Below are 72,089 nucleotides of genomic sequence, written 5' to 3'. Positions count from 1 at the left end.
CCCTCCCTACCTGACGCCCTGTTTATAAGCTCTGACACCAGTCAATAAACTGAGACCTTGACGCAACTCGGACTGACTCTGTCTTTCTTCACGTGCTTGGTCTCCTTTCCCTCTCGCCCCCCATTGATTCACAGGTGGTCCCTCCTCGAGACCCTCGAATAACCTGGCCTGCTGGACGGGTCAATATGACAACCAAACCTTAACTCTATGCCACATTGCCACATGGTAGTCATGAATGCATGGGACAGAATTGAGGAAGCAGGAAGAAAAATTGAATCATTCACAAAAGTTACAAAGGGCCCTAGAGAATCCTTCACAGATGTCTTACAAAGGCTGTCTTCAGTAGTAAATAAAATGATACCAATTTCAGAAGCTAGACAGATAAAAATTGAATCTTTGGCTTTTGAGAACATGAATGCAGCATGCAAAAGAATAATCAGGCCATTAAAGTCCAGATCAGCACCCTTGGAGGATTGGATCAGGGGTACAATTAATATTGAGTCTTATGACCATGATCAGATATGGATAGGAGACATTATATCAAAAGCTATGGGGAAAAATAATGTCAGATATTTTGGTTGTGGTAAAGAAGGTCATTTGAAAAGGGAGTATAAATAGGGAATTCCTAGAAAGAGTATTTATTCAAGGAACAACAGCAACAGAATACTCTTTCCTTTTGGATTATGCAAAATGTATGATAATGGTAAATATTGGAGTAACAAATGTAGTTCAACAAGGGACAGACAAGGTAATCCTTTACCTCTGCCCTTATGAACCTCACAGAAAGACCTTATGCAGGCCCCCACAGCAAACTCAGTTCAGACCTTTCCTGCCATCATAGAAGAAACACCTTCTAAGAGCAATTAAATAACCAAATGCCCACTGGAATACACCAGGCTCCTTGGGGAGATAGAATAGCTGTAGCAAGCCGGGCGGTGGTGGCGCACGCCTTTAATCCCAGCACTCGGGAGGCAGAGCCAGGTGGATCTCTGTGAGTTCGAGGCCAGCCTGGGCTACCAAGTGAGTTCCAGGAAAGGCGCAAAGCTACACAGAGAAACCCTGTCTCGAAAAACCAAAAAAAAAAAAAAAAAAAAGAATAGCTGTAGCAGAGAGAATAAAAGAATCAGGAGAATATAAAGCAAATTTTTGGCAAACTTCTATGAATGAACAAGGACAAAAATTAAAAATACTAATAAATGACATCCTCTTGGAAGGTTTATTAGACACAGGTGCAGATGTTACAATAATTGAATGAGAATTTTGGCATCCAAATTGACCTCTTCTGGAAGTAAATGTTCAGCTATTAGGGATTGGACCATTGCCTCAAGTGAAACAGTGTGTGAGATTGCTCAAATGTATAGTTACAGAAGGACAGAGAGGAAAATTAAAGACATGTGTGGCTAATATAGCTATGAAAGTATGGGGGCAGTAATCTATTACAACAATGGAACACTTAAATTAACATCCCTTCAACTTCAGAAATGAAACATAAACTAACACAAAATTCTGAGAGAAATATTAGGAGGTGTTATTCTAAGGAGCGGTCCCCAGCGATCCAGATTGTATAAGAACAGGGCACAACAACTGATGATCTTCCAAAGACACCAACAGCTCTACCTTTAAAATGGTCAACAGACAAGCCTGTATGGGTTCAGCAATGGCTTTTAACAACAGAGAAACTGCAGGCTTTAGAAGAGCTGGTACAAGAGCAGTTAAATGCTCAGCATATTGAAGAATCAACTGGCCCATGGAATTCTCCTGTATTTGTTATTAAAAAAAAATCTGGTAAATGGAGAATGGTAACACACCTTAGAGAAATTAACTAGATAATTCAGCCAATGGGTTCTCTAAAATCTGGAATTCGTTTGCCTACTCTGTTACCTAAAGGATGACCTCTTATAGCTATTGATTTAAAAAAGACTGTTGCTGTTCAATACCTGTACAAGAAAAAGACGGAGAAAGATTTGCCTTCACAGTGCCTACTTCTTGTAATTCTCAACAAGTAAAGAAATATCAACAGAGGGTCTTCTCACAGGGAATGTACAATAGCCCAACCTTGTGCCAATATTTTGTACAACAGCCATTGGAAATAATACATAAACAATTTCCTAAATCTGTTTTTTATCATTACATGGGAGATATTTTACTAGTGGATTCAAATGCAGATACTTTAGAAAGAATGTTTGAAGAAATTAAAAAAAATGCCTTGTTGGGGAATACAAATTATTTCTGAAAAGATACAAAGAGGAGAATCTATTAGTTATTTAGTATATAAAGTAGGTCTACAAAAATTAGACCGCAAAATGTTCAAATTAGGAGAGATCAATTAAAAATTCTTAATGACTTTCAAAGGTTATTCAGAGATATTTCCCATTTATGAACTGTTGTTGGGGTAAAAAATGATGAACTGAGTAATTTGTTGAAAATCTTAGAATGTGACAAAGACTTAACTACTCCAAGAGAATAAACAGCTGAAGCTGAGAATTTGCCTTGGTGGAAAAGAAAGTATAAGAAGGACATGTGGATCATCTGCATCCAAAGCTTGATTACATTTTAGTTATTTTAAACTCAAAGCATTCTCCTATAGGAATTTTAATGCAGCGAGAAGATATTACATTAGAATGTATATTTCTACCAAATAAACAGAGTAAAAAAAATTAAAAGTTATATGGAAAAAAATCTCTGAATTGATTTTAAAAGGAAAATTGAGACTTCATCAATTAGCAGGAATAGGCCCAGCAGAATTTGTCTTACCTTTAATTAAGGAGGTCATTGACAAATTATGGGCAGAAAGTGAACTATGGCAAAGAGCTTGCAGTAATTTTTGGGGAGAAATTAACAACATATACCCCAAATTGATAGAATTGACTTATAAAGAGAGCTGATGAGATTTTGCCTCACATTGTATGGGAAACTCCCATATCTGGTGCCTGTCCATTCTATACAGATGCAAACAAACAAGGAAAGGCAGATTGCAAGTCAGAAAATTTAAGTAAAGTGGTAAAAGTCCTCATAATTTGGTCCAAAAATCAGAATTGTATGCTATTCTATTGGTATTAATGGACTTTTCTGAACCTCTCAACATAGTTACTGCCTCTCAGTATGCTGAAAAAGTGGTCTTATATATTGAGACTGCAGAATTTATTCCTGATGAGTCAGAATTAACTTTGTCATTTATTCAGTTACAAGATATAATCAAGAATAGGAAATATCCTTTATATATAACTCACATCAGATTCCATATGGCTCTGGCAGGCCCTCTATCACAAGGTAATGATGAAATTGATCAACTATTGATTTACGTGTGATGGAAGCCTCAGAATTTCATAAAAACATCATGTCAATAGTAAAGGTTTACAAAAGGATCTTTCCATAACCTAGCAACAAGCCAAGGAAATTATAAGGAAATGTCCTACTTGTTCTTTTTACAGTCAGACTCCATTACCAGCTGGATGTAACCCAAAGGGTACTCAGAGGAATGAAATCCAACAGATGGATGTGTTTCACTTTGCAGAATTTGGAAAACTGAAATATGTACACCACACTATGGGCACTTATTCAGGATTTCAGTGGGAAACTCCTTTAGGTTCTGAAAAAGCTGATTTTGTAATCACTAATTTGCTAGAAGTTATGGCCATCGTGGGTATACCTGCACAAATTAAAATTGACAGTGCCCCAGTATATGTCTCTGGTAAAATTAAACAACTTTTTGCTTATTACAATATAGAGCATATTACATGTATGCCACATAATCCTACAGGCCAAGCAGTGGTAGAAAGGTCAAACAGAACTCTAAAGTATCTACTAAACAAACAGAAAGGTTTAGCAACCCTCCCCCTTCCCCTACCCGAAATAGATTACATAATGCTCTATTAACTTTGAATTTTTTCAATGCTAATCAGATGATTAGCATTGAAAACAACAGCTGCAGAGAGACATTGGATAATATAAAAAACTATAGAGTTACATCAGCCTATATACTTTAAAGATGTGTTGACCTCAGAATGGAAACCAGGGTATGTGTTACATTGGGGACAAGGTTTTGTTTTTGTTTTTTCAGGAGAAGATAAGTTGTGGATACCATCAAAATTGATAAAGGTTAGATTTGAACAAGAGAAACCTCTTAAAAGAAGAGGTAATAGTTCATGAACCAGCATCACCATCCAATTTAAACTATCTTATACCATTAACAAATGCTTTTCATTTAGTCAGCTAAAACTTGCCAAAAGGGAACATCCCCAAAGGTAGGCTTGGGGAAGGGTTTTTGTTTTTGTCTTTCAGGAGAATGAAGGCTAAGGAATCTGAAGAACACTGGACAAATGAGACATCTGAAGAAAAATGACAAATCATCTAGAAAAACTGTCCCAAGAAAAAGAGTAAATTGGCCTATTGGCATATCAAATATAAAATTTCATAAACCTTCCTAAATGTTTGTTTCTGCTCTTCTCTACAAACACTTAACACAAATGATCTTTTTGTAGTCCCAGTTCAATTAAAAATTAAAACTGGCTTTGGGGTTGTAGAATGTCTCTCTCCTTCTCGAAATCCAAGTATGTTTGTTAAAAGGAAAATGCAAAATCTCTGTATCATGTCAAAAGAAAAAACCATCTTCTGATAAAGGACAGAAGAAAACCAAAAAATTAAGGGACTGTTCTATTGTCACTAATCTCAATTCTTTAGTTCTATTTTGATTCTTTGAACTTATTTTAAGGTATGATATTTTTAATCAAAATTTATAAGATTAATTTATATATTTTAAACTTTTGTTATGATATTAATGGTCTTACAGAATACTAAGTAATTCTAGAAAAAGGGCTTCATTTAGCTGTGTATGCATGTTTTTGTGTTGGAGTCTTTATCATTTTTCTGCAGGGAATCATGACTAGGCCTAAGAACAAATTTGGAGTTTCCAGAAAGATAATGGGACCCCACAACAATGATTCCACATGGACAATAATAATACCACTAAGCTGACAAACATCTCAAAAGATCATCTTTGGACTACAAACTGCACAGGACAATTTTAAGATGGCTAGCTGAGATGATCGAGCCTCACAGACTATTTGAGGGAGGACTTGAGATAAGCCCTGCATTTTGCATTATGTATTTGGTTTGTCAATATTTTATTTTGCATCAATGTTCATGAGTGAGATTGGTATGTAATTCTCTTTCTTTGTTGCATCTTTGTGTGGTTTGGATATCAGGGTAACTGCATTCTCATAAAAGGGATTTGGTAATGTTTTTTCTCTTTCTATTGTGTGGAACTATTTGAAGAGTATTGGAATTAGCTCTTCTTTGAAATTCTGTGCTAAACCCATCTGGTTCTGGTTTTTTTTTGGTTGGGAGCTTTTAATGACTGTTTCTATTTCCTTGGAGGTTATTGGTGTATTTAAAGAGTTTATCTGGTCTTGATTTAACTTTGGTGTGTGGTACCTATTCAGAACATTGTCCATTTCTTTCAGAATTTACAATTTGTGGTGTACAGATTTCTGAAGTATGACCTGATGATTCTCTGGATTTCCTCATTGTCTGTTGTTATGTCTCCCTTTTCATTTCTGATTTTGTTAATATTGATTCTCTCTCTCTCTCTCTCTCTCTCTCTCTCTCTCTCTCTCTCTCTCTCTCTCTCTCTCTCTCTGCCTTTTGGTTAATTTGGATAAGGACTTATCTATCTTGATGATTTTTTCAAAGAACCAACTCTTTGTTTCATTGACTATTTGTATTGTTCCCTTTGTTTCTATTTCATTGATTTCTGCTCTCAATTTGATTATTTCTTGGTATCAATTCCTCCTGGGAGAGTTTGCTTCTTCTTGTTCTAGAGCTTTCAGTTGTGCTGTTAAGACCTAGTGTGAGATTTCTCCATCTTCTTTATGAGTTTTTATTTAGTGATATTAATTTTCCTCTTAGCACTGCTTTCATAGTGTCCCATAAGTTTGGGTATGTTGTACTTTCATTTTCATTGACTTCTAGGAAATCTTTAATTTCATTCTTTATTTCTTCCTTGATCCATTGGTGATTCATTTGGGCATTGTTCAGTTTCCGTGAGATTATAGGCTTTTTGTAAATTTGGTTGTTGTTGAAATCTAACTTGAAGCAATGGTGGTCCAATAAAATACAGAATGTTATTCCATTTTTTTTGTTTTGTATCTGTTGAGATTTGCTTTGTGACTAAGCATGTGGTCAATTTTATAGAAGGTCCAGGGGGATGCTGAGAAGACGGTATATTATTTTGTGTTAGGGTGGAATTTTCTGTAGATATCTATTAAGTCCATTTGAGTCATAACTTCTCTTAGGTCCCTTGTTTCTCTGTTAAGTTTCAGTCTGGAAGATCTATCCAGTGGTGAGAGTGAGATATATAAATCTCCCACTACTAGTGTGTGGGGTTTGATGTGCGATTTAAGCTTTAGTACTGTTTCTTTTTCAAATGTGGGTGCCCTTGTATTTGGGGCATAAATGTTCAGAATTGAGACTTCATCTTGGTCGATTTTCCCTGTGATAAGTATGTAATGTTCTTCCTGACCGCTTTTGATTGATTTCACTTGAAGTCTATTTTATTAGATATTAGGAGAGCTATACCAGCTTGCTTCTTAAGTCCATTTGTTTGGGAAGTCTTTTCCCAGGCTTTTATCTTGAGATAGTGTCAGTCTTTAAAGTTGAGGTGTGTTTCTTGTATGCAGCAGAAGGATGGATCCTGTTTTTATATCTCTTCTGTCAGCCTGTGTCAATTGAGACCATGAATATTAATGACTGGTGATTGTTAATTCCTGTTATTTTTTTGTTGGTAGTGTTGTGTGTTTCTCTTCTTTAGTATTTGTTGGTGTGGAATTATCTATTGCCTGTATTTTTATTGGTGTATCTAACTTACATTGGTTGGATTTTTTCCTTCCTTTGGTGCTTTCTTTAAAGATGGATTTGTGGATATGTATTGCTTAAATATGGTTTTATCATGGAATGTTTTGTTTACTCCATCTGTGACAATTGAGAGTTTTGCTGAATATAATAGTGTGGGTTGGCATCCATGGTCTTAGTGTCTGCATAACGTCTGTCCAGTACTTTCTGGCTTTCAGAGTCTCCATTGAGAAGTCAGAAGTCATTCTTATGGGTCTGCCTTTATATGTTTCTTGGCCTTTCTCTTTTGCAGCTCTTAAAATTTTTTTCTCTATTCTGCATGTTTAGTGGTTTGATTATTATGTGACAAGGGGTCTATTTTTGGATTCAGTCTATTTGGTGATCTATAGGCTTCTTGTACCTTCATAAGCATTTCCTTCTTTAAATTGGGCAAGTTTTCTTCTATAATTTTGTTGAATATATTTCCTGTGCCTTTGAGTAAGTATTCTTCTTCTTCTTCTATCCCTGTTATTCTTAGGTTTGGCCTTTTCATGGTATCCCAAATTTCCTGGATGTTTTATGTTATGACTTTTTTGGCTTTAGTGTTTTCTTTGACTGATGAATCTATTTTCTCTATTGTATCTTCACTGCCAGAGATTCTGTCTTCCATCTCTTGCATTCTGTTGCTTATGCTTGCATCTGTAGTTCCTGTTCCTTTTCTCAGATTTTTCATTTCCAGCCTTCCCTCAGTTTGTATCTTTTTTATTGCCTCTATTTCAGTTGTCAAATCTTGGGCTTTTTCCTGTTTAATTGCTTTTTCTTGGCTTTCTTTAAGAGATTTATTTATTTCTTCCAATTTTTGTTTGTCTTTTCTTCTAATTCTTTAACGGTAGTTTTCATTTCCTCTTTAAAGGCTTCTATCATCTTTTTAAAGTCATTTTTAAGGTCTATTTTTTTGCTTCTTCTGCTTTGGGATGTTCAGGTCTTGCTGGTATGGCACCACTAGGTTCTGAGGGAGCCATGTTGGTCTTTATGTTGTTGACTGTATTTTTGCACTGGTGTCTATCCATCTCTTCCTCCACTCTCTGCAAGTGTTGTCTGTGTCTGAGGAAGCCTCTTTTTTTCTGATTGATACTCTTGGTCTAATGGGAGCTCTTAGTCTAATCTGGGATCTTGGTACATTAGGTGCTGATGGATTCTGTGTCGCAGGGATCAGATCTTAGTCCAACGGACATCAGTGGGATCTGCATCAGGAAGCAACAATTCCCAATCAGTACAGGGTAGGACCTGTTTTCTGTCCCCAATCAGTGCAAGGTAGTCTTATATCTCTGGTTTTCACTGGGGTCACGGTGATCTGTTTTTTGGCAAGTGGGTGGGGGAAGGGGCACCTAGCTGGTCCCTGGGGCTCTAATGGCTTAGGGGAGGTGCACAGTGTGTGCCTCCAGGGCCCAGGGGCTAGGGACCTGGTCTGCCCAGTGGAGACATGGGGCCTTACATGCTCCCAATTGGTGCAGGTTGGGCTTATGTCTCAGGTTTTTATTTGTGTCACAGGGGGGGCTGTTTTCTTGGCCAGGGGGTGGGGGAAGAGGCAGCTTGCTGGTCCCTGGGGCTCCAATGGCTTGGGGAAGGGGTACAGAGTGTGCTCCCCAGGGCCTAGGGGCTATGGACTTGGTCTGCTCAGTCCAGAAATGGGGCCTTACCTGTTCCCAATTGGTGCAAGGTGAGGTTATCCACAAAAGAAAATTTAAAAAATTAAATTAAATAAGAAAAACTTTGCATCTCCATCTTTCCCACCTTTTGACTCTGGGCTTTTCCCACTCTCTTATTACTGTAAATCTTACTTTTGCTTCATGGCTGGCTGTGTAGCTGGTAGCTGGCCCCTGGAGTCTTTCTTCTCTGGCTACTTCTTCTTCTCCTCCCACATTTTTTCCTCTACTTATACTCTCTGCTTGCCTAACTTTCAGCCTTCCTGTGCCCTGAAAACCACATTCTAGTTTCAGCATGAAGCAATTACAGAAGACGGAACCTTACATACCCCTTGTCCCCAAGAGGCTGAAAAACTAAGTGAAAAGGAACCTGCCTGACATAGGGAACAAAAGGCAACCTATAGTACCAACCAGCATACCAGGAAAGTGGACCCAGATGTATCAACAGGTAGATTCATTTACTAAAATAGCTCTACATTATGACAGAGCACTTGACATACTCTAGGTAAAACAGAGAGTTTAATGTATAGCTTTAAGGGAAAATTGTTTCTATGAAAACAATTCAGGATTATTAGAGATAATCTGGCTGTGCTCAAATAAACATTGCATGAAAGGGGACCTGAGATGAATTAAATGAATGGTCCCCATTCTTGTTTCCAGGCTCCTCCTAGAAGGTAACTCTGACTTCAGGCTTTGCAGGGCCTTTGACCCTTCTGTTTCCAGATTGGGTACTATTATGCTAATGGCTATTACATCCCATTATAAACAGGTACCCTGTAGACAAATTTTAAAATAATATCAATAAATAAAAACACGGAGCCAGAAATTTGTGTTAAAGGCCAAGAGAAAGATCAGAGGTATAGGACAAACCATGAGCTAACCTCACCTCACCAACTCCACAGCTTCCAAGGAGAGCTTCTTTCTATATACTCACCTTTATATGTCTTTTCTGCTCTGTTCTCTCAGTGGCTCTCAAAGCCCAACTATATCATTTCCTCTTCGTACACAGCTCTGTCACTTTCTGTCTGTGCAGACCTCCAGTCCTCTATGGTTGGTACTGGGATTAAAGGCTTGTGTCATCAAGCTTGGCTCTGTTCCCTAGTGTGGCCTTGAATACACAGAGATCCTGCCTGCTAAGTGATAGGATTAGGGTACATGCTACCTCTGCCTGACTTCTTTGTTTACTTATAATGGCTGGCCTTTTTCCTGTGACCTCCAGACAAGCTTTATTTATTAAAGCATGAATAAAATATCACCACATTTCAGCACAAATAAAATATCACCACAATACCCGTCACAGAGTCAAGGATTTGATCTAGGATATAACTCAAGGGGGCAGTGTGAGAACCAAGGTTAAATGCTGGAAGCTATTGTTTATGTTTTCACTCCCATAAACAAGTTCAATGGAAACAACTGCACCTGATGTGCTTGACTGGATATAGGTGGGACATACAAAGGATGGAAATGCATCAGCATATATGTTTGCCTGTGACTGGACCTGGTGGGAAATATGGTGGCCCTGTGGTTTTGGCTTTTGAAGCCTCTGCAAAACATGACCCATAACCATTTCCGGGGAAATCAGAAATGGACTCAGCCAGATTTCATCATCCTGGCCAGTATTTATCTAAAGCTTGCTTCAAATTTGGCTCAAAATTGTGGAACTGTTCTTCCTCTCTTGAATCTGAGGTTTAGCAAAAACCTCACCAACAGAATACAAGCAGTAAACCAAAGAATGCCATTCACTAAGGACATGATAGAAGAAATAGATACCACAGTCAAAGAAAATGTTAAACCTCTGGGCGGTGGTGGCACACTCCTTTAATCCCAGCACTCGGGTGGCAGAGCCAGGCGGATCTCTGTGAGTTCGAGGCCAGCCTGGGCTACCAAGTGAGTCCCAGGAAAGGCACAAAGCTACACGGAGAAACCCTGTCTTGAAAAACAAAAACAAAAACAAAACAAAACAAAAAAAGAAAATGTTAAACCAAAAAAAATAATCCTGGCACAAAACATCCAGGAAGACTGTGAGACTTTGAAAAGATCAAATCTATGAATAACAGGAATAGAAGAAGAAGAAACAGTGATCAAATGCTCATGAAATACTTTCAACAAAATCACAGAAGAAATTTTCCCTAACCTAAAGAAGTAGATATCTATGGAGGTCCAAGAAGCATGCAGAACACCAAATAGACTGGATAAGAAAAGAAGTCCCTTCAGCACATAGTAATCTAGCCACTAAGCCTGATAATGGAGACTCTAAAAGCCAGAAAGGCCAGAGCACATGTGCTACAGACTATGAGAGACCACAGATGCCAGCCCAGACTACTATACTCAGAACAAGTTACAACCATCAGTTCTGCCCTGAGTTCATTCCCTAACTTCCTGGATGATGGACTACAACACATAAGATGAAATAAACACTTTGTTCCAACAAAACCAATTTATATTAATGAAACTAAGAGATTGCCTGCTGTGGCCTAGGAATTGCACAGACATAAATTTTTTTTTTTTTTTTTTTTTTTTTTTTTTTTTTTTTTTTACAGTTTTACAGTATCTAAGGTTTGTGGTTTCTAAGTCTTCTTAAAATTTTCAGGTAATACATTAAAAAAATAGTATGACAAGTGTGAATTGTCAGAATCTTTAAATTAACTTAAATTTTGCAAAACAAATCCTTGTAGTAATGTATGCGTGCCACTAGGTATCTCCTTGGCCTTCAAGGCTCCTCAACCCTTGATGACATTCCCAGGAGGAAACCTCTGATTATTGTGAGAACTCTTGTGAAATTCTACCAAGTTCTCACACAAAATTGATTCTGACCCATCATCGAGTGTGGTGGTACAGGCCTGCAATCCAGCACTTTGGAGGTGACAAAGTACAGACATTCCTGGTCATCCTCAGCTACATAGAAGTTTGTCAAGGCCAACTTGGACTTTGGGACACTGTCTCAGCAACAGTAATAAATACAAATAATTTAATTTGGAAAAAGGAGGTTTTAAAAAGGCCCTTCTAAACTTTGTTGGTACTAATTCTGACTTTTTCAGATCCATCACCTTTCTGAGCTGGAAGATGCTCCAACTGGTCTTAAGAAACTTGCTACCAAGTTTGACAACCTGAGTTTGAGCATCTAGACTCACATGGTAGAAAGAAACAACATGTTATTACAGGTTGTCTTCTGACCTCCACATGTATGCCATGGCAGAAGCTCACTTACACACAGCACACAAACACACACTCATACACACACACAGGAGTTAAAAAGACAATGTATTTCCTCTCCCTCACATTCTTTTACAGATTTATTCATAAACAATGGGCCAGTACAGTACAGCAGACTGAGGACACAGACTCTTATTTTAAGATTTATCTTATTTTTATTATTTGTGTACTGTGTGTGTGTATGTATGTGTGTGTGTGTGTGTGTGTGTGTGTTTGTGTGTGTGTGTGTGTGTGTGTGTGTGTGTGGTTTTCTGAGGAGGCCAGAAGAGGGCATCAGATACCCCGAAACTGGAACTTTGAATGGTTTTGAGCCACTTGGTGTGGGTCTTGGGAATCAAACTCCGGCCCTCTACAAGAGCACCAAGCAGGCACTCTCAAACACTGAGCCATTTCTCTAGCCTGGGGTGGACACAGACTCTTAAACCCCTGACATGACATCTACCAATTGCATAACAACGGGAAATTTAATTGAGCAAGACTAGGTTCATATGTGTAATCCCAGGTACAGAATGAAAAAAAAATGGCCCTTTATTTAAAAACAACAACAACAACAACTAGGGCTCTGGAGATCTGGCTCAGCTGCTGAGAGATCCTGCTGCTCTTGCAGACCTAGGTTTGGCTCCCAGCACCCACTCTGGGCAGTTCAGAACTGCTCATAGCTGCAGCTCCAGGGAATTTGATGCCCCTGGCCTCCACAGGGACCTGAACTCACACACACACATATCACACACATAGACACACGCACATAATAAAAAATAATACTTTTTTTAAATGAAGATTCTGAAGATAGCAAAGGAATGCAAGCCCTTGGACTACTAAATGTACCACATGTCCAAGAACCTGGCTTCTATACAGCATCTGATAAAAGAAAAATTATGCACCGGGCGGTGGTGGCACACGCCTTTAATCCCAGCACTCGGGAGGTAGAGGCAGGCGGATCTCTATGAGTTCAAGGCCAGCCTGGGCTACCAAGTGAGTTCCAGGAAAGGCGCAAAGCTACACAAGAGAAACCCTGTCTCGAAAAACCAAAAAAAAAAAAAGAAGAAAAAAGAAAAATTATGCATCTAGATATGGTGCAGCATGACTATACTCCCAGCATTGGGAAGGGTGAGGCACAAGGATTGCCATGAGTTTTAGATTATCCAGTTACACAATAAAATTTCATTTCAAAAAATGAAAACAAAAGAGAAAAAGGAAATTATGAGGTGTTCTAAAATTAAAAGTACCAAAAAAATGGGGAAGGAAAAGGGAAACTAGTTCACAGCCAATGATAAAACAAACAAAAAAAACCCAATTATTTATGTTGGAACCATAACTTATTTCAGTCCCATCACAACCACAACCTGGTCTATCTACCTGTTTGGATTTAATTTCATTTTTTAAATTTATTAAATGATTTGTTTATCCTATACAAATTGGTGTTTTTCCTGCATGTATGTCTGGGTGAAGGTGTCAGATTCCCTGGAACTGAAGTTACAGACAGTATGAGCTGGTATGTTGGGTGCTGGAAATAGAACCCAGGTCCTCTGGAAGAGCAGACAGTACTCTTAACCACTGAGACATGTCTGCCACTTCTTTGTTTTATTTTGTTTGTTTGTTTATTGAGACAAGGTCTCTTGCAGTCCAGGCTGTCCTGGAACTTGTTACCTAGCCAACTCTGTCCCCGGACTCCTCATTCTTCCGCTTGCACTTCCCAAGTCCTGGGATCACAGTGGTGGCCACCTCACCGAGCTCATCAAAACTCAGACTTCCTGCACTGTTGACAACAGTCAATCCAGATGTGGCAGGTGTCTGACGGTCATGCCAGAACTTTCTCCATGTACGGTAGTTAACAGCCGATATAGATTCAATTGGATAAGTCTGTTCCCTCCCACAAGTCCCCGTTAATTTTTTTTGTATTTTGTATTTTGCTCAATTTCACATCATGAAATTCTCTGACTTTCTAGAACTAGCAGACATTTTTTTTCCCAACTGCTTCCTGACCTATTAGTACTTTGTAGAAGTTTGTCCCATGACCTGGTTGTTTTTGTAGCTTACCTCCATATCTTTTGGCTCAGTGCACTCTATTTTAGAGAGCTGTTGGTTTCTGGAACAAGTTTCAAACATCTCCAGGCCTCTACTTCTCCACACCTCACAGTGAAATGAAGATTAATGGGACACTGCCCTTGGAACATGCAGAGCAGAGCTTGCATACAGAACACATCAGTGGAGGACCCTGCTTTCCCGTGCTCAGTAGACTCTGTATCTCCTGCACCACACAAGGCTCCTTTACAACCTGCAGCATGAACAATGTTGTTTTTGTTCTTTGACACAAGGGCCGACTGTATAGACCAGGCTGGCCCAGAGATGGTCCTGCCTCTGCCTCCCAAGTGCTAGGGTTAAAGGCCTGGGCCACCATGCTCAGCACCACAGAACAGTGTTCTGTAGCTGGAGTTTTCTTGGTCCTGCCAGGCCCACAGTCAGGACAAATCTCTCTCACCCACTAGTCCCACAACTGCTCAGATCCAACCAAGTAAACACACAGTGACTTATATTGCTTATAAACTATATGACCGTGGCAGGCTTCTTACTAAATGTTCTTATATCTTAAACTAACCCATTTCTATAAATCAATACCTTGCCATGTTGCTCATGGATTACTGGTATCTTTTCACATGGCAGCGGCTGGCAGCGTCGCTTTGCCTCAGCCTTCCACTTCCCAGAATTCTTTTCTCTGCTTGTCCCACTTATACTTCCTGTCTGGCTACTGGCCAATCAGAATATTATTTGTACAGAGTGATATCCACAGCAGTGTTCTTTAGCTCAGCTCTCATTATGGTCCTGTTCTGTTTTGACAAAACCCAAACTCTCCTTGCTTAAAGAACAGATCCAGATTTCTTCACTTAACTGCCATGCACACTTCTGGTTTCACCTCTCATTGCCCTTTTCACTCCCTGGCCTCTCTCTGACTGTCTGTTCTCCTGTAAATACCCCCTTCCTCAGCAATGTAGGGAACTGTGGAGCTGAAGGTAGAATGCTTCCCTAGCCTAGGGCCAGCAATGCAAAACACCTAAATAACCTGATCCATTTGACTGTGGATACAGTGGGTACAGTCTTGTGAACCCAGATGAGGAGGATCACAAATTCAAAATCTGCCTGGGATGCAAAGGAATGAGTCCAAGTCAGAGACCTGTCTCAGAGTTTCTGCTTTTAACTTTGGGCCAAAGAGCTTCAGACCTGCAATCCTGGCATTTAGGAGAGAGGCAGGAGGCTCGAGAGCTCAAAGTCATTCCTAGGTACATAGTAGGTGTGTAAACAGCCTGGGATACATAGAACCCTGATTCAAAAACAAAACAATAAAACAAACAAAACACTGCACCCGAAATCCAACATCTAGATCGCCCTACACCACTCTCCAGGGTCAAGGAGCATTGTAAAAGTGAGGGCATCGAAGAAGTAAGAGCTGGAGAATGATGAGGAATGCTCTGAAATACTGTCTTCTGGAAGGGACAGGGGTATTGCATTCATGACCACAGCAGCTAGTGCTACCTGAACAAGAGCTGCACAAGACCAATCCACCAAGCATTCTGGCATGGGTGTGGGAGGGGCTCAGGAGCTCTCACTCCAAGCTCAGGAGCTGTTGGCAGTTAGTTGACAGTTGCTGAGGAAGGAAGAGTCAATTGTCTTTGGGGTATGGCTCCGGGGAAGTGTCATATGCTCCAGTAGATGACACCACACCTGTGTGCACATGGGCAGAACTACTGGACTCAGTGGGTTATTTTTTTTAAAGACAGGAAGGTAGAAGAAGGACATCATGACAGGTAGAGGAAGGGGAAAGGGGTGAAAATAACCGTGGTACATTGTATATATGTATGATATTGCCAAATGTAAATAAAGATACAGTAAAACAACAACAAAGAATTCCTTACCATGTAGACTGAAAATACAGTCCATCATACAAGAGACTTAGACACAATACACGGTGGGAGTGATCAAGAAAAGAATCATAAAAGTCAAAAGGAAGCAAAAGTCACAATTGAAACTTGATTTATTCATTTAATTATTTTGGGACAAGGTGTTAGATTTATGAGTACAGAACAGAGAGACAGAAGGCAGGTAAGAGACCACAGTCTACCCTCAGCAGATGAGGCTGTGTTTGTTAACACACTCAGCAAGAGAAGGGGCACCAACTCTCCCATGAGGGAGAGGAGTTGAGGGGATAAGGAACTTTTTGTTTGTTTTTCCAGATAGGGTTTCTCAGTGTAACCTATCTGTCCTGGAGCTCACTCTGTAAACCCGGCTGCCCTGGAGCTCACTCTGTAGACCTGGCTGTCCTGGAACTCACTCTGTAGACCCGGCTGTCCTGGAGCTCACTCTGTAGACCTGGCTGTCCTGGAGCTCACTCTGTAGACCCGGCTGTCCTGGAGCTTACTCTGTAGACCTGGCTGTCCTGGAGCTCACTCTGTAGACCTGGCTGTCCTGCAGCTCACTCTGTAGACCTGGTTGTCCTGGAGCTCACTCTGTAGACCTGGCTGTCCTGGAGCTCACTCTGTAGACCTGGCTGTCCTGGAGCTCACTCTGTAGACCTGGCTGTCCTGGAGCTCACTCTGTAGACCTGGCTGTCCTGGAGTTCACTCTGTAGACCTGGCTGTCCTGGAGCTCACTCTGTAGACCTGGCTGTCCTGGAGCTCACTCTGTAGACCTGGCTGTCCTGGAGTTCACTCTGTAGACCTGGCTGTCCTGGAACTCAGGCATCTGCCTGCTTCTGCCTCCTGCATGCTGGTGTGCACTACCACCACCTGGCAGCTTTGGCCTTTTATAGAGACAATAAAGGGACTGAGAATGAGGGAGATGATGCAGCTTCAGGGGCCTGTGTGGGAGTCTGCAATCTCCAAACTGGTCTTGTCTACTCAGGCAAGACAGGTTATCTTGGGAGCCGCTCTGTCCCAGCAAACAGTCCTCTCTGCTCTGCTGCTGACTGATAAGGTTGAACTAGGTCAGCTGTAATCCCAAGGAATCCTGTTTTACTACTGAGACACTATACCATTCCAAGCCCTGAAAACAGGAAAAATGGACAAGGGTGACTTGAACCAGCAGGAAGAAGGGCACCAAACAGTGGAGTGTCAAGTGGGAGGACCAGGGATGAGACATAAAGAAGACAAAGGCAATAGCTAGGACCAGAGGTCTTGAATAAGCTAATGACTTATACCAAGCAAGTTTGATAAGAAGTACAGCACCTCATACACTATTCGCAGGAGGAAGAATGGGCAACATGAGCGAGGAGATTAGTCAGTGTTGGCAAAGTGAACACAGCTGCCTAAGGACTGATTACCACAACCCATGGGCAAGAGGCAGGTCCCCAGACACCTCATCCCTGACTCCTCCATGGCACTAGCCCCAGTGTCAGACTGTCCATGACAATTCTGACATGCGCAAGGATACAGAACTAAAGTTCCCTCTGTTCTTCCATCAGGACCTCGAAGAATGTCTGGGGTCGATCTGGATTTCCACAGAATGAGGCATCAATTCTTTCGTAACTGCAACTAGCTGAGGAGGGCCATTGCCAGAGGGGGTTAGTTCTGGTCCTTCGACCTCGGTCCTCTGTTCATCTAGAAGGACAGGATTTTATCTTGGTCTGTTATGATGGATCATGAGAGAAGCCAGAATGGGGGTGGGGGGCAGAAGCCCATACATAGGAGGAGTCTTGCAGTTGACTTTTTTGTCTGGTCCTTGTGTCTTTGGGCCCCATCTCAAACCAGTTAGGATTTGTTGATTTGGAAGCAGCACTGCTCATGGAGGAGGGACAAATTCCACTGTTAATAGATGTCAGATCTAGTATGCTTCATTTTGGAGTTCTGCCGCAGCTAAAGAATAAAGTTGGTCTTGAAGGTTGTGAAGCTAATCTGACATTTAGTTTTGAGTCCTGGAAAATATCTAGAGTAGCAATAAAAGGGATGGGTTGGATGGTCCAACAGTCCCTCTCAGAGGTCACCCAAAGTGTTTTCAAGGGGTTTGGGTTGGGGTTACCAACCTCTCTTAACTGCTCCAAACATAACCAAGGGGTGAGATAGACAGGGCAGCAGATGGAGTGCCTCAGAGAAGGCTTTGGACTTCTGACGCTCCTGCCTCTGGAGAACATACATTACAGGCATGTAGCACTATATCTAAAATTCTCAATCTTTTTCTTAAGACAGCTACTACCTCTGTAACCCTGGGTGGCCTCGAACTCTGTATGTCAAGGCTAGCTTTAGACTTGTGATCATCTTCCTCTATTCACACACACACACACACACACACACACACACACACACACACACACACACACTGTGCTGGGATGACAGGTATATATCACCAACCACAGTGTGGTTCACAGCAGAATTGAATAGAAAGTAGTTTCTACGTCTTTCTGTGACACTGGGACCTGAAGTGCTGAAGAAGCTGTATCAGTGTTAAAGATCCCATGGACGGGTTGGCGTTGGCTGACTGTGATTGGGGAGAAGAATTGTTGTGGGTCCAAAGCCAAAGTCAACTTGGGGTGTCTTTAGCCTCTCCTTCCGGTGGCCTTGAACTTTTATACGGGTAAGGGTGAGCCTGGATTATTAATGGCTCTGTCTCCATCTCCGAAGTTCTGGGGTTACCACTTTCTGTGGTACTGGGGCTCAAACTCAGGGTGAACCCAGGGTCCCTTGCATGCTGGACAAGCACTCTACCTACTGAATTACAGCCCTAGCCCTCTTCGGCCCTTTTTGATAGACATCTACTATCAACCTTTGTTTCTCATTTAACATTTTCTTGACCTTAATATAAAACTCTTTATTCCACATATCAGGAGCTGAAGGAAGGGTGAAATAGTACTCCAGGGCCCCATCACAAACAATCAAGAAGCTCTTGGAATGTATTGCTAAATTGGGCATACCTGTACCCTGATCAGTCCTAACCTAAGAATGTCAGATGATAACTTCAGGGGCTGAAGAGATGGCTCAGAGGTTAAGAGTACTGACTGTTCTTCCAAAGGTCATGAGTTCAATTTCCAGCAACCACATGGTGGCTTGCAACCATCTGTAACAAGATCTGGTCCCCTTTTCTGGACTGCAGTCATACATACTATATACCTAATAAATAAATAAATCTTAAAAACAAAATGATAACTTCAGTCCAAGGCAATGTTTCTCAACCTTACTAATGCTGGGGCCCTTTAATACAGTCCCTCATGTGGTGTGGACCACCAACCACAAAATTATTTTTGTAGCTGCTTTATACCTGTAATTATGCAGGAGTGCTCAGGCAAGAATTAAATGGGTCCTGCCCGTGTCTTCTTCCATGGAGAGTTTCTCAAAACTCCCTAGACGCTGGAGGTCCTCTTCAGGGTTCCTTTCACAAAGGTGGTGTGCTCTGCACCTGTGGAGATCCCAGGTGAACTCCTGGCACAACAAGCAAGTTGAGGCCCCCCTACTCAACCCCACACCCCTGCCCAACCCGGGGGGCTGCAATCCCAGGCTGCACCAGGTGCCAGGGTCAGGTTAGTGGGCTGGGCCGTGAAAAGTCAATAAGTCCCAGGGACCATGCCTGGAGGCACTCTCTCCATGCTGGAGCTTGCCTCCTGAGCGGCCCTGCTTAGACTCGCCAGTGGACTGGCAGGAGTCCAGGCAAGGCTACCTTGGCCGAATGGAAGATGGCAGCAGCAATCTGGGGGACAGCGCTGGCACCCTGGCATCCCGGTGCCAAAGGACTGTTTGGAAAGCCAGGCAGCAGTATGCCCTGCTGACAGCTTTCTCCAAGAACCTTTACCCAAGCTTCAGGGCCAGACAGGTCCTGGCCAGGGAAATGGGGCTGCCTGAGTCCCACATCCCCGAGTGGTTTCAGAACCGCCGAAATCGCATGAGAGAGGTGCGCTGAGGCAATGAGGGCTCAGGGGAACAGAGCAGACAGCATGCCCACAGCGACACAAAGAGATTGTTGCCAGGGCACAAGGTGCAAGAAGCCTCCCCGAGGAGGGACACACCAGGCTTTGCACTCAACTGAGCTCGGCACAGTTGACCATCCTGCTCCAAGCGTTTGAGAAGGACCTATGCCTGAAATATGCTTCCAGGATGAAGCTCGCCCAAGAGACCGGTTTGCCTGAGATAGCCATCCACATCTGGTACCAGAACCGCAGAGCGTGCCACCTTGGCCGTGGCAGGGGCAGAGTTCGAGTTCAAGACTCACTGGTTTAGCTGCCACCTCGGCAGCCTTAGCCGCTTTCACCTGTGTCCAATGGAGAGCCTGAAGAACCACCTTTCTGCAGCAGGGAGGTTGAGCAGCATGCTCAAGACAGCCTTTTGTCAGCAGCTGTTGCATTGGCGTGGGCAACCAGACTTTGAGTCTGCCCTCCCCACCAGCCTCCTTCCCAGTATCCTCGCCTGCAGCTGCACAGCACTGTGGACCATATCACGACGACCATGGCGGCGACCCGGAACCCCACCCAGTCGCAAATAACAACTACACTATGGAGGATGTCGAGCTCAAGCTCGACCAACGGCTGATACAACTCCAGGCTGACCAGCAGACCCAGGACACTCTGGATCCCCATGTCCTGAGTGAGGGACGACATTAATCCAAACCTTGAGCTCCCTCTGGACCCACAAGAATACCGGACCCTCCTTCTGGATCTCTTCTAAAATACAGCGAGACATCATTGAACCTCGTGCCCCATTCCTTTCATCACTTGACCTGTGTTCAAGCTGGCTTCACTAAGCACCTGCTACCTATGTTCCCCAGTGGAAGGAGACAGCTGAGAGCCTGGCAAGAGGAGCAGGCAGCACCCAAGCCAACAAAGGCCTTCTGAGGCCTGCATGCAACTCAGTAGAGGGGAAGTCTGTCTGTAAAACAGTCACCACCATGTCAGAGCTTCGGAAACCACAGATTCTTGCAGAAGCTCTGCTCCACGGCAGAGTGTAACTTCCCGACATCTCTGGACTCTTCAAGACTCAGCTCTGAAGACCTGATACCACAGACCATCCCCTAACACAGTCCATCCTATGCACAGAAAACAAACAACCGATATTTGTGTTTCATGTTCCTTCCTCTTTTCATTCTCCCTCTTACCCTTGTCCTCCCACCATATTTTTTTTTAATTTTTTTGGAGGCAGTGTCATGGCAATCCTTAGGTACACCGGTAAACGCCTATATGACAGGCATGCACCTGCTTCTGCCTCCCTAAATCTTCGATGAAATGAAAGTGCACCTATTGCAAGCATTCCACTTTTGTCACACATGGACCCTGTAGCTCCTGTGATCTCCACAGTCTCTAGAACACTGATAGCTGACATTTGTCGCAATTCTTGTAGCTTTTGGAAGAAAACCACTTAGGGATCTGTGCCATACAAGAATAACACTCTGCTTTTGAGAAAAGGGCATTCTTACACTCTACTGTGTTTCCGATAGGGCCAGTAGAGTGAGCTAGCTCAAAAAAAAGAACTGTGCTTCCTACACAAACGGGGCATAACTAGTCCAACTCAGTATTGGAAACTAAGCCAAACAGGAGCTTCTCTTCAGTCCAATACACTGTACTTGCTGGGAACACAAGTGAATGCTATTTGCACTGTGTATGGCCAGAATAGCACAAGTGGGGTGTACTTACCGTGAATTAACACTTGCTGCTAGAACTTGAAACTGAATGTGATTCAACTCCGTTAAGGAAGTTTAATTGAACCCCACTTTGCCATACAAGAAAAACACCCTGATTTTGAGAACAGGGCATTCTTGTACTCTACTGTGTTTCCAATAGGGCCAGTATAGTGATCTAGCTCAAAACAAAAGAACTGTGCTTCCTCCACAAACGGGGCATATCTAGTTCAACTCACTATTTGAAACTAAGTCGAACGGGAGCTTCTTTTCAATCAAATGCACTGTACTGCTGGGAACAGAGGCCAATGCTATTTGTACTGAGTATGGCCAGAATAGCACAAGAATGGTGTTCTTACCCTGAATGAACACTTGCTGCTAGAACTTGAAACTGAATGTGATTCAACTCCGTTTAGGAAGTTTAATTGAACCGAAGTTTGCCATACAAGAAAAACACTCTTTTTTTGAAAAAAAAAACGGCGTTCTTGCACTCTACTGTGATTCCCATAGGACGAGTACCGTGAGCATGCTCAAAACAATAGAGATGTGCTTCCTACACAAACGGGGCATATCTAGTTCAACTGCATGTTAGAAACTCAGTGAAACAGGAGCTTCTCTTCAGTCTAATACACTGTACTTGCTGGGGCCAGACGCAAAAGCTATTTGCACTGTGTATGGCCAGAATAGCACAAGAGTGGTGTTCTTACCGTGAAATAACACTTGCTTCTGGAACTTGAAACTGAATGTGATTCAACTTCGTTTAGGAAGTTTAATTGAACCCTAGTTTGCCATACAAGAAAAACACTCTGTTTTTGAGAAAAGGGCATTCTTCTACTATACTCTGTTTCCTATTGGGCCAGTAGAGTGAGCTAGCAGAAAACAAAAGAACTGTGCTTCCTACACAAACAGGGCATATCTAGTTCAACTCCGCATTGGAAACTAAGTCCAATACACTGTAGTTGCTGGAGACAGTCGCGAATGCATATCTAGTTCACTCAGTATTGGAATCTCAGTCAAACATGAGCTTCTCTAAAGGCCAAAACACTGTACTTGCTGGGAAGACACGCGAATGCTATTTGCACTCTGTACGGCCAGAATAATACAAGAGTGGTGTTCTTACCCTGAATTATCACTTGCTTTTAGAACTTGAAACTGATTGTGATTCCACTCCATTAAGGAAGTTTAATTGAACCCCAGTTTGCCAAAAAAGAAAAAGACACTGCTTTTGAGAAAAGGGCATTCTTGCACTCTATTGTGTTTCATATAGGGCCAGTACAGTGAGCTAGCTCAAAACAAAAGAACTGTGCTTCCTACACAAACGGTACATATCTAGTTAAACTCGTATTGGAAACTGAGTCAAACAGGAGCTTCTCTTCAGTACAATACACTGTACTTGCTGGGAAGATACGCGAATGCTATTCGCACTGTGTACGGCCACAATAACACAATATTGGTGTTCTTACCCTGAATTATCACTTGCTGTTAGAACTTGAAACTGATTGTGATTCCACTCCGTTAAGGAAATTTAATTGAACCCCAGTTTGCCATACTAGAAAAAGACTCTGCTTTTGAGAAAAGGGCAATCTTGTACTCTACTGTGTTTCCTATAGGGCCAGTATAGTGAGCTAGCTCAAAACAAAAGAACTGTGCTTTGTACACAAACGGGACATATCTAGGTCAAGTCAGTATTGGAAACTAAGTAAAACAGGAGCTTCTCTTCATTCCAATACACTGTACTTGCGAGGGACAACGCGAAAGCTATTTGCACTGTGTATGGCCAGAATAGCACAAGAGTAGTATTCTTACACTGATAGAACACTTGCTGCTAGAACTTGAAACTGAATGTGATTCAACTATGTTTAGGAAGTTTAATTGAACCTTAGATTGCCATACAAGAAAAACACTCTGCTTTTGAGAAAAAGGCATTCTTGCACTCTACTGTGTTTCTTATTTGGACATTAAAGTGAGCTAGGTCAAAACAAAAGAACTGTGCTTCCTACAAAAACGGCGCATATGTAGTTCTTCTCAGTATTAGAAACTAAGTCGAACAGGCAGCTTTCCTTCAGTCCAATAAACTGTAATTGCTGGGAAGAGACACAAAAGCTATTTGCACTTTGTATGTCCAGAATAGAACAAGAGTGGTGTTCTTACCCTGAATTAACACTTGCTGCTTGAGCTTGAAACTGAATGTGATTCAACTCCATATAGGAAGTTTAATTGAACCCTAGTTTGCCATACAAGAAAAACAGTCTGCTCTGAGGAAAGGGCATTCTTGCACTCTACTGTGATTCCAATAGGACCAGTACTGTGAGCATGCTCAAAACAAAAGAACTGTGCTTCCTACACAAACGGGGCATATCTAGTTCAACTGCATATTAGAAACTAAGTGAAACAGGAGATTCTCTTCAGTCCAATACACTGTACTTGCTGGGAACAGACCCAAAAGCTATTTGCACTGTGTATGGCCAGAATAGCACAAGAGTGGTGTTTTTACCCTGAATTAACACTTGCTGTTAGAACTTGAAACTGAATGTCAACAACTCCGTTTCGGAAATTTAATTGAACCCTAGTGTGCCATACAAGAAAAACACTCTGCTTTGAGAAAAGGGCATTCTTGCACACTACTGTGTTTCCTATATGGCCAGTAGAGTGAGCTAGCTCAAAACAAAAGAACTGTGCTTCCTCCACAAACAGGGTATATCTAGTTCAACTCAGTATTGGAAACTATCAAACCGGATCTTCTCTTCAGTCCAATACACTGTACTTGCTGGGAAAAGACGCGAATGCTATTTGCACTGTGTATGGCCCGAATAGCATAAGGGTAGTGTTCTTACCCTGAAATAACACTTACTTCTGGAACTTGAAACTGAATGTGATTCCACTCCGTATAGGAAGTTTAATTGAACCGTAGTTTGCCATCAAGAAAAACGCTCTGCTTTTGAGAAAAAGAGATTCTTGCACTCTACTGTGTTTCCTATAGGGCCAGTAAAGTGAGCTAGGTCAAAACAAAAGAACTGTGCTTTCTACAGAAACGGGGCATATCTAGTTCTACTGAGTATTAGAATCTAATTCGAACAGGCAGCTTACCTTCAGTCAAATAAACTGTAATTCCTGGGAACAGACACAAAAGATATTTGCACTGTGTATGTCCAGAATAGAACAAGAGTGGTGTTCTTACCCTGAATTAACACTTGCTGCTAGATATTGAAACTGAACGTGATTCAACTCCATAGAGGAAGTTTAATTGAACCCTAGTTTGCCATACAAGAAAAACACTCTGCTTTTGAGAAAAGGGCATTCTTGCACTCTACTCTGTTTCCGATAGTGCCAGTAGAGTGAGCTTGCTCAAAAAAAAAGAACTGTGCTTCCTACACAAACGGGGCATATCTAGTTCAACTCAGTATTGGAAACTAAGTCAAAGAGGATCTTCTCCTCACTCCAATACACTGTAATTGCTTGGAACACACGCGAATGCTATTTGTACCATGTAATGCCAGAATAGCACAACAGTGGTGTTCCTACGCTTAATTAACACTTGCTGCTAGTACTTGAAACTGAATGTGATTCAACTCCGTTTAGGCAGTTTAATTGAACACCAGTTTGCTATACAAGAAAAACACTCTGCATTTGAGAAAAGGGCATTCTTGCACTCTAGTGTGTTTCCTATAGGGCCAGTACAGTGAGGTAGCTCAGAACAAAATAAGTGTCCTTCCTACACAAACGGGGCATATCTAGTTAAACTCAGTATTGGAAACTAAGTCAAAGAGGAGCTTCTCTACAGTCCAAAACACTGTGCTTGCTGGGAAAGACATGAATGCAATTTGCACTGTGCATGGCGAGAATAGCACAAGCATGGTTTTCTTGCCGTGAATTAACACTTGCTGTTAGAACTTGAAACTGAATGTGATTCAACTCCTTTAAGGAAGTTTAATTGAACCACTCTTTGCCATAAAAGAAAAAGACTCTGTTTTTGAGAAAATGCCATTCTTGTACTCTACTGTGTTTCCTCTAGGGCCAATATACTGAGCTAGCAGAAAACCAAAGAACTGTGCTTATTAAACAAACGGGACATATCTAGTTCAACTCAGTATTGGAATCTAAGTAAAACAGGAGCTTCTCTTCAGTCCAATACATTAACCTTGCTAGGGACAACGCAAAAGCTATTTGCACTGTGTATGACCTGAATAGCACAAGAGTTGAGTTCTTACCCTGAATGAACACTTGCTGCTAGAACTTGAAACTGAATGTGATTTAACTCCGAATAGGAAGTTTAATTGAACTAGGTTGCTATGCAAGAAAAACACTCTTATTTTGAAAAAACGTCATTCTTGCACTCTACTGTGATTCTCATAGGACCAGTACGATGAGCATGCTCAAAACAAAAGAAATGTGCTTCCTACACAAACGGGGCATATCTACTTCAACTGCATATTAGAAACTAGTCAAACAGGAGGGTCTCTTCAGTGCAATACACTGTACTTGCTGGGAACAGACCCAAAAGCTATTTGCACTGTATATGCCCAGAGTAGCACAAGAGGGGTGTTCTTACCCTGAATTAACACTTACTGCTAGAACTTGAAACAGAATGTGATTCAACTCCGTTTAGGAAGTTTAATTGAACCGTAGTTTGTCATACAAGAAAAACACTCTGCTTTTGAGAAAAGGGCATTCTTGCACTCTACTGTGTTTCCTATACGGCCAGTAGAGTGAGCTAGCTCAAAACAAAAGAACTGTGCTTCCTACACAAAAGGGGCATATCTAGTTCAACTCACTATTGGAAACTAAATCGAACAGGAGCTTCTCTTCAGTCCAATGCATGTACTTGCTGGGAACAGACGCGAATTCTATTTTCACTGAGTATGGCCAGAATAGCACAAGAGTGGTGTTCTTACCAACAATGAACACTTGCTGTTAGAACTTGAAACTGAATGTGATTCATCTCCGCTTAGGAAGTTTAATTGAACCCTAGGTTGCCATACAAGAAAAAGACTCTGCTTTTGATAAAAGGGTATTCTTGTACTCTACTGTCTTTCCTATACGGCCAGTTGAGTGAGCTAGCTCAAAACCAAAGAACAGTGCTTCCTACACAAACGTGGCATATCTAGTACAACTCCATATTGGAAACTACGTCAAACAGGGGCTTCTCTTCAGTCCAATACACTGTACTTGCTGGGAACAGACACAAAAGCTATTTGTTCTGTGTATGGCCAGAATAGCACAAGGGTGGTGTTCTTATACTGAATTAACACTTGCTGCTAGAACTTGAAACTGAATGTGATTCAACTACGTTTAGGAAATTTAATTGAACCCTAGTGTGCCATACAAGAAAAACACTATGCTTTTGATAAAAGGGCATTCTTGCACTCTACTGTGTTTCCTATATGGCCATTAGATTGAGCTAACTCAAAACAAAAGAACTCTGCTTCCTCCACAAAAGTGGCATATCTAGTTTTACTCACTATTGAAAACTAAGTGGAACTGGAGCTTCTCTTCAGTCCATTGAACTGTACTTGCTGGGAACAGACGCGAATTCCATTTGCCCTGAGTTTGGCCAGAATAGCACAAGAGTGGTGTTCTTAACCTGAATGAACACTTGGTGCTAGAACTTGAAACTGAATGTGATTCAAATCCGTTTAGGAAGTTTAATTGAACCCTAGGTTGCCATACAAGAAAAAAACACTCTTTTTTTGAAAAAACAGCATTCTTGCTATCTACTGTGATTCCCATAGTACCAGTACTGTGACCATGCTCAAAACCAAAGAACAGTGCTTCCTACACAAACGGGGCATATCTAGTTCAACTCCATATTGGAAACTACGTCAAACAGGAGCTTCTCTTCAGTCCAATACACTGCACTTGCCTGAAACACACGTGAATGGTATTTGCAATGTGTACGGACAGAATAGCACAAGAGTCGTGTTCTTACACTGAATTAACACTTGCTGCTAGAACTTGACACTGAATGTCATTCCACTCCATTTAGGAAGTTTATTGAACCCTAGTTTGCCATTCAAGAAAAACAATCTTCTTTGAGAAAAGGGCATTATTGCACTCTACTGTGTTTCCTAGAGGGCCAGTCCAGTGAGCTAGCTCAAAACAAAAAAACAGTGGTTCCTACACAAACGGGGCATATCTAGTTCAACACACGATTGGAAATAAATCAAACAGGAGCTTCTCTTCAGTCCAAACCACTGTACTTCCTGGGAACAGACATGAATGCAATTTGCACTGTGTATGGCCAGAATAGCACAAGCATGGCGTTCTTACCGTGAATTAACACTTGCTGCTAGAACTTGAAACTGAATGTGATTCAACTACGTTTAGGAAGTTTAATTGAACCTTAGTTTTCCATACAAGAAAAACACTCTGCTTTTGAGAAAAAGTCATTCTTGCACTCTACTGTGTTTCCTTTTGGGCCATTAAAGTGTGCTAACTCAAAACAAAAGAACTCTGCTTCCTACACAAACGGGGCATATCTAGTTCAACTGCATATTAGAAACAAAGTGAAACAGGAGCTTCTCTTCAGTCCAATACACTGTACTTGCTGGGAAAAAACGCAAAAGCTATTTGCACTGTGTATGGCCAGAATAGCACGAGTGATGTTCTTACCATGAATTAACACTTGCTGCTAGAACTTGAAACCATAATGTGATTCATCGCCATTTAGGAAATTTAATTGAACCCTAGTGTGCCATACCAGAAAAACACTCTGCTTTGAGAAAAGGGCATTCTTGCACTCTACTGTGTTTCCTATATGGCCAGTAGAGTGAGCTAGCTCAAAACAAAAGAACTGTTGCTTCCTCCACAAACAGGGTATATCTAGTTCAACTCAGTATTGGAAACTAAGTCAAACAGGAGCTTCTCTTCACTCCAATACACTGTAGATGCTGGGAACAGACGCGAATGCTATTTGCACTGTGTATTGCCAGAATAGCACAAGAGTGGTGTTCTTACCCTGAAAAAACAGTGCTTCTGGAACTTGAAACTTAATGTGATTGAACTTCGTTTAGGAAGTTTAATTGAACCCTAGGTTGCCATTCAAGAAAAACACTCTGCTTTATTAAAAGGGCATTATTGCACTCTACTGTGTTTCCTAGAATGCCAGTCCGGTGAGCTAGCTCAAAACAAAAGAACAGTGCTTCCTACACAAACAGGGTATATCTAGTTCAACTCAGTATTGGAAACTAAGTCAAACAGGAGCTTCTCTTCAGTCCAATACACTGTAGTTGCTGGGAACAGGCGCGAATGCTATTTGCACTGTGTATTGCCAGAATAGCAGAAGAGTGGTATTCTTACCCTGAAAAAACAGTGCTTCTGGAACTTGAAACTTAATGTGATTGAACTTCGTTTAGGAAGTTTAATTGAACCCTAATTTGACATACAAGAAAAACACTGTGTTTTTGAGAAAAGAGCATTCGTGTACTCTACTGTGTTTCTTATTGGGCCAGTAGATTGAGCTAGCAGAAAACAAAAGAACTGTGCTTCCTACACAAACGTGGTATATCAAGTTCAACTCCGCATTGGAAACTAAGTCAAACAAGAGCTTCTCTTCAGTCGAATACACTGTACTTGCTGGGGACACATGCGAATGCTATTTGCAGTGTGTACTGCCAGAATAATACAAGATTGGTGTTCTTACCCTTAATTATCACTTGCTGTTAGAACTTGAAACTGATTGTGATTCCATTCCGTTAAGGAAGTTTAATTGAACCCCAGTTTGCCATACAAGAAAAAGACTCTGCTTTTGAGAAAAGGGCATTCTTGCACTCTATTGTTTTTCATATAGGGCCAGTACAGTGAGCTAGCTGAAAACAAAAGAACTGTGCTTCCTACACAAACGGTACATATCTAGTGAAACTCAGTATTGGAAACTGAGTCAAACAGGAGCTTCTCTTCAGTCCAGTACACTGTACTTGCTGGGAAGATACGCGAATGCTATTCACACTGTGTACCACCAGAATAATACAAGATTGGTGTTCTTACCCTTAATTATCACTTGCTTTTAGATCTTGAAACTGATTGTGATTCCACTCCGTTATTGAAGTTTAATTGAACCCCAGTTTGCCATACAAGAAAAAGACTCTGCTTTTGAGAAAAGGGCAATCTTGTACTCTACTGTGTTTCCTAAAGGGCCAGTATAGTCAGCTAGCTCAAAACAAAAGAACTGTGCTTTGTACACAAACAGGACATATCTAGGTCAAGTCAGTATTGGAAACTAAGTCAAACAGGAGCTTCTCTTCATTCCAAAACACTGTACTTGCTAGGGACAACTCGAATGCCATTTGCACTGTGTATGGCCAGAATAGCACAAGAGTTGTATTCTTACCCTGATAGAACACTTGCTGCTAGAACTTGAAACTGAATGTGATTCAATTATGTTTAGGAAGTTTAATTGAACCCTAGTGTGCCATACAAGAATAACATTCTGCTCTCTGAAAAGGGCATTCTTGCACTCTACTGTGTGTCCGATAGGGCCAGTAGAGTGAGCTACCTCAAAACAAAAGAACTGTGCTTCCTACACAAACGGGGCATATCTAGTTCAACTCAGTATTGGAAACTAAGTCAAAGAGGATCTTCTCTTCACTCCAATACACTGTACTTGCTGGGAACAGACGCGAATGCTATTTGCACTGAGTTTGGCCAGAATAGCACAAGAGTGGTGTTCTTACCCTCAATGAACACTTGGTGCTAGAAATTGAAACTGAATGGGATTCAACTCCGTTTAGGAATTTTAATTGAACCCTAGGTTGCCCTACAAGAAAAACACTCTTTTTTTGAAAAAACAGCATTCTTGCTATCTACTGTGATTCCCATACGACCAGTACTGTGACCATGCTCAAAACCAAAGAACAGTGCTTCCTACAAAAACGGGGCATATCTAGTTCAACTCTATATTGGAAACTACGTCACACAGGAGCTTCTCTTCAGTCCAATACACTGCACATGCTGGAAACACACGTGAATGCTATTTGCAATGTGTAGGGCCAGAACAGCAGAAGAGTCGTGAACTTACACTGAATTAACACTTGCTGCTGGAACTTGAACCTGAATGTGATTCCACTCCATTTAGGAAGTTTAATTGAACCCTAGGTTGCCATTCAAGAAAAACACTCTGCTTTGAGAAAAGGGCATTATTGCACTCTACTGTGTTTCCTAGAGGGCCAGTCCAGTGAGCTAGCTCAAAACAAAAGAACAGTGTTTCCTACACAAACAGGGCATAACTAGTTAAACTCAGTATTGGAAACTAAGTCAAACAGGAACTTCTCTTCAGTCCAAAACACTGTACTTCCTGGGAACAGACATGAATGCAATTTGCACTGTGTATGGCCAGAATAGCACAATAGTTGTGTTCTTACCATGAATTAACACTTGCTGCTAGAACTTGAAACCTAATGTGATTCAACTCCATTTAGGAAATTTAATTGAACCCTAGTGTGCCATACAAGAAAAACACTGTGCTTTGAGAAAAGGGCATTCTTGCACTCTACTGTGTTTCCTATATGGCCAGTAGAGTGAGCTAGCAGAAAACAAAAGAACTGTGCTTCCTGCACAAACGGGGTATATCAAGTTCAACTCCGCATTGGAAACTAAGTCAAACAAGAGCTTCTCTTCAGTCCAATACACTGTACTTGCTGGGAACACATGCGAATGCTATTTGCAGTGTGTACTGCCAGAATAGCACAAGCGTGGTGTTCTTACCGTGAATTAACACTTGCTGTTAGAACTTGAAACTGAATGTGAATCAACTCTTTAAGGAAGTTAATTGAACGACAGTTTGCCATACAAGAAAAAGACTCTGCTTTTCATCAAAGGGCATTCTTGCACTCTACTGTGTTTCCTCTAGGGCCAGTATAGTGAGCTAGCACAAAACAAAAGAACTGTGTTTGGTACACAAACGGGACATATCTAGTTCAACTCAGTATTGGAATCTAAGTAAAACAGGAGCCTCTCTTCAGTCCAATACACTATACTTGCTAGGGACAACGCGAATGCTCTTTGCACTGTGTTTGGCCTGAATAGCACAAGAGTGGAGTTCTTACCCTGAATGAACACTTGCTGCTAGAACTTGAAACTGAATGTGATTCAACTCCGTTTAGGAAGTTTAATTGAACTAAGTTGCCATACAAGAAAAATACGCTTCTTTTGAAAAAACGGCATTCTTGCACTCTACTGTGATCCTCATAGGACCAGTACGATGAGCATGCTCAAAACAAAAGTAATGTGCTTCCTACACAAACGGAGCATATCTACTTCAACTGCATATTAGAAACTAAGTCAAACAGGACGTTCTCACAGTCCAATACACTGTTATTGCTGGGAACAGACCCAAAAGCTCTTTGCACTGTATATGCCCGGAATAGCACAAGAGTGGTGTTCTTACCCTGAATTAACACTTGCTGCTAGAACTTGAAACAGAAGGTGATTCAACTCCATATAGGAAGTTTAATTGAACCCTAGTTTGTGATACAAGAAAAACACTCTGCTTTCGAGAAAAGGGCATTCTTGTACTCTACTGTGTTTCCTATTCGACCAGTAGAGTGAGCTAGCTCAAAACAAAAGAACTGTGCTTCCTCCAGAAACAGGGCATATCTAGTTATACTCACTATTGGAAACTAAGTCTAACGGGAGCTTCTCTTCAGTCCAATGAACTGTACTTGCTGGGAACAGAGGTGAATGCTATTTCCACTGAGTTTGGCCAGAATAGCAGAAGAGTGGTGTTCTTACCCTGAATGAACACTTGGTGCTAGAACTTGAAACTGAATGTGATTCAACTCCGTTTAGGAAGTTTAATTGAACCCTAGGTTGCCATACAAGCAAAAAACAATCTTTTTTTTTTTTTTTTTTTTTTTTAAAAAAAAACAGCATTCTTGCTATCTACTGTGATTCCCTTAGGACCAGTACTGTGAGCATGCTCAAAACCAAAGAACAGTGCTTCCTACACAAACGGGGCATATCTAGTACAACTCCATATTGGAAACCAATACAAACAGGAGCTTCTCTTCAGACCAATACACTGCACTTGCTGGAAACACACGTGAATGCTATTTGCAATGTGTAGAGCCAGTATAGCACAAGAGTCGTGTTCTTACACTGAATTAACACTTGCTGCTAGAACTTGACACTGAATGTGATTCCTCTCCGTTTAGGAAATTTATTGAACCCTAGTTTGCCATTCAAGTAAAACACTCTGCTTTGAGAAAAGGGCATTATTGCACTCTACTGTGTTTCCTAGAGGGCCAGTCCAGTGAGCTAGCTCAAAACAAAAGAACAGTGCTTCCTACACAAACGGGGCATATCTAGTTAAACTCAGTATTGGAAACTAAGTCAAACAGGAGCTTCTCTTCAGTCCAAAACACTGGACTTCCTGGGAACAGACATGAATGCAATTTGCACTGTGTATGGCCAGAATAGCACAAGCGTGGTGTTCTTACCGTGAATTAACCCTGGCTGTTAGAACTTGAAACTGAATGTGATTCAACTCTTTAAGGAAGTTTAATTGAACCCCAGTTTTCCATACAAGAAAAAGACTCTGCTTTTTAGAAAATGCCATTCTTGCACTCTACTGTGTTTCTTCTAGGGCCAGTATAGTGAGCTAGCACAAAACAAAAGAACCGTGCTTGGTACACAAACGCGACATATCTAGTTCAACTCAGTATTGGAATTCTAGTAAAACAGGAGCTCCTCTTCAGTCCAATACACTATACTTGCTAGGGACAACGTGAATGCTATTTGCCCTGTGTATGGCCAGAATCGCACAAGAGTGGTGTTCTTACACTGAATGAACACTTTCTGCTAAAACTTGAAACTGAATGTGATTCAACTCCGTTTAGAAAGTTTCATTGAACCCTAGGTTGCCATACAAGAAAAACACTCTTATTTTCAAAAAAAGGCATTCTTGCACTCTACTGTGATTCTCATAGGACCAATACGGTGAGCATCTCAAAACAAAGAAATGTGCTTCCTACACAAACGGGGCATATATACTTCAACTGCGTATTAGAAACTAAGTCAAACAGGAGGTTCTCTTCAGTCCAATACACTGTACTTGCTGGGAACAGACCCAAAAGCTATTAGCACTGTATATGCCCAGAATAGCACAAGAGTGGTGTTCTTACCCTGAATGAACACTTGCTGCTAGAACTTGAAACTCAATGTGATTCAACTCCGTTTAGGAAGTTTAATTGAACCCTAGTTTGCCATACAAAAAAAAAACACTTTGTTTTGGAGAAAAGGGCATTCGTGCACTCTTCTGTGTTTCCTATAGTGCTAGTAGAGTGAACTAGGACAAAACAAAAGAACTGTGCTTCCTACACAAACGGGGCATATCTAGTTCAACTTAGCATTGGAAACTAAAAAAACAGGAGATTCTCATCAGTCCAATACACTGTACTTGCTTGGGACAGAGGCGAATTCTATTTGCACTGTGTACGGCCAGAATAGTACAAGAGTGGTGTTCTTACCCTGATTTAACCCTTGCTGCTAGAACTTGAAACTGAATGTGATTCAACTCCGTTAAGGAATTTTAATTGAACCCCAGTTTGCCATAAAAGAAAAAGACTCTGCTTTTGAGAAAAGGGCATTCTTGCACTCTATTGTGTTTTATATAGGGCCAGTACAGTGAGCTAGCTGAAAACAAAAGAACTGTGCTTCCTACACAAACGGTACATATCCAATTAAACTCAGTATTGGAAAATGAGTAAAACAGGAGCTTCTCTTCAGTCCATTACATTGTACTTGCTGGGAACAGACATGAATGCTATTTGCACTGTGTGTGGCCACAATAGCACAAGAGTGGTGTTCTTACCCTGAATTAACACTTGCTGCTAGAATTTCAAACTGAATGTGATTCAACTCCGTTTAGGAAGTTTAATTGAACCCTAGATTGCCATACAAGAAAAAGACTCTGCTTTTGAGAAAAGGGAATTCTTGTACTCTACTGTGTTTCATATACGGCCCGTAGTATGAGCTAGCTCAAAACAAAAGAACTGTGCTTCCTACACAAACGGGGCATATCTAGTTCAACTCCATATTGGAAACTATGTCAAACAGGAGCTTCTCTTCAGTGCAATACACTGTACTTGCTAAGAACAGACGCAAAAGCTATTTGTACTGTGTATGGCCAGAATAGCACAAGAGTGGTGTTCTTACCCTGAATTAACACGTGCTGCTAGAACTTGAAACTGAATGTGATTCCACTACGTTTAGGAAGTTTAATTGAACCCTAGTTTGCCATTCAATAAAAACAGTCTGCTTTGAGAAAAGGGTATTCTTGCACTCTACTGTGTTTCCTATAGGGCCAATAGAGTGAGCTAGATCTACACAAAAGAACTGTGCTTCCTACACAAACGGGGCATATCTAGTTGAACTCACTACTGGATACTAAGTCGAACAAAAGCTTCTCTTCAGTCCAATGCACTGTACATGCTGGAAACAGACGTGAATGCTATTTGTACTTTGTATGGCCAGAATAGAACAAGAGTGGTGTTCTTAGCCTGAATGAACACCAGCTGCTAGAACTTGAAACTGAATTTGATTCAACTCCGTTTAGGAAGTTTAATTGACCCTAGTTTGATATATAAGAAAAACACTCTGTTTTTGAGAAAAGGGCATTCGTCTACTCTACTGTGTTTCCTATTGGGCCAGTAGACTGAGCTAGCACAAAACAAAAGAAGTGTGCTTCCTACACAAACGGGGCATATCTAGTTCAACTCCATATGGGAAGCTACGTCAAACAGGATCTTCTCTTCAGTCCAATACACTGTACTTGCTGGGAACAGACACAAAAGCTATTTGTACTGTGTATGGCCAGAATAGCACAAGAGTTGTGTTCTTATACTGAATTAACACTTGCTGCTAGAACTTGAAACTGAATGTGATTCAACTCCGTTAAAGAAGTTTAATTGAACCCTAGTGTGCCATACAAGAAAAACACTATGCTTTTGATAAAAGGGCATTCTTGCACTCTACTGTTTTTCCCATATGGCCATTAGATTTAGCTAGCTCAAAACAAAAGTACTCTGCTTCAACCACAAAAGTGGCATATCTAGTTCAACTCACTATTGGAAACTAAGTCGAACGGGAGCTTCTCTTCAGTCCAATGAACTGTACTTGCTGGGAACAGACGCGAATGCTATTTGCACTGAGTTTGGCCAGAATAGCACAAGAGTGGTGTTCTTACCCTGAATGAACACGTGGTGCTAGAACTTGAAACTGAATATGATTCAAATCCGTTTAGGAAGTTTATTGAACCCTAGTTTGATATTCAAGAAAAACACTCTGCTCTGAGAAAAGGGCAATATTTCACTCTACTGTGTTTCCTAGAGGGCCAGTCCAGTGAGCTAGCTCAAAACAAAAGAACAGTGCTTCCTACACAAACGGGGCATATCTAGTTAAACTCAGTATTGGAAACTTAGTCAAACAGGCAGCTGACCTTTAGTCCAATAAACTGTAATTGCTGCGAAGAGACACAAAAGGTGTTTGCACTGTGTATGTCCAGAATAGAACAAGAGTGGTGTTCCTACCCTGAATTAACACTTGCTGCTAGAACTTGAAACTGAATGTGTTTCAATTCCGTATAGGAAGTATAATTGAACCCTAGTTTGCCATACAAGAAAAACACTCTGCTTTTCAGAAAAGGGCATTATTGCACTCTACTGTGATTCCTATACGGCCAGTAGAGTGAGCTGGCTCAAAGCAAAAGAACTGTGCTTCCTACACAAACGGTAAATATCTAGTTAAACTCAGTGTTGGAAACTAAGTAAAACAGGAGCTTCTCATGAGTCCAATACATTGTACTTGCTGGGAACAGACCTGAATGCAATTTGCACTGTGTTTGGCCAGAATAGCACAAGAGTGGTGTACTGACCCTGAATTAACACTTGCTGCTAAAACTTGAAACTAAATGTGACTCAACTCCATTTTGTAAGTTTAATTGAACCCTAGTTTGCCATACAAGAAAAACACTCTGCTTTTGAGAAAAGGCATTCTTGCACTCTACTGTGTTTCCTATAGGGCCATTAGAGTGAGGTACCTAAAAACAAAAGAACTGTGGTTCCTTAAAAAATGGGGCATATCTAGTTCAATTCGGTATTGGAAATTAAGTCAAAGAGGACTTCTCTTCACTCCAATACACTGTACTTTCTGGGAACAGAGGCGAATGCTATTTGCACTGTGTATGGGCAGAAGAGCACAAGAGTGGTGTTCTTACCCTGATAGAACACTTGCTTCTAGACGTTGAAACTGAGTGTGATTCAACTCCCTTTAGAAAGTTTAATTGAACTCTAGTTTGCCATACAAGAAAAACACTCAGTTTTTCAGAAAAGAGCATTCTTGCACTCTACTGTGTTTCCTATAGGGCCATTAGAGTGAGCTAGCTAAAAACAAGAGAACTGTTCTTCCTACACAAACTGAGCATATCTAGTTCAATTCCATATTGGAAACTAAGGCAAACAGGAGCTTCTCTTCAGTCCAAAACACTGTACTTGCTGGGAAATGCCCAAAAGTTATTTGTACTGTGTATGGCCAGAATAGCACAAGAGTTGTGTTCTTACCCTGAATTAATACTTGCTGCTAGAACTTGAAACTGAATGTGATTCAACTCCGATTAGGAAGTTTAATTGAACCCTAGTTTGCCATACAAAAAAAAAAACCACTCTTTTTTGGAGAAAAGGGCATTCGTGCACTCTACTGTGTTTCCTATAGGGCCAGTAGAGTGGACTAGGACAAAACAAAAGAACTGTGCTTCCTACACAAACGGGGCATATCTAGTTCAACTTAGTATTGGAAACTACGTAAAACAGGAGCTTCTCCTCAGTCCAATACACTGTACTTGCTGGGGACAGACACAAATGCTATTTGCACTGTGTGTGGCCAGAATAGCACAAAAGTGGTGTTCTTACCCTGAATTAACACTTGCTGCTAGTTCTTGAAACTGAATGTGTTTCAACTCCATTTAGTATGTGTAATTGCACCCTAGTTTGCCATACAAGAAAAAGACTCTGCTTTTGAGAAAAGGGCATTCTTGCTATCTACTGTGTTTCCTATAGGCCCTGTAGAGTGAGCTAGCTAAAAAAAAAAAAAGAACTGTGCTTCCTACACAAACAGGGCATATCTAGTTCAACTCAGTATTGAAGACTAATTCAAACAGGAGCGTCTATTGTGTCCAATACACTGTACTTCCTGGGAACCGACGCGAATGCTGTTTGCACTGTATGGGGCCGGAATAGAACAAGAGTGGTGTTCTTAACTAGAATTAACACTTGCTGGTACAATTTGAAACTGAATGTGATTCAACTCTCTTTAGGAATTTTAATTGAACCCGAGTTTGCCATACAAGAAAAACACTCTCCTTTTGAGAAAAAGGCATTCTGGCACTCTACTGTGTTTCCTACAGGGCCAGTAGAGTGAGCTAGCTCAAAACAAAAGAACTGTCCTTACTACACAAACGGGGCATATCTAGTTCAACTCAGTATTGGAAACTTAGTCAAACAGGCAGCTTACCTTTAGTCCAATAAACTGTAATTGCTGAGAAGAGACACAAAGGGTGTTTGCACTGTGTATGTCCAGAATAGAACAAGAGTGGTGTTCCTACCCTGAATTAACACTTGCTGCTAGAACTTGAAACTGAATGTGTTTCAATTCCATATAGGAAGTATAATTGAACCCTAGTTTGCCATACAAGAAAAACACTCTGCTTTTCAGAAAAGGGCATTATTGCACTCTACTGTGATTCCTATACGGCCAGTAGAGTGAGCTGGCTCAAAACAAAAGAACTGTGCTTCCTACACAAACGGTAAATATCTAGTTAAACTCAGTGTTGGAAACTAAGTAAAACAGGAGCTTCTCATGAGTCCAATACATTGTACTTGCTGGGAACAGACCTCAATGTAATTTGCACTGTGTTTGGCCAGAATAGCACAGGAGGGTGTACTGACCCTGAATTAACAGTTGCTGCTAAAACTTGAAACTAAATGTGACTCAACTCTATTTTGTAAGTTTAATTGAACCCTAGTTTGCCATACAAGAAAAACACTCTGCTTTTGAGAAAAGGCATTCTTGCACTCTACTGTGTTTCCTATAGGGCCATTAGAGTGAGGTACCTAAAAACAAAAGAACTGTGCTTCCTTAAATAATGGGGCATATCTAGTTCAATTCGGTATTGGAAATTAAGTCAAAGAGGAGCCTGTCTTCAGTCCAATACACTGTACTTTCTGGGAACAGAGGCGAATGCTATTTGCACTGTGTATGGGCAGAAGAGCACAAGAGTGGTGTTCTTACCCTGATAGAACACTTGCTTCTAGACCTTGAAACTGAGTGTGATTCAACTCCCTTTAGAAAGTTTAATTGAACTCTAGTTTGCCATACAAGAAAAACACTCAGTTTTTCAGAAAAGGGCATTCTTGCACTCTACTGTGTTTCCTATAGGGCCATTAGAGTGAGCTAGCTAAAAACAAAAGAACTGTTCTTCCTACACAAACTGAGCATATCTAGTTCAATTCCATATTGGAAACTAAGGCAAACAGGAGCTTCTCTTCAGTCCAAAACACTGTACTTGCTGGGAAATACCCAAAAGTTATTTGTACTGTGTATGGCCAGAATAGCACAAGAGTTGTGTTCTTACCCTGAATTAACACTTGCTGCTAGAACTTGAAACTGAATGTGATTCAGTTAGGTTTAGGAAGTTTAATTGAACCTTAGTGTGCCATACAAGAATAACATTCTGCTCTCTGAAAAGTGCATTCTTGCACTCTACTGTGTGTCCGATAGGTCCAGTAGAGTGAGCTACCTCAAAACAAAAGAACTGTGCTTCCTACACAAACGGGGCATATCTAGTTCAACTCAGTATTGAAAACTAAGTCAAAGAGGATCTTCTCTTCACTCCAATACACTGTACTTGCTGGGAACAGACGCGAATGCTATTTGCACTGAGTTTGGCCAGAATAGCACAAGAGTGGTGTTCTTACCCTCAATGAACACTTGGTGCTAGAACTTGAAACTGAATGGGATTCAACTCCGTTTAGGAATTTTAATTGAACCCTAGGTTGCCCTACAAGAAAAACACTCTTTTTTTAAAAAAAAACAGCATTCTTGCTATCTACTGTGATTCCCATACGACCAGTACTGTGACCATGCTCAAAACCAAAGAACAGTGCTTCCTACAAAAACTGGGCATATCTAGTTCAACTCTATATTGGAAACTACGTCACACAGGAGCTTCTCTTCAGTCCAATACACTGCACATGCTGGAAACACACGTGAATGCTATTTGCAATGTGAAGGGCCAGAACAGCACAAGAGTCGTGAACTTACACTGAATTAACACTTGCTGCTAGAACTTGACACTGAATGTGATTCCACTCCGTTTAGGAAGTTTAATTGAACCCTAGGTTGCCATTCAAGAAAAACACTCTGCTTTGAGAAAAGGGCATTATTGCACTCTACTGTGTTTCCTAGAGGGCTAGTCCAGTGAGCTAGCTCAAAACAAAAGAACAGTGCTTCCTACACAAACAGGGCATAACTAGTTAAACTCAGTATTTGAAACTAATTTAAACAGGAGCTTCTCTTCAGTCCAATACACTGTACTGGCTGGGAAGAGACGCGAATGCTATTTGCACTGTGTATTGCCAGAATAGCACAAGAGTGGTGTTCTTTCCCTGAATTAACACTTGCTGCTAGCACTTGAAACTGAATGTGATTCAACTCCGTTTAGGAAGTTTAATTTAACCCTAGTTTGCCATATAAGAAAAACACTCGGCTTTTGAGAATAGGGCATTCTTGTACCCTACTCTGTCTCCAATATGTCCAGAACAGTAGCTAGCTCAAAACAAAAGAACTGTGCTTCCTTCACAAACAGGGCATATCTAGTTCAACTCAGTATTGGAAACTAAGTCAAACAGGAGCTTCTCTTCAGTCCAATACACTGTAGTTGCTGGGAACAGACGCGAATGCTATTTGCACTGTGTATTGCCAGAATAGCACAAGAGTGGTGTTCTTACCCTGAAAAAACACTGCTTCTGGAACTTGAAATTGAATGTGATTGAACTTCGTTTATGAAGTTTAATTGAACCCTAGTTTGCCATACAAGAAAAACATGTGTTTTTGAGAAAAGGGCATGCGTGTACTCTATTGTGTTTCCTATTGGGCCAGTAGATTGAGCTAGCAGAAAACAAAAGAACTGTGCTTCCTACACAAACGGGGTATATCAAGTTCAACTCCGCATTGGAAACTAAGTCAAACAAGAGCTTCTCTTCAGTCCAATACACTGTACTTGCTGGGAACACATGCGAATGCTATTTGCAGTGTGTACTGCCAGAATAGCACAAGCGTGGTGTTCTTACCGTGAATTAACACTTGCTGTTAGAACTTGAAACTGAATGTGAATCAACTCTTTAAGGAAGTTAATTGAACGACAGTTTGCCATACAAGAAAAAGACTCTGCTTTTCATCAAAGGGCATTCTTGCACTCTACTGTGTTTCCTCTAGGGCCAGTATAGTGAGCTAGCACAAAACAAAAGAACTGTGTTTGGTACACAAACGGGACATATCTAGTTCAACTCAGTATTGGAATCTAAGTAAAACAGTAGCTTCTCTTCAGTCCAATACACTATACTTGCTAGGGACAACGCGAATGCTCTTTGCACTGTGTATGGCCTGAATAGCACAAGAGTGGAGTTCTTACCCTGAATGAACACTTGCTGCTAGAACTTGAAACTGAATGTGATTCAACTCCGTTTAGGAAGTTTAATTGAACTAAGTTGCCATACAAGAAAAATACTCTTATTTTGAAAAAACGGCATTCTTGCACTCTACTGTGATTCTCATAGGACCAGTACGATGAGCATGCTCAAAACAAAAGTAATGTGCTTCCTACACAAACGGGGCATATCTACTTCAACTGCATATTAGAAACTAAGTCAAACAGGAGGTTCTCACAATCCAATACACTGTTATTGCTGGGAACAGACCCAAAAGCTATTTGCACTGTATAAGCCCGGAATAGCACAAGAGTGGTGTTCTTACCCTGAATTAACACTTGCTGCTAGAACTTGAAACAGAAGGTGATTCAACTCCATATAGGAAGTTTAATTGAACCCTAGTTTGTGATACAAGAAAAACACTCTGCTTTCGAGAAAAGGGCATTCTTGTACTCTACTGTGTTTCCTACACGACCAGTAGAGTGAGCTAGCTCAAAACAAAAGAACTGTGCTTCCTCCAGAAACAGGGCATATCTAGTTATACTCACTATTGGAAACTAAGTCTAATGGGAGCTTCTCTTCAGTCCAATGAACTGTACTTGCTGGGAACAGAGGTGAATGCTATTTCCACTGAGTTTGGCCAGAATAGCAGAAGAGTGGTGTTCTTACACTGAATGAACACTTGGTGCTAGAACTTGAAACTGAATGTGATTCAACTCCGTATAGGAAGTTTAATTGAACCCTAGGTTGCCATACAAGCAAAAAACAATCTTTTTTTAAAAAAAAAAAAACAGCATTCTTTCTATCTACTGTGATTCCCATAGGACCAGTACTGTGAGCATGCTCAAAACCAAAGAACAGTGCTTCCTACACAAACGGGGCATATCTAGTACAACTCCATATTGGAAACTACGTCAAACAGGAGCTTCTCTTCAGACCAATACACTGCACTTGCTGGAAACACACGTGAATGCTATTTGCAATGTGTAGAGCCAGAATAGCACAAGAGTCGTGTTTTACACTGAATTAACACTTGCTGCTAGAACTTGACACTGAATGTGATTCCTCTCCGTTTAGGAAATTTATTGAACCCTAGTTTGCCATTCAAGTAAAACACTCTGCTTTGAGAAAAGGGCATTATTGCACTCTACTGTGTTTCCTAGAGGGCCAGTCCAGTGAGCTAGCTCAAAACAAAAGAACAGTGCTTCCTACACAAACGGGGCATATCTAGTTAAACTCAGTATTGGAAACTAAGTCAAACAGGAGCTTCTCTTCAGTCCAAAACACTGGACTTCCTGGGAACAGACATGAATGCAATTAGCACTGTGTATGGCCAGAATAGCACAAGCGTGGTGTTCTTACAGTGAATTAACCCTTGCTGTTAGAACTTGAAACTGAATGTGATTCAACTCTTTAAGGAAGTTTAATTGAACCCCAGTTTTCCATACAAGAAAAAGACTCTGCTTTTGAGAAAATGCCATTCTTGCACTCTACTGTGTTTCTTCTAGGGCCAGTATAGTGAGCTGGCACAAAACAAAAGAACCGTGCTTGGTACACAAACGCGACATATCTAGTTCAACTCAGTATTGGAATTCTAGTAAAACAGGAGCTCCTCTTCAGTCCAATACACTATACTTGCTAGGGACAACGTGAATGCTATTTGCCCTGTGTATGGCCAGAATCGCACAAGAGTGGTGTTCTTACACTGAATGAACACTTTCTGCTAAAACTTGAAACTGAATGTGATTCAACTCCGTTTAGAAAGTTTCATTGAACCCTAGGTTGCCATACAAGAAAAACACTCTTTTTTTCAAAAAAAGGCATTCTTGCACTCTACTGTGATTCTCATAGGACCAATACGGTGAGCATCTCAAAACAAAAGAAATGTGCTTCCTACACAAACGGGGCATATATACTTCAACTGCGTATTAGAAACTAAGTCAAACAGGAGGTTCTCTTCAGTCCAATACACTGTACTTGCTGAGAACAGACCCAAAAGCTATTAGCACTGTATATGCCCAGAATAGCACAAGAGTGGTGTTCTTACCCTGAATGAACACTTGCTGCTAGAACTTGAAACTCAATGTGATTCAACTCCGTTTAGGAAGTTTAATTGAACCCTAGTTTGCCATACAAAAAAAAAAACACTTTGTTTTGGAGAAAAGGGCATTCGTGCACTCTTCTGTGTTTCCTATAGGGCCAGTAGAGTGAACTAGGACAAAACAAAAGAACTGTGCTTCCTACACAAACGGGGCATATCTAGTTCAACTTAGTATTGGAAACTAAGAAAAACAGGAGTTTCTCATCAGTCCAATACACTGTACTTGCTTGGGACAGAGGCGAATTCTATTTGCACTGTGTACGGCCAGAATAGTACAAGAGTGGTGTTCTTACCCTGATTTAACCCTTGCTGCTAGAACTTGAAACTGAATGTGATTCAACTCCGTTAAGGAATTTTAATTGAACCCCAGTTTGCCATAAAAGAAAAAGACTCTGCTTTTGAGAAAAGGGCATTCTTGCACTCTATTGTGTTTTATATAGGGCCAGTACAGTGAGCTAGCTGAAAACAAAAGAACTGTGCTTCCTACACAAACGGGGCATATCTAGTTGAACTCACTACTGGATACTAAGTCGAACAAAAGCTTCTCTTCAGTCCAATGCACTGTACATGCTGGAAACAGACGTGAATGCTATTTGTACTTTGTATGGCCAGAATAGAACAAGAGTGGTGTTCTTAGCCTGAATGAACACCAGCTGCTAGAACTTGAAACTGAATTTGATTCAACTCCGTTGAGGAAGTTTAATTGACCCTAGTTTGATATATAAGAAAAACACTCTGTTTTTGAGAAAAGGGCATTCGTCTACTCTACTGTGTTTCCTATTGGGCCAGTAGACTGAGCTAGCACAAAACAAAAGAAGTGTGCTTCCTACACAAACGGGGCATATCTAGTTCAACTCCATATGGGAAGCTACGTCAAACAGGATCTTCTCTTCAGTCCAATACACTGTACTTGCTGGGAACAGACACAAAAGCTATTTGTACTGTGTATGGCCAGACTAGCACAAGAGTGGTGTTCTTATACTGAATTAACACTTGCTGCTAGAACTTGAAACTGAATGTGATTCAACTCCGTTAAAGAAGTTTAATTGAACTCTAGTGTGCCATACAAGAAAAACACTATGCTTTTGATAAAAGGGCATTCTTGCACTCTACTGTTTTTCCCATATGGCCATTAGATTGAGCTAGCTCAAAACAAAAGTACTCTGCTTCCCCCACAAAAGTGGCATATCTAGTTCAACTCACTATTGGAAACTAAGTCGAACGGGAGCTTCTCTTCAGTCCAATGAATTGTACTTGCTGGGAACAGACGCGAATGCTATTTGCACTGAGTTTGGCCAGAATAGCACAAGAGTGGTGTTCTTACCCTGAATGAACACATGGTGCTAGAACTTGAAACTGAATATGATTCAAATCCGTTTAGGAAGTTTATTGAACCCTAGTTTGATATTCAAGAAAAACACTCTGCTCTGAGAAAAGGGCAATATTTCACTCTACTGTGTTTCCTAGAGGGCCAGTCCAGTGAGCTAGCTCAAAACAAAAGAACAGTGCTTCCTACACAAACGGGGCATATCTAGTTAAACTCAGTATTGGAAACTTAGTCAAACAGGCAGCTGACCTTTAGTCCAATAAACTGTAATTGCTGCGAAGAGACACAAAAGCTGTTTGCACTGTGTATGTCCAGAATAGAACAAGAGTGGTGTTCCTACCCTGAATTAACACTTGCTGCTAGAACTTGAAACTGAATGTGTTTCAATTCCGTATAGGAAGTATAATTGAACCCTAGTTTGCCATACAAGAAAAACACTCTGCTTTTGAGAAAAGGGCATTATTGCACTCTACTGTGATTCCTATAAGGCCAGTAGAGTGAGCTGGCTCAAAACAAAAGAACTGTGCTTCCTACACAAACGGTAAATATCTAGTTAAACTCAGTGTTGGAAACTAAGTAAAACAGGAGCTTCTCATGAGTCCAATACATTGTACTTGCTGGGAATAGACCTCAATGCAATTTGCACTGTGTTTGGCCAGAATAGCACAAGAGTGGTGTACTGACCCTGAATTAACACTTGCTGCTAAAACTTGAAACTAAATGTGACTCAACTCCATTTTGTAAGTTTAATTGAACCCTAGTTTGCCATACAAGAAAAACACTCTGCTTTTGAGAAAAGGCATTCTTGCACTCTACTGTGTTTCCTATAGGGCCATTTGAGTGAGGTACCTAAAAACAAAAGAACTGTGCTTCCTTAAAAAATGGGGCATATCTAGTTCAATTCGGTATTGGAAATTAAGTCAAAGAGGACTTCTCTTCACTCCAATACACTGTACTTTCTGGGAACAGAGGCGAATGCTATTTGCACTGTGTATGGGCAGAAGAGCACAAGAGTGGTGTTCTTACCCTGATAGAACACTTGCTTCTAGACGTTGAAACTGAGTGTGATTCAACTCCCTTTAGAAAGTTTAATTGAACTCTAGTTTGCCATACAAGAAAAACACTCAGTTTTTCAGAAAAGGGCATTCTTGCACTCTACTGTGTTTCCTATAGGGCCATTAGAGTGAGCTAGCTAAAAACAAGAGAACTGTTCTTCCTACACAAACTGAGCATATCTAGTTCAATTCCATATTGGAAACTAAGGCAAACAGGAGCTTCTCTTCAGTCCAAAACACTGTACTTGCTGGGAAATACCCAAAAGTTATTTGTACTGTGTATGGCCAGAATAGCACAAGAGTTGTGTTCTTACCCTGAATTAACACTTGCTGCTAGAACTTGAAACTGAATGTGATTCAATTAGGTTTAGGAAGTTTAATTGAACCTTAGTGTGCCATACAAGAATAACATTCTGCTCTCTGAAAAGGGCATTCTTGCACTCTACTGTGTGTCCAATAGGTCCAGTAGAGTGAGCTACCTCAAAACAAAAGAACTGTGCTTCCTACACAAACGGGGCATATCTAGTTCAACTCAGTATTGAAAACTAAGTCAAAGAGGATCTTCTCTTCACTCCAATACACTGTACTTGCTGGGAACAGACACGAATGCTATTTGCACTGAGTTTGGCCAGAATAGCACAAGAGTGGTGTTCTTACCCTCAATGAACACTTGGTGCTAGAACTTGAAACTGAATGGGATTCAACTCCGTTTAGGAATTTTAATTGAACCCTAGGTTGCCCTACAAGAAAAACACTCTTTTTTAAAAAAAAAACAGCATTCTTGCTATCTACTGTGATTCCCATACGACCAGTACTGTGACCATGCTCAAAACCAAAGAACAGTGCTTCCTACAAAAACTGGGCATATCTAGTTCAACTCTATATTGGAAACTACGTCACACAGGAGCTTCTCTTCAGTCCAATACACTGCACATGCTGGAAACACACGTGAATGCTATTTGCAATGTGAAGGGCCAGAACAGCACAAGAGTCGTGAACTTACACTGAATTAACACTTGCTGCTAGAACTTGACACTGAATGTGATTCCACTCCGTTTAGGAAGTTTAATTGAACCCTAGGTTGCCATTCAAGAAAAACACTCTGCTTTGAAAAAAGGGCATTATTGCACTCTACTGTGTTTCCTAGAGGGCTAGTCCAGTGAGCTAGCTCAAAACAAAAGAACAGTGCTTCCTACACAAACAGGGCATAACTAGTTAAACTCAGTATTGGAAACTAAGTCAAACAGGAAATTCTCTTCAGTCCAAAACACTGTACTTCCTGGGAACAGACATGAATGCAATTTGCACTGTGTATGGCCAGAATAGCACAAGAGTTGTGTTCTTACCATGAATTAACACTTGCTGCTAGAACTTGAAACCTAATGTGATTCAACTCCATTTAGGAAATTTAATTGAACCCTAGTGTGCCATACAAGAAAAACACTGTGCTTTGAGAAAAGGGCATTCTTGCACTCTACTGTGTTTCCTATATGGCCAGTAGAGTGAGCTAGCTCGAAACAAAAGAACTGTGCTTCCTTCACAAACAGGGCATATCTAGTTCAACTCAGTATTGGAAACTAAGTCAAACAGGAGCTTCTCTTCAGTCCAATACACTGTAGTTGCTGGGAACAGACGCGAATGCTATTTGCACTGTGTATTGCCAGAATAGCACAAGAGTGGTGTTCTTACCCTGAAAAAACACTGCTTCTGGAACTTGAAATTGAATGTGATTGAACTTCGTTTATGAAGTTTAATTGAACCCTAGTTTGCCATACAAGAAAAACATGTGTTTTTGAGAAAAGGGCATGCGTGTACTCTATTGTGTTTCCTATTGGGCCAGTAGATTGAGCTAGCAGAAAACAAAAGAACTGTGCTTCCTACACAAACGGGGTATATCAAGTTCAACTCCGCATTGGAAACTAAGTCAAACAAGAGCTTCTCTTCAGTCCAATACACTGTACTTGCTGGGAACACATGCGAATGCTATTTGCAGTGTGTACTGCCAGAATAGCACAAGCGTGGTGTTCTTACCGTGAATTAACACTTGCTGTTAGAACTTGAAACTGAATGTGAATCAACTCTTTAAGGAAGTTAATTGAACGACAGTTTGCCATACAAGAAAAAGACTCTGCTTTTCATCAAAGGGCATTCTTGCACTCTACTGTGTTTCCTCTAGGGCCAGTATAGTGAGCTAGCACAAAACAAAAGAACTGTGTTTGGTACACAAACGGGACATATCTAGTTCAACTCAGTATTGGAATCTAAGTAAAACAGTAGCTTCTCTTCAGTCCAATACACTATACTTGCTAGGGACAACGCGAATGCTCTTTGCACTGTGTATGGCCTGAATAGCACAAGAGTGGAGTTCTTACCCTGAATGAACACTTGCTGCTAGAACTTGAAACTGAATGTGATTCAACTCCGTTTAGGAAGTTTAATTGAACTAAGTTGCCATACAAGAAAAATACTCTTATTTTGAAAAAACGGCATTCTTGCACTCTACTGTGATTCTCATAGGACCAGTACGATGAGCATGCTCAAAACAAAAGTAATGTGCTTCCTACACAAACGGGGCATATCTACTTCAACTGCATATTAGAAACTAAGTCAAACAGGAGGTTCTCACAATCCAATACACTGTTATTGCTGGGAACAGACCCAAAAGCTATTTGCACTGTATAAGCCCGGAATAGCACAAGAGTGGTGTTCTTACCCTGAATTAACACTTGCTGCTAGAACTTGAAACAGAAGGTGATTCAACTCCATATAGGAAGTTTAATTGAACCCTAGTTTGTGATACAAGAAAAACACTCTGCTTTTGAGAAAAGGGCATTCTTGTACTCTACTGTGTTTCCTACACGACCAGTAGAGTGAGCTAGCTCAAAACAAAAGAACTGTGCTTCCTCCAGAAACAGGGCATATCTAGTTATACTCACTATTGGAAACTAAGTCTAACGGGAGCTTCTCTTCAGTCCAATGAACTGTACTTGCTGGGAACAGAGGTGAATGCTATTTCCACTGAGTTTGGCCAGAATAGCACAAGAGTGGTGTTCTTACCCTGAATGAACACTTGGTGCTAGAACTTGAAACTGAATGTGATTCAACTCCGTATAGGAAGTTTAATTGAACCCTAGGTTGCCATACAAGCAAAAAACAATCTTTTTTTTAAAAAAAAAAAACAGCATTCTTTCTATCTACTGTGATTCCCATAGGACCAGTACTGTGAGCATGCTCAAAACCAAAGAACAGTGCTTCCTACACAAACGGGGCATATCTAGTACAACTCCATATTGGAAACTACGTCAAACAGGAGCTTCTCTTCAGACCAATACACTGCACTTGCTGGAAACACACGTGAATGCTATTTGCAATGTGTAGAGCCAGAATAGCACAAGAGTCGTGTTTTACACTGAATTAACACTTGCTGCTAGAACTTGTCACTGAATGTGATTCCTCTCCGTTTAGGAAATTTATTGAACCCTAGTTTGCCATTCAAGTAAAACACTCTGCTTTGAGAAAAGGGCATTATTGCACTCTACTGTGTTTCCTAGAGGGCCAGTCCAGTGAGCTAGCTCAAAACAAAAGAACAGTGCTTCCTACACAAACGGGGCATATCTAGTTAAACTCAGTATTGGAAACTAAGTCAAACAGGAGCTTCTCTTCAGTCCAAAACACTGGACTTCCTGGGAACAGACATGAATGCAATTAGCACTGTGTATGGCCAGAATAGCACAAGCGTGGTGTTCTTACAGTGAATTAACCCTTGCTGTTAGAACTTGAAACTGAATGTGATTCAACTCTTTAAGGAAGTTTAATTGAACCCCAGTTTTCCATACAAGAAAAAGACTCTGCTTTTGAGAAAATGCCATTCTTGCACTCTACTGTGTTTCTTCTAGGGCCAGTATAGTGAGCTGGCACAAAACAAAAGAACCGTGCTTGGTACACAAACGCGACATATCTAGTTCAACTCAGTATTGGAATTCTAGTAAAACAGGAGCTCCTCTTCAGTCCAATACACTATACTTGCTAGGGACAACGTGAATGCTATTTGCCCTGTGTATGGCCAGAATCGCACAAGAGTGGTGTTCTTACACTGAATGAACACTTTCTGCTAAAACTTGAAACTGAATGTGATTCAACTCCGTTTAGAAAGTTTCATTGAACCCTAGGTTGCCATACAAGAAAAACACTCTTTTTTTCAAAAAAAGGCATTCTTGCACTCTACTGTGATTCTCATAGGACCAATACGGTGAGCATCTCAAAACAAAAGAAATGTGCTTCCTACACAAACGGGGCATATATACTTCAACTGCGTATTAGAAACTAAGTCAAACAGGAGGTTCTCTTCAGTCCAATACACTGTACTTGCTGAGAACAGACCCAAAAGCTATTAGCACTGTATATGCCCAGAATAGCACAAGAGTGGTGTTCTTACCCTGAATGAACACTTGCTGCTAGAACTTGAAACTCAATGTGATTCAACTCCGTTTAGGAAGTTTAATTGAACCCTAGTTTGCCATACAAAAAAAAACACTTTGTTTTGGAGAAAAGGGCATTCGTGCACTCTTCTGTGTTTCCTATAGGGCCAGTAGAGTGAACTAGGACAAAACAAAAGAACTGTGCTTCCTACACAAACGGGGCATATCTAGTTCAACTTAGTATTGGAAACTAAGAAAAACAGGAGTTTCTCATCAGTCCAATACACTGTACTTGCTTGGGACAGAGGCGAATTCTATTTGCACTGTGTATGGCCAGAATAGTACAAGAGTGGTGTTCTTACCCTGATTTAACCCTTGCTGCTAGAACTTGAAACTGAATGTGATTCAACTCCGTTAAGGAATTTTAATTGAACCCCAGTTTGCCATAAAAGAAAAAGACTCTGCTTTTGAGAAAAGGGCATTCTTGCACTCTATTGTGTTTTATATAGGGCCAGTACAGTGAGCTAGCTGAAAACAAAAGAACTGTGCTTCCTACACAAACGGGGCATATCTAGTTGAACTCACTACTGGATACTAAGTCGAACAAAAGCTTCTCTTCAGTCCAATGCACTGTACATGCTGGAAACAGACGTGAATGCTATTTGTACTTTGTATGGCCAGAATAGAACAAGAGTGGTGTTCTTAGCCTGAATGAACACCAGCTGCTAGAACTTGAAACTGAATTTGATTCAACTCCGTTGAGGAAGTTTAATTGACCCTAGTTTGATATATAAGAAAAACACTCTGTTTTTGAGAAAAGGGCATTCGTCTACTCTACTGTGTTTCCTATTGGGCCAGTAGACTGAGCTAGCACAAAACAAAAGAAGTGTGCTTCCTACACAAACGGGGCATATCTAGTTCAACTCCATATGGGAAGCTACGTCAAACAGGATCTTCTCTTCAGTCCAATACACTGTACTTGCTGGGAACAGACACAAAAGCTATTTGTACTGTGTATGGCCAGACTAGCACAAGAGTGGTGTTCTTATACTGAATTAACACTTGCTGCTAGAACTTGAAACTGAATGTGATTCAACTCCGTTAAAGAAGTTTAATTGAACTCTAGTGTGCCATACAAGAAAAACACTATGCTTTTGATAAAAGGGCATTCTTGCACTCTACTGTTTTTCCCATATGGCCATTAGATTGAGCTAGCTCAAAACAAAAGTACTCTGCTTCCCCCACAAAAGTGGCATATCTAGTTCAACTCACTATTGGAAACTAAGTCGAACGGGAGCTTCTCTTCAGTCCAAGGAATTGTACTTGCTGGGAACAGACGCGAATGCTATTTGCACTGAGTTTGGCCAGAATAGCACAAGAGTGGTGTTCTTACCCTGAATGAACACATGGTGCTAGAACTTGAAACTGAATATGATTCAAATCCGTTTAGGAAGTTTATTGAACCCTAGTTTGATATTCAAGAAAAACACTCTGCTCTGAGAAAAGGGCAATATTTCACTCTACTGTGTTTCCTAGAGGGCCAGTCCAGTGAGCTAGCTCAAAACAAAAGAACAGTGCTTCCTACACAAACGGGGCATATCTAGTTAAACTCAGTATTGGAAACTTAGTCAAACAGGCAGCTGACCTTTAGTCCAATAAACTGTAATTGCTGCGAAGAGACACAAAAGCTGTTTGCACTGTGTATGTCCAGAATAGAACAAGAGTGGTGTTCCTACCCTGAATTAACACTTGCTGCTAGAACTTGAAACTGAATGTGTTTCAATTCCGTATAGGAAGTATAATTGAACCCTAGTTTGCCATACAAGAAAAACACTCTGCTTTTGAGAAAAGGGCATTATTGCACTCTACTGTGATTCCTATAAGGCCAGTAGAGTGAGCTGGCTCAAAACAAAAGAACTGTGCTTCCTACACAAACGGTAAATATCTAGTTAAACTCAGTGTTGGAAACTAAGTAAAACAGGAGATTCTCATGAGTCCAATACATTGTACTTGCTGGGAATAGACCTCAATGCAATTTGCACTGTGTTTGGCCAGAATAGCACAAGAGTGGTGTACTGACCCTGAATTAACACTTGCTGCTAAAACTTGAAACTAAATGTGACTCAACTCCATTTTGTAAGTTTAATTGAACCCTAGTTTGCCATACAAGAAAAACACTCTGCTTTTGAGAAAAGGCATTCTTGCACTCTACTGTGTTTCCTATAGGGCCATTTGAGTGAGGTACCTAAAAACAAAAGAACTGTGCTTCCTTAAAAAATGGGGCATATCTAGTTCAATTCGGTATTGGAAATTAAGTCAAAGAGGACTTCTCTTCACTCCAATACACTGTACTTTCTGGGAACAGAGGCGAATGCTATTTGCACTGTGTATGGGCAGAAGAGCACAAGAGTGGTGTTCTTACCCTGATAGAACACTTGCTTCTAGACGTTGAAACTGAGTGTGATTCAACTCCCTTTAGAAAGTTTAATTGAACTCTAGTTTGCCATACAAGAAAAACACTCAGTTTTTCAGAAAAGGGCATTCTTGCACTCTACTGTGTTTCCTATAGGGCCATTAGAGTGAGCTAGCTAAAAACAAGAGAACTGTTCTTCCTACACAAACTGAGCATATCTAGTTCAATTCCATATTGGAAACTAAGGCAAACAGGAGCTTCTCTTCAGTCCAAAACACTGTACTTGCTGGGAAATGCCCAAAAGTTATTTGTACTGTGTATGGCCAGAATAGCACAAGAGTTGTGTTCTTACCCTGAATTAATACTTGCTGCTAGAACTTGAAACTGAATGTGATTCAACTCCGATTAGGAAGTTTAATTGAACCCTAGTTTGCCATACAAAAAAAAACACTCTGTTTTGGAGAAAAGGGCATTCTTGCACTCTACTGTGTTTCCTATAGGGCCAGTAGAGTGAACTAGGACAAAACAAAAGACTGTGCTTCCTACACAAACGGGGCATATCTAGTTCAACTTAGTATTGGAAACTACGTAAAACAGGAGCTTCTCCTCAGTCCAATACACTGTACTTGCTGGGGACAGACACAAATGCTATTTGCACTGTGTGTGGCCAGAATAGCATAAAAGTGGTGTTCTTACCCTGAATTAACACTTGCTGCTAGTACTTGAAACTGAATGTGTTTCAACTCCATTTAGTATGTGTAATTGCACCCTAGTTTGCCATACAAGAAAAAGACTCTGCTTTTGAGAAAAGGGCATTCTTGCTATCTACTGTGTTTCCTATAGGCCCTGTAGAGTGAGCTAGCTAAAAAAAATAAAATAACTGTGCTTCCTACACAAACAGGGCATATCTAGTTCAACTCAGTATTGAAGACTAATTCAAACAGGAGCATCTATTGTGTCCAATACACTGTACTTCCTGGGAACCGACGCGAATGCTGTTTGCACTGTATGGGGCCGGAATAGAACAAGAGTGGTGTTCTTAACCAGAATTAACACTTGCTGGTACAATTTGAAACTAAATGTGATTCAACTCTCTTTAGGAATTTTAATTGAACCCGAGTTTGCCATACAAGAAAAACACTCTCCTTTTGAGAAAAAGGCATTCTGGCACTCTACTGTGTTTCCTACAGGGCCAGTAGAGTGAGCTAGCTCAAAACAAAAGAACTGTCCTTACTACACAAACGGGGCATATCTAGTTCAACTCAGTATTGGAAACTTAGTCAAACAGGCAGCTTACCTTTAGTCCAATAAACTGTAATTGCTGCGAAGAGACACAAAAGGTGTTTGCACTGTGTATGTCCAGAATAGAACAAGAGTGGTGTTCCTACCCTGAATTAACACTTGCTGCTAGAACTTGAAACTGAATGTGTTTCAATTCCATATAGGAAGTATAATTGAACCCTAGTTTGCCATACAAGAAAAACACTCTGCTTTTGAGAAAAGGGCATTATTGCACTCTACTGTGATTCCTATACGGCCAGTAGAGTGAGCTGGCTCAAAACAAAAGAACTGTGCTTCCTACACAAACGGTAAATATCTAGTTAAACTCAGTGTTGGAAACTAAGTAAAACAGGAGCTTCTCATGAGTCCAATACATTGTACTTGCTGGGAACAGACCTCAATGCAATTTGTACTGTGTTTGGCCAGAATAGCACAAGAGTGGTGTACTGACCCTGAATTAACACTTGCTGCTAAAACTTGAAACTAAATGTGACTCAACTCCATTTTGTAAGTTTAATTGAACCCTAGTTTGCCATACAAGAAAAACACTCTGCTTTTGAGAAAAGGCATTCTTGCACTCTACTGTGTTTCCTATAGGGCCATTAGAGTGAGGTACCTAAAAACAAAAGAACTGTGCTTCCTTAAATAATGGGGCATATCTAGTTCAATTCGGTATTGGAAATTAAGTCAAAGAGGAGCCTCTCTTCAGTCCAATACACTGTACTTTCTTGGAACAGAGGCGAATGCTATTTGCACTGTGTATGGGCAGAAGAGCACAAGAGTGGTGTTCTTACCCTGATAGAACACTTGCTTCTAGACCTTGAAACTGAGTGTGATTCAACTCCCTTTAGAAAGTTTAATTGATCTCTAGTTTGCCATACAAGAAAAACACTCAGTTTTTCAGAAAAGGGCATTCTTGCACTCTACTGTGTTTCCTATTGGGCCATTAGAGTGAGCTAGCTAAATACAAGAGAACTGTTCTTCCTACACAAACTGAGCATATCTAGTTCAATTCCATATTGGAAACTAAGGCAAACAGGAGCTTCTCTTCAGTCCAAAACACTGTACTTGCTGGGAAATACCCAAAAGTTATTTGTACTGTGTATGGCCAGAATAGCACAAGAGTTGTGTTCTTACCCTGAATTAATACTTGCTGCTAGAACTTGAAACTGAATGTGATTCAATTATGTTTAGGAAGTTTAATTGAACCCTAGTTTGCCATACAAGAAAAACACTCTGCTTTTGAGAAAAGGGCATTCTTGCACTCTATTGTGATTCTTATATGGCCTGTAGTGTGAGCTGGCTCAAAACAAAAGAACTGTGCTTCCTACACAAACCGGGCATATCTAGTCCAACTCACTATTTGAAACTAAGTCAAAAAGGAGCTTCCCTACAGTCCAATACAATGTACTTGCTGGTAACAGACACAAAAGAAATTTGCACTGTGTATGGCCAAAATGACACAAGAGTTGTGTTCTTACCCTGAATTAACACTTGTTTCTAGAACTTGAAAGTAAATGTGATTCAACACCGTTTAGGAAGTTTAATTGAACCCTAGTTTGCCATAGAAGAAAAACACTCTGTTTTTGAGAAAAGGGCATTCGTGCACACTACTCTGTTTCCTATAAGGCCCGTAGAGTTAGCTAGGACAAACAAAAAGAACTGTGCTTCCTACACAAATGGGGCATATCTAGTTCAATTCAGTATTGGAAACTAAGTAAAAAAGAAGTTTCTCCTCAGTCCAATACACTGTACTTGCTGAGGACAGATGCGAATGCTATTTGCACTGTGTACGGTTAGAATAGCACAAGAGTGGTGGTCTTACACTTAATCAACACTTGCTGCTAGAACTTGAAGGTGAATGTGATACAACACCGTTTAGGACGTTTAATTGAACCCTAGTTTGCCATACAAGAAAACACTCTGTTTTTGAGAAAAGGGCATTCTTGCAGTATACTGTGTTTCCTAGATGGCCAGAAGGGTGTGATAGCACAAAAGAAAAGAAATGTGCTTCCTCCACAAACTGGGCATATATAGTTCAACTCAGTATTGGAAACTAAGTCAAACAGTAGCTTCTCTTCAGTCCAATACACTGTACTTGCTGGGGACAGACACAAATGCTATTTGTACTGCGTGTGGTCAGAATAGCACAAAAGTGGTGTTCTTACCCTGAATTAACACTTGCTGCTAGTACTTGAAACTGAATGTGATTCAACTCCATTTAGTAAGTTTAATTGCACCCTCGTTTGCCATACAAGAAAAAGACTCTGCTTTTGAGAAAAGGGTATTCTTGCAATCTACTGTGTTTCCAATAGGCCCTGTAGTGAGCTAGCTCAATAAAAAAGAACTGTGCTTCCTACACAAACAGGCATATCTAGTTGACTCAGTATGGAAACTAAGTCAAACAGGAGCTTCTCTTCAGTCCAATATACTGTACTTGCTGGGAACAGACGCGAGTGCTATTTGCACTGTGTATGGCCTGAATAGCACAAGAGTGGTGTTCTTTCCCTGAATGAACACTTGCTGCTAGAACTTGAAACTAAATGTGATTCAACTCCGTTTAGCAAGTTAAATGAATCCTAGTTTGCCATACAAGAAAAACACTCTGTTTTTCAGAATAGGGCATTCGTGCACTCTACTGTGTTTCCTATAGGGCCAGTAGAGTGAACTAGCACAAAAAAAATAGAACTGTGCTTCCTACACACATGGGGCATATCTATTTCAACTCAGTATTGGAAACTAAGTAGAATAGGAGCTTCACCTCAGTCCAATACACTGTACTTGCTGGGGACAGATGTGAATGCTATTTGCACTGTGTATGGGCAGAAGAGCACAAGAGTGGTGTTCTTACCCTGATAGAGCACTTGCTTCTAGAATTTGAAACGGAATGTGATTCAACTCAGTTTAGGAAGTTTAATTTTACCCTAGTTTGCCATACAAGAAAAACACTCCGTTTATGAGAAAAGGTCATTCATGCCCTATACTGTGTTTCCCAGTAGAGTGAGCTAGCTCAAAAAAAAAAAAAACTGTGCTTCCTACACAAACGGGGCATTTCTAGTTCAACTCAGTATTGCAAACTAAGTAAAACAGGAGCTTCTCCTCAGTACAATACACTGAACTTGCTGGGGACAGCCGTGAATGCTATTTGCACTGTGTTCGGCAAGAATAGCACAAGAGTGCTGTTCTTACCCTGAATTAACACTTCCTGCTAGAACTTGATACTGAATGAGATTCAACTCCATTACGGAAATTTAATAGATCACCAGTTTGCCATACAAGAAAAAGACTCTGTTTTTGAGAAAAAGGCATTCTTGCACTCTACTGTGTTTCCTATAGGGTCAGTAGAGTGAGCTAGCTCAAAACAAAAGAACTGTGTTTCCAACACCAACGGTATATATCTAGTTAAACTCAATATTGGAAACTAAGTAAAACAGGAACTTCTCTTCAGTCCAATACATTGTACTTGCTGGGAGCAGACAGGAATGCTATTTGCACTATGTATGGCCAGAATAGCACAAGAGTGGTGTACTTACCCTGAATAAACACTTGCTGCTAAAATTGAAACAAATGTGATTCGAGTCCATTTTGGATGTTAAATTGAACCCTAGTTTGCCATACCGAAAAACACTCTGCTTTTGGAAAAGGGCATTCTTGCACTCTACTGTGTTTCCTAGAGGGCCATTAGATTGAGTTAGCTCAAAACAAAAGAACTGTGCTTCCTACACAAACGGGGCATATCTATGTCAACTCAGTATTGCCAACTAAGTCAAACACGAACTTCTCCTCAGTCAAATCCACTGTACCTGCTAGGGAAAACGCGAATGCTATTTGCACTGTGTATGGCCAGAATAGCACAAGAGTTGTGTCCTTAACCTGAATTAACCCTTGCCGCTAGAACTTGAAACTGAATGTGATTCAACTCCGTTTAGGAAGTTTAATGAAACCCTAGTTTGCCATACAAGAAAAACACTCTGCATTTGAGAAAAGGGCATTCTTGTACTTTAATGTGTTTCCTATATGGCCAGTAGAGTGATCTAGCTCAAAACAAAAGAACTGTGCTTGCTACACAAACGCGGCATATCTAGTTCAACTCAGTATTGGAAACTAAGTCAAACAGGCAGCTTACCTTCAGACCAATAAAATCTAATTGCTGGGAACAGACACGATAGCTATTTGCACTGTGTATGTCCAGAATAGAACAAGAGTGGTATTCTTACCATGAATTAAAACTTGCTGCTAGAATTTGAAACTGAATGTGATTCAACTCTGTTTAGGAAGATTAATTGAGCCCTAGTTTGCCATACAAGAAAAACTCTCTGTTTTTGAGAAATGGCATTATTGCACTCTACTGTGTTTCCCATAGGCCTACTACTGAGAGCAACCTCAAAACAAAGAACTGTGCTTCCTAAAGAAATGGGGCATATCTAGTTCAACTCCGTTTTAGAAACTAAGGCAAATAGGAGCTTCTCTTCAGTCCAATACACTGTACTTGCTGGGAACAGACCCAAAAGCAATTTGTACTGTGTATGCCCAGAATAGCACAAGAATAGTGTTCTTACCCTGAATTAACACTTGCGGCTAGAACTTGAAAATGAATGTGATTCAACTCGGTTTAGGAAGTTTAATTGTACCCTAGTTTGCCATACAAGAAAAACACTCTGCTTTTGAAAAAAGGGCATTCTTGCAATCTACTGTGTTTCCTATAAGGACAGTAGAGTGAACTATCTCAAAACAAAAGAACTGAGCTTCCTTCACCAACAGGGCATAACTAGTTCAACTCAGTATTGGAAACTAAGTCAAGCAGGTGCTTATCTTCAGTCCAATATACTGTACTTGCTGGGAACAGACCTGAATGCTATTAGCCCTGTGTATGTCCAGAATAGCACAAGAGTGTTGTCCTTACCCTGCAATAACTCTTACTTCAAGAACTTGAAATTGAATGTGATTCCACTCCGTTTAGGAAGTTTAATTGAACCCTAGTTTGCCATACAAGACAAACACTCTGATTTTGAGAAAAGGGCAGTCTTGCTCTCTACTGTGTTTCCTATACGGCCAGTAGAGTGAGCTAGCTCAAAACAAAAGAACTGTGCTTCCTACACAAACGGGGCATATCTAGTTCAACTCAGTATTGGAAACTAAGTCAAACAGGAACTTCTCTACATTCCAATGCCCTGTACTTGCTGGGGACAGATGCGAATGCTATTTGCACTGTGTGTGGCCAGAATAGCACAAGAGTGGTATTCTTACCCTGAATGAACACTTGCTGCTAGAACTTGAAAATGAATGTGATTCAACTCCGTTAGGAAGTTTAATTGTACCCTATTTTGCCATACAAGAAAAACACCCTGCTTTTGAGAAAAGGGCATTCTTGCACTCTCCTGTGTTTTCTTTAGGAACAGTACAGTTAGTTAGATCAAAACAAAGAACTGTGCTTCCTTCATAAACGGGGCATATCTAGTTCAACTCAGTATGTGATACTAAGTAACACAGGAGTTTCTCTTCAATTCAATACACTGTACTTGCTGGGAACAGACCCGATTCCTATTTGCACTGTGTATGTCCAGAATAGCACAAGAATGGTGTTCTTGCCCTGAATTAACACTTGCTGCTAGAACTTGAAACTAAATGTGATTCAATTCGGTTAAAGAAATCTAATTGAATCCCAGTTTGCCATACAGATAAACACTTTGATTTTGAGAAAAGGGCATTCTTGTCCTCTACTGTGTTTCCATAAGTGCCAGTACAGTTAGCTAGATCAAAACAAAGAACTGTGCTTCCTACACAAACGGGGCATATGTAGTTCAACTCAATATTCCAAACTAAGTCAAATAGGCAGCTTACCTTCAGTCCAATAAACTGTAATTGCTGTGAAGAGACACAAAAGCTGTTTCCACTGTGTATGTCCATAATAGCACAAGGGTGATATACTTACCCTGAATTAACACTTCCTGCTAGAACTTGAAACCGAATGTGATTCAACTCTGTTTAGGAAGTTTAATTGAACCCTAGTTTGCCATACAAGAAAAACAATCTGTTTTTACGTAAAGGGCATTCTTGCACTCAACTATGTTTCCTATTGGGCCAGTACAGTGAACTAACTCAAAACAAAAGAACTGTGCTCCATACAATAACGGGACATATCTAGTTCATCTCAGTATTGGAAACTAAGTCAAACAGGAGCTTCCCTTCAGTCCAATACACTGTACTTGCTGGGAAAAGATGGGAATGCTATTTGCACTCTGTATGGCCAGAATAGGACAAGAGTGGTGTATTTACCCTGAATTAACACTTGCTGCTAAAACTTGCAAATGAATGTGATTCAACTCCGTTTAGGAAGTTTAATTGAACCCTACTTTGCCCTACAGAAAACACTCTGCTTTTCAGAAAAGGGCATTTTTGCACTCTACTCTGTTTCCTATAGGGCCAGAACAGTGAGCTAGCTCCAAATAAAAGAAATGTACTTCCTACACAAACATGGCATATCTATTTTAACAAAGTAGTGGAAGCAAAGTCAAACAGGAGCTTCTTTTCAATACAATACTCTGAAATTGCTGGAAACAGACACAAATTCTATTTGCGCTGTGTATGGACAGAACATCACAAGAATAGTGTTCTTACCGTGTATTAACACTTGCTGTTAGAACCTGAAACTGAATGTCATTCAACTCCGTTAAGGAAGTTTAGTTGAACCCCAGTTTGATATACAAGGGAAACACTCTGCTTTTGTGAAAAGGGCATTCTTGTACTCTACTGTGTTTCCTATATTGCCAGTACAGTGAGCTAGCTCAAAACAAAAGAACTGTGTTGCTACACTAACAGGACATATTTAGTTCAACTCAGTATTGGAAACTAAGTCAAACAGGAGCTTCTCTTCAGTCCAATACACTGTACATGCTGGGAACAGACACGAATGCTATTTGCACTGTGTATGGACAGAATACCACAAGAGTGGTGTACTGACCCTGAATTAACACTTGCTGCTAAAACTTGAAACCGAATGTGATTCAAGTCCTTTTAGGAAGTTTAATTGAACCCTAGTTTTTCATACAAGTAAAACACTCTGCTTTTGAGAAGAGGGCATTCTTGCACTCTACTGTGTTTTCTGTAGGGCCAGTAGAGTGAGCTAGCTCAAAACAAAAGAACTGTGCTTCCTACACAAATGGGACATATCTACTACAACTCAGTATTGGAAACTAAATCAAACAGGAGCTTGTCTTCAGTCCAATACACTGTATTGCTGGGAACAGACGCGAATGCTATTTGAACTGTGTATGGCCAGAATAGCACAAGAGTGCTTTTCTTAACCTGAATTAACACTTGCTGCAAGAATTTGAAACTGAATGTGATTCAACTCCGTTAAGGAAGTTTAATTGAATCCCAGTTTGCCATACAGAAAAACACTCTGCTTTTCACAAAAGGGCTTTCTTGTCCTCTACTGTGTTTCCTTTAGGGTTTAGTACAGTTAGGTAGATCAAAACAAAGAACTGTGCTTCCTACACAAACGGGGCATATATAGTTCAACTCAGTATTGGAAACTAAGTAAAACAGGAGCTTCTCTTCAATCCAATACATTTTACTTGCTGGGAACAGACCGGAATTCTCTTTGCACTGTTTATGTCCAGAATAGCACAAGAGTGCTTTTCTTAACCTGAATTAACACTTGCTGCAAGAATTTGAAACTGAATGTGATTCAACTCCGTTAAGGAAGTTTAATTGAATCCCAGTTTGCCATACAGAAAAACACTCTGCTTTTCACAAAAGGGCTTTCTTGTCCTCTACTGTGTTTCCTTTAGGGTTTAGTACAGTTAGGTAGATCAAAACAAAGAACTGTGCTTCCTACACAAACGGGGCATATATAGTTCAACTCAGTATTGGAAACTAAGTAAAACAGGAGCTTCTCTTCAATCCAATACATTTTACTTGCTGGGAACAGACCGGAATTCTCTTTGCACTGTTTATGTCCAGAATAGCACAAGAGTGGTATTCTTACCCTGAATTAACACTTGCTGGTAGAACTTGAAACTGAATGTGATTCAACTCCGTTTAGGACGTTTAATTGAAGCTTAGTTTGCCATACATGAAAAAATGTCTGCTTTTGAGAAAAGGGTATTCTGGCCCTCTACTGTGTTTCCTATAGAGCCAATACATTGAGCTAGCTCAAAACAAAAGTACTTTGTTTCCTACACAAAAGGGGTATATCTAGTTCAACTCAGCATTAGAAACTAAGTCCAACAGGAGCTTCTGTTCAGTCCAATATACTTTACTTGCTGGGTACAGACGCGAATGCTCTTTGCACTGTGTATGGACAGAACATCACAAGAGTGGTGCACTTACCTTGAATTAACACTTGCTGCTAGAACATGAAACTGAATATGATTCAACTCCGTTAATGAAGTTTAATTGAAACCTAGTTTGCAATACGAGAAAAAAACATTGCTTTTGAGAAAAAGGCATTCTTGCAATCCAATGTGTTTCCTGTAGGGCCAGTATAGTGAGCTAGCTCAAAACAAAAGAACTGTGCTTCCTCCACAAACGGGGCATATGTAGTTCAACTCAGTATTGGAAACTAAGTCAAACAGGAGCTTCTCTACAGTCCAAAATAATGTACTTGCTGGGAACAGACGGGAATGCTATTTGTACTATGTATGGTCAGAATAGCACAAGAGTGGTGTTCTTACCCTGAATGAACACTTGCTGCTAGAACTTAAAAATGAATGTGATTCAACTCCGTTTAGGAAGAATAATTGAATCCTAGTTTGCCATACAAGAAAAACACTCTGCTTTTCAGAAAAGGACATTCTTGCACTTTATTGTGTTTCCTGTAGGGCCAGTAGAGTTAGCTAGCTCAAAACAAAAGAACTGTGCTTCCTACACAAAGGGGTCATATCTAGTTCAACTCTGTATTGGAAACTAAATAAAATATGCAGCTTACCTTCAGTCCAATAAAGTGTAATTGCTGTGAAGAGACACAAAAGCTATTTGCACTGTGTATGTCCACAAGAGTGGAGTTCTTACCCTGAATTAACACTTGCTGCTAGATCTTGAAACGTAATGTGATTCAACTTCGTTTAGGAAGTTTAATTGAACCCTAGTTTGCCAGAAGGGAAAAACACTCTGTTTTTGCCAAAGGGCATACTTGCACTCTACTGTGTTTCCTATAGAGGCAATACAGTGAGCTAGCTAAAAACAAAAGAACTGTGTTTCCTATACAAAAGGGGCATATTTAGTTCAACTCAGAATTAGAAACTAAATCAAACAGGATCTTCTCTTCAGTCCAATACACTGTACATGCTGGGAATAGACATGAAAGCTATTTGCACTGTACATGCGCAGAATAGCAAAAGAGTGGTGTCCTTCTCCTGAATTAACACTTGCTGCTAGTACTTGAAACTGAATGTGATTCAACTCCGTTTAGTAAGTTTAATTGAACCCTAGTTTGCAATACAAGAAAAACACTGTGCCTTTGAGAAAAGGACATTCTGGCACACTACTGTGTTTCCTATAGGTCCAGTACAGTGAGCTAGCTCAAAATAAAAGAAGTGTACTTCCTACACAATCGGGGCATATCTAGTTCAACAAATTAGTGGAAACTAAGTTAAACAGGAGCTTCTCTTCAGTCTAATACAGTGTAATTGCTGGGAACAGACACGAATGCTATTTGCACTGTGAATGGACAGAACATCACATGAGTGGTGTTCTTACCCTGAATTAACACTTGCTGCTACAACTTGAAACTGAATGTGATTCAACTCCTTTAAGGAAGTTTAACTGAACTCTAGTTTGCCATACAGGAAAAAAACTCTGCTTTTGAGAAAAGGGCGATCTTGCACTCGACTGTGTTTCCTATAGGGCCAGTAGAGTGAGCTAGCTCGTATCAAAAGAACTGTGCTTCCTACACATACGAGGCATATGTAGTTTACTCAGTATTGGAAACTAAGTCAAACAGGCAGCTTACCTTCAGTCCAATAAAGTGTAATTGCTGGGAACAGACACAAAAGCTATGTGCACTGAGTATGTCCAGAATAGCACAAGAGTAGTGTTCTTACCCTGAATTAACACTTGCTGCTAGAACTTGAAACTGAATGTGATTCAACTCCGTTTAGTAAGTTTAATTGAACCCAAGTTTGCCATACAAGAAAAACTCTGCTTTTGAGAAAAGGGCATTCTTTAACTCTACTGTGTTTCCAATGGGCCAGTACAGTGAGCTAGCTCAAAACAAAAGAACTGTGCTTCCTACACAAACGGGGCATTTCTAGTTCAACTCAGTATTGGAAAGTAAGTCAAACAGGCAGCTTACCTTCAGTCCAAGAAACTGTAATTGCTGGGAAACGACACAAAAGCTATTTGCACTGTGTAAGTACAGAATGGAACAGGAGTGTGTTCTTACTCTGAATAAAAACTTGCTGCTATACCTTGACAGAATGTACTTGAAGTCTGTAAAGGAAGTTTAATTGAACCCCAGTTTGCCATACAAGAAAAACATTTTGCTTTTAAGAAAAAGGCATTCTTGCACTCCACTGGGTTTCCTATAGGGCCAGTATAGTCAGCTAGCTCAAAACAAAAGAACTGTGCTTCCTACACAAACGGGGCATATCTAGTTCAACTCAGTATTGGAAACTAAGTCAAACAGGAGCTTCTCTTCAGTATAATACACTGTAATTGCTGGAACAGACACGAATGCTATTTGCACTGTGTATGGACAGAACATCACAAGAGTGTTGTTCTTACCCTGAATTAACACTTGCTGCTAGAACATGAAACTGAATGTGATTCAACTCCGTTAAGGAAGTTTAATTGATCCCCAGGTTGCTATACAAGACAAATACTCTGTTTTTGTGAAAAGGGCATTCGTGCACTCTACTATGTTTCCTCTAGGGCCAGTACAGTGACCTAGCTCAAAACAAAGAACTGTGCTTCCTACACAAACAGGACATATCTAGTACAACTCAGGATTGGAAACAAAGTTAATCAGGTGATTCTCTTCAGTCCAATACACTGTATATGCTCAGAAAAGACACGGATGCTATTTCCACTGTGTATGGCCAGAATAGCACAAGAGTGGTGTACTTACCCTGAATTAACACTTACTGCTAGAACTTTAAACTGAATGTGATTCAACTCCGCTTAGGAAGTTTAATTGAACCCTAGTTTGCCATACAAGAAAAACACTCTGCTTTTGAGAAAAGGGCATTCTTGACTCTACTGTGTTTCCTATAGGGCCAGTAGAGTGAGCTTTCTCAAAACAAAAAACTATGATTACTACATATACGGGGCATATGTAGTTTACTCAGTATTGGAAAATAAGTCAAACAGGCAGCTTACCTTCATTCAAATAAACTGTAATTGCTGGTAACAGACACAAAAGCTATTTGCACTGAGTATGTCCAGAATATCAAAAGAGTTGTGTTCTTACCCTGTATTAACACTTACTGCTAGAACTTGAAACTGAATGTGATTCAACTCCGTTTAGGAAGTTTAATGGAACCCTAGTTTGCCATAGAAGAAAAACACTCTGCTTTTGAGAAAAGGGCATTCTTGGACTCTACTGTGTTTCCTATATGGCCAGTAGAGTGAGCTAGCTCTAAACAAAAGAACTGTGCTTCGTACACAAACGGGGCATATCTAGTTCAACTCAGCATTGGAAACTAAGTCAAAAAGGCATCTTACCTTCAGTCTAAGAAACTGTAATTGCTGGGAACAGAAACAAAAGCTATTTGCACTGTGTATGTACAGAATAGCAAAAGAGTTGTGTTCTTGCCCTGACTTAACACTTGCTGCTAGAAGTTGAACCTGAATGTGATTCCACTCGGTTTAGGAAGTTTAATTGAACCCTAGTTTGCAATACAAGAAAACACTCTGCTTTTGAGAAAAGGGCATTCTGGAACTCTACTGTGTTTCCTATAGGGACAGTACAGTGAGCTAGCTCAAAACAAAAAAACTGTGCTTCCTATAAAAACAGGGCATATCTAGTTCAACTCAGTATTGGAAACAAAGTCAAACAGGAGCTTCTCTGCAGTTCAATACACTGTACTTGCTAGGGACAGACACGAAAGCTCTTTGTACCATGTATGGCCAGAATAGCACAAGAGTCGTGTTCTTAACCTGAATTAATACTTGCTGGTAGAACTTGAAACTCAATATGATTCAACTCAGTGAAGGAAGTTTAATTGAACCCTCGTATGCCATTCAAGAAAAACACTCTACTTTTGAGAAAAGGGCATTCTTGCACTTTATTGTGTTTCCTATAGGGCCAGTAGAGTTAGCTAGCACAAAACAAAAGAACTGTGCTCCCTACACAAACGGGTCATATCTAGTTCAAGTCAGTATTGGAAACTAATTCAAACAGGCAGCTTACCTTCATTCCAATAAACTGTAATTGCTGTGAAGAGACACAAAAGCTATTTGCAATGTGTATATCCAGAATAGCACAAGAGTGGTGTTTTTACCCTGTATTAACACTTACTCTTGAACTTTAAACTGAATGTGATTCAACTCCATTTAGGTATTTTAATTGAACCCTGGTTTGCCATACAAGAAAAACACTCTGCTTTTGAGAAAAGGGCATTCTTGCACCCTACTGTGTTTCCTATAGGTCCGGTACAGTGACGTAGCTCAAAATAAAAGAACTGTGCTTCCTACACAAACTGGACATATCTACTTCATCAAAGTAGTGGAAACTAAGTCAAACAGGAGCTTCTCTTCAGTCGAATACACTATACATGCTGGGAACAGACATGAATGCTATTTGTACTATGTATGGACAGAATAGCACAAGAGTGGTGTTCTTACCCTGAATTAACACTTGCTGCTAGAACTTTAAATTGAATGTGATTCAACTCCGTTTAGGAAGTTTAATTGTACCCTAGTTTACCATACAAGAAAATCACTCTGCTTTTGAGAATAGGACATTCTTGCACTTTATTGTGTTTCCTGTAGTGCCAGTAGAGTTAGCTAGCTCAAAAAAAAAAAAAAAAGAACTGTGCTTCCTACACAAACGGGTCATATCTAGTTCAACTCAGTATTGGAAACTAAATCAAATCGGCAGCTTACCTTCAGTCCAATAACCTGTAATTGCTGTGAAGAGACACAAAAGCTATTTGCACTGTGTATGTCCAGAATAGCACAAGAGTGGTGTTCTTACCCTGAATTAACACTTGTTGCTAGTACATGAAACTAAACGTGATTCAACTCCGTTAAGGTAGTTTAATTGAACCCCATTTTGCCATACAAGAAGAAAAACACTCTGCTTTTATGAAAATGGCATTCTTGCACTCTACTGTGTTTCCTATAGGGCCAGTACAGTAAGCTAGCTCAAAACAAAAAACTGTGAATCCTACACAAATGGGACATATCTAGTTCAACTCAGGATTGGAATCTAAGTCAAACAGGAGCTTCTCTTCAATCCAATACACTGTATATGCTCGGAAAACACACGGATGCTATTTGCAGTGTGTATGGCCAGAATAGGACAAGAATGGTGTACTTACCCTGAATTAACACTTGTTGCTAGAACTTGAAACTGAATGTGATTCAACTCCGTTTAGGAAGTTTAATTGAACCCTAGTTTTCCATACAGGAAAAATACTCTGCTTTTGAGCAAAGCGCATTCTTGCACTCTACTGTGTTTCCTATAGGGCCAGTAGAGTGAGCTTTCTCAAAACAAAATAACTGTGCTTCCTACACATACAGGGCATATGTAGTTCAATCAGTATTGGAAACTATGTCAAACACGCAGTTTACCTTCAGTACAATAAACTGTAATTGCTGGGAACATACACAAAAGCTATTTGAACTTAAATGTCCAGAATAGCACAAGAGTAGTGTTCTTACCCTAAATTAACAGTTGCTGCTAGAACTTGAAACTGAATGTGATTCAAATCCCTTTATGAAGTTTAATTGAACCTTCATTTGCCATACAAGAAAAACTCTGCTTTTGAGAAAAGGGCATTCTTGAACTCTACTGTGTTTCCAATGGGCCAGTACAGTGAGCTAGCTCAAAACAAAAGAACTGTGCTTCCTACACAATCGGGGCATATCTAGTTCAACTCAGTATTGGAAACTAAGTCAAACAGGCATCTTATCTTCAGTCCAAGAAACTGTAATTGCTGGGAACAGACACAAAAGCTATTTGCACTGTGTAGGTACAGAATGGAATAGGAGTTGTGTTCTTACTCTGAATTAAAACTTGCTGCTAGACCTTGACAGAATGTGATTCAAATCTGTAAAGGAGTTTAATTGAACCCCAGTTTGCCATACAAAAAAACACTCTGCTTTTGAGAAAAGGGCATTCTGGAACTCTACTGTGTTTCCTATAGGGACAGTACAGTGAGCTAGCTCAAAACAAAAGGACTGTGCTTCCTACACAAACAGGGAATATCTAGTTCAACTCAGTATTGGAAACAAAGTCAAACAGGAGCTTCTCTTCAGTCCAGTACACTGTACTTGCTAGGGACAGACGAAAACGCTCTTTGTACCATGTATGGCCAGAATAGCACAAGAGTGGTGTTCTTAACCTGTATTAATACCTGCTGCTAGAACTTGAAACTCAATGTGATTCAACTCGGTTAAGGAAGTTTAATTGAAAGCTAGTTTGCCATAGAATAAAAACATTTTGCTTTTGAGAAAAAGGCATTCTTGCACTCCACTGTGTTTCCCATAGGTTCAGTATAGTGAGCTACCTCAAAACAAAAGAACTGTGCTTCCTACACAAACGGGGCATATCTAGTTCAACTCAGTATTGGAAAGTAAGTCAAACAGGAGCTTCTCTTCAGTACAATACACTGTACTTGCTGGGAACAGACACAAAAGCTATTTGCACTGTGTATGGACAGAACATCACAAGAGTGGTGTTGTTTCCCTGAATTAACACTTGCTGCTAGAACATGAAACTGAATGTGATTCATCTCCGTTAAGGAAGTCTAATTGAACCCCAGGTTGCCATACAAGACAAACACTCTGGTTTTGTGAAAAGGGCATACTTGCACTCTACTGTGTTTCCTATAGGGCCAGTACAGTGAGCAAGCTCAAAACAAAGAACTGTGCTTCCTACACAAACGGGACATATCTAGTTCAACTCAGGATTGGAGACTAAGTCAAAAAGGAGCTTCTCTTCAGTCCAATACACTGTATATGCTCGGAAAAGACACGGATGCTATTTGCACTGTGTATTGCCAGAATAGCACAAGAGTGGTGTACTTACACTGAATTAACACTTACTGCTAGAACTTGAAACTGAATGTGGTTCAACTCCGTTTAGGAAGTTTAATTGAACCCTAGATTGCCATACAACTAAAACACTCTGCTTTTGAGAAACGGGAATTCTTGACTATACTGTGTTTCCTATAGGGCCATTAGAGTGAGCTTTCTCAAAACAAAAGAACTGTGCTTTCTACACATACGGGGCATATGTAGTTCACTCAGTATTAAAAACTAAGTCAAACAGGCAGCTTACCTTCATTCAAATAAACTGTAATTGCTGGGAACAGACAAAAGCTATTTGCACTGAGTATGTCCAGAAAATCAAAAGAGTTGTGTTCTTACCCTGTATTAACACTTGCTGCTAGAACTTGAAACTGAATGTGATTCAACTCCGTTTTAGAAGTTTAATTGAACCCTAGTTTGCCATACAAGAAAAACACTCTGCTTTTTAAGAAAGGGCATTCTTGAACTCTACTGTGTTTCCTATAGGGCCAGTAGAGTGAGTTAGCTCAAAACAAAAGAACTGTGCTTCCTACACAAACGGGGCATATCTAGTTCAACTCAGTATTGGAAACTAAGTCAAACAGGCAGCTTACCTTCAGTCCAAGAAAGTGTAATTGCTGGGAACAGACATAAAATCAATTTGCACTGTGTATGTACAGAATAGCAAAAGAATTTTGTTCTTACCATGACTTAACACTTGCTGCTAGAACTTGAAACTGAATGGGATTCAACTCCGTTTAGGAAGTTTAATTGAACCCTAGTTTGCCATACAAGAAAACACTCTGCTTTTGAGAAAAGGGCATTCTGGAACTCTACTGTGTTTCCTATAGGGACAGTACAGTGAGCTAGCTAAAAACAATGGCACTGTGCTTCCTACACAAACAGGGCATATCTAGTTCAACTCAGTATTGGAAACAAAGTCAAACAGGAGCTTCTCTTCAGTCCAATACACAGTACTTGCAAGGGACAGACACGATCGCTCTCTGCACCGTTTATGGCCAGAATAGCACAAGAGTGGTGTTCTTAACCTGAATTAATACTTGCTGCTAGAACTTGAAACTCAATGTGATTCAACTCGCTTAAGGAAGTTTATTTGAAACCCAGTTTGCCATACAAGAAAAGCATTTTGCTTTTGTGAAAAAGGCATTCTTGCACTCCACTGTGTTTCCTATAAAGCCAGTATAGTGAGCTACCTCAAAACAAAAGAACTCTGTTTCCTACACAAACGGGGCATATCTAGTTAAACTCAGTATTGGAAACTAAGTCAAACAGGAGCTTCTCTTCAGTACAATACACTGTACTTGCTGGGAACAGACACGAATGCTATTTGCACTGTGTATGGATAGAAAATCACAAGAGTGTTGTTCTTACCCTGAATTAACACTTGCTGCTAGAACATGAAACTGAATGTGATTCAACTCCGTTAAGGAAGTTTAACTGAAACCCAGATTGCCATACAAGAAAAACACTCTGCTTTTGTGAAAAGGGCATTCTTGCACATTACTGTGTTTCCTATAGGGCCAGTACAGTGAGCTAGCTCAAAACAAAAGAACTGTGCTTCCTACACAAATGGGGCATATCTAGTTCAACTCAGTATTGGAAACTAAATCAGACAGGAACTTCTCTTCAGTCCAATACAGTGTACTTGCTGGGAACAGACACGAATGCTGTTTGCACTGTGTATGGACAGAACATCACATGAGTTGTGTTCTTACCCTGAATTAACACTTGCTGCTAGAACTTGAAACTGAATGTGATTCAACTCCGTTAAGGAAGTTTAATTGAACCCCAGTTTGCCATACAAGAAAAGCACTCTGCTTTTGAGAAAAGGGCATTCTTGCAGTCTACTGTGTTTCCTATAGGGCTAGTAGAGTGAGCTATCTCAAAACAAAAGAACTGTGCTTCCTACACATACTGGGCATATGTAGTTCACTCAGTATTGGAAACTAAGTCAAACAGGCAGCTTACCTTCAGTCCAATAAACTGTAATTGCTGGGAACAGACACAAAACTACTTGCACTTATTATGTCTAGAATAGCACAAGAGTTGTGTTCTTACCCTGAATTAACACTTGCTGCTACAACTTGAATATGAATGTGATTCAACTCCGTTAAGAAATTTTAATTGAAACCTAGTTTGCCATACAAGAAAAGCACTCCGCTTTTGAGAAAAGGGCATTCTTGCAGTCTACTGTTTTTCCTATAGGGCCAGTAGAGTGAGCTATCTCAAAACAAAAGAACTGTGCTTCCTACACATACGGGGCATATGTAGTTCACTCAGTATTGGAAACTAAGTCAAACAGGCAGCTTACCTTCAGTCCAATAAACTGTAATTGCTGGGAACAGACACAAAAGCTATTTGCACTTACTATGTCTAGAATAGCACAAGAGTTGTGTTCTTACCCTGAATTAACACTTGCTGCTAGAACTTGAAACTGAATGTGATTCAACTCCGTTTAGGAAGTTTAATTGAACCCTAATTTGCCATACAAGAAAACACTCTGCTTTTGAGAAAAGGAAATTCTTGAACTCTACTGTGCTTCCTATACAGCCAGTAGAGTGAGCTAGCTCAAAACAAAAGAACTGTGCTTCCTACACAAATGGGGCATATCTAGTTCAACTCAGTATTGGAAACTAAATCAGACAGGAGCTTCTCTTCAGTCCAATACAGTGTACTTGCTGGGAACAGACACGAATGCTGTTTGCACTGTGTATGGACAGAACATCACATGAGTTGTGTTCTTACCCTGAATTAACACTTGCTGCTAGAACTTGAAACTGAATGTGATTCAACTCCGTTAAGGAAGTTTAATTGAACCCCAGTTTGCCATACAAGAAAAGCACTCTGCTTTTGAGAAAAGGGCATTCTTGCAGTCTACTGTGTTTCCTATAGGGCTAGTAGAGTGAGCTATCTCAAAACAAAAGAACTGTGCTTCCTACACATACTGGGCATATGTAGTTCACTCAGTATTGGAAACTAAGTCAAACAGGCAGCTTACCTTCAGTCCAATAAACTGTAATTGCTGGGAACAGACACAAAACTACTTGCACTTATTATGTCTAGAATAGCACAAGAGTTGTGTTCTTACCCTGAATTAACACTTGCTGCTAGAACTTGAAACTGAATGTGATTCAACTCCGTTTAGGAAGTTTAATTTTACCCTAGTTTGCCATACATGAAAAACACTGTGGATTTGAGAAAAGGGCATTCTTGAACTCTACTTTGTTTCCTATACGGTCAGTACAGTGAGCTAGCTCAAAACAAATGAAC

The sequence above is a fragment of the Peromyscus maniculatus genome, chromosome 16, assembly GCF_049852395.1.
Source record: "Peromyscus maniculatus bairdii isolate BWxNUB_F1_BW_parent chromosome 16, HU_Pman_BW_mat_3.1, whole genome shotgun sequence".
In the NCBI taxonomy this organism is placed as follows: domain Eukaryota; kingdom Metazoa; phylum Chordata; class Mammalia; order Rodentia; family Cricetidae; genus Peromyscus; species Peromyscus maniculatus.
The sequence above is the reverse complement of the archived record's forward strand: the minus strand, read 5'-3'. Positions refer to the sequence as shown.